Source organism: Polyodon spathula, chromosome 11 (genome assembly GCF_017654505.1).
Source record: "Polyodon spathula isolate WHYD16114869_AA chromosome 11, ASM1765450v1, whole genome shotgun sequence".
Lineage (NCBI taxonomy): Eukaryota > Metazoa > Chordata > Actinopteri > Acipenseriformes > Polyodontidae > Polyodon > Polyodon spathula.
In genome coordinates this window covers 20353799-20425887 of record NC_054544.1, presented here as the reverse complement: position 1 = coordinate 20425887, position 72089 = coordinate 20353799, and the positions used below count along the sequence as shown (strand labels likewise).

Genomic DNA, 72089 nt, shown 5'->3' with positions numbered 1-72089 from the left:
TTTTCTTTCAAACTTGTATATCCTCGGTGGGGAATTATGATAAATATTTCCCCTGAAATGAATATTAGAAACTAAAAAACACATTCAAAGTTAATGCTATTCGGCAGCTGACAGTAAATGTGTAGATCATTTCTTCTAAGAGCCGACCCCACAGTGCAAACACCAGTGTGTTTGTTGCAAGAGGTCCTGTCAGGAAGAATTTAACTATGAATGAGGATTTTTATTAGATTTTAAGTTCACTTAAATAGGAAAAGCAATAGTGCTACACCAAGTTTATAGAAACTGTAACCCTAGTGTTGATGTGGTACAGCAAAATGTATAGTGAAATTCAATGAAGAGTAATGCTTTAAGTAAATGTGCCCCACGCACTGATTTTGACTTTGAATGGCAACATTGTAAAAGCAATGTGCCAGCTGACCAAATGACCAGCCACTGCCTGTTACTAAGGAAAGTGATAGAAACACAAACAACATATGTTTGTTTAACCTCAGTTATGCTATGTTGTAGTTTCAAAGTTTAAGGGATTTTTTCTAGTCAGTTTTGCATCGGTTTCATCTTGTTGGGTCAGACTAAGCATGGGTTTCACATGAACATTATTAAATAGTTTCCAAAATGTGTTTCTATTTTGTTTCACATGTAGTCGAACTTTGTGATTCGATTGAAAGTACTGTAGCTCATGAATTTTAAATAAATGTATTGATCTTTTTCTGAGGCTCCATTAGCAACCAGTTCCTTCAAAACATGCCCTGTCAAGCTGTCTTTGACACTGCAGGTCCACAGCGAAGCCATCAGACCTATAGTGCCGGAAGACAGCACAGGTCTGAATGGCTCCACAGCAGGCCCATAGATGCCCTGCCGACCACAGGAGTTGCTGGTGTGTGGTGTAACGAGAATTACCCTGCTGACCTGAGCCCCCCCTACCCGGGCAGGACTCGGCCACTTGTATGGTGCCCCCTGAGAACTCCTGGTCATGGTCGGCAAATGACATCGCCTGGATATGAACCAACAATCTCCAGGCTATAGGGTGCATCCTGTATTCGATGTGGAGTGCCTTTACTAGATGCGCCACCAGGAGCCCTCTTTCTTATGTTATCTATCAAGTGTTGAGAGTTCTGGGGTTGAATATATTCTTCATATTATCCCATATAATCTGTATAATGTATAACAATGTTTTAACAATGTCCTGTATTAGTGTTTAATAACCAAATTTTATTGCTTTTAACATATTTTATAATGTAACAAATTATAGATGTATTATACGTTTTATATACAGTGGAAACTTGAACTTAAGTGACACCAGTACATGATCCAATAGCCTGTTTTACAATTTACTGCAGTTTACTAGAAGCTTTTTCTCCATATGGTAAAGAACAGCAAGCTTATACCAGAGCTTTATCTTTAACAGTACAAATCACTGCACCAATAAAAGTCTTTAAGCTGGCCGACCATATCTAATTGTAATCACTATGTTACTCTGTCTGTTTGGTCCCCTGGTGTTTGCTCTGGTTGTGTCTGAGCAAGTCCCATCGCTTCCCACAGCCCTGCTGACATACAAATTCTGAAACCAGTGAACTCCTGGAAACACTCTCGGCTCCGTAACCCAATCCCACTAAATGCCAGGGCTGTATTTTTATCACTGGCCACTGGCTGATGCAACTCTGTGAGAGGAGAGAGAGCATCGGGAGACTTCATAGTGGAGTTGTGCCAAAACTGTTGCGTTGGATAGGGAAAGATTGGGACAGAGGCAGTTAATGAATAAACAAAGTTAGGCTAACAGGCTGGTTGACTATGTACAGTTACTAGAATTATTTTGCCTAATTTAATGAAATGCTGAGATTTAACAACAGCAATATCCACAGTATAATATGTCATGTACATGTTATATTGCACAAAAAAGGTTTAAAATGTGCTTTTCTCAAAAAAAACATTCTTCAGCAGAAATTAAGAAACAGGTATGTAGTTAGCAGGTCGACAAATCATTAGATTAGGTAGTGAGATAAACACGCAAAGCACTGTGCAAAGAAATTAGGTTTAACTTGAAGAGTTAATTTAGTACAGAAGTGGTACTTCATGGTAATAATAAAGAGTTAAAGCAATTAAATCAGTCTTTGGCAGGTTAGGAATTCAAAATCTCATAAGACATAGAGGTGATTGTGTTGGAAAGCTTTAATACAATATATGATGTTGATGACATCATTAAAGAGATAGACAAGGAAGTGACTCATTAAAAATGAACGGGGGGGGGGGGGGGGGGGGGGGGGGGGGCAGGGGGTGTTTATGGGGAAGGTTACAGGAGGAAAACATGCTGTATTCAAATAGCTGTAACTCAACAATGCCAGTGTGTTTACAGCAGGAAGTTGTTGAGAAGTGATTTACTGTTTTAGGAATTAAAATACAGATAAGGATGTCTTTTTTCAGGCTACATTGGTAAATTAATACTGTAAATTGTAACAGTGCTACACACAGAGATTAGGCATTCATTCTAGAAGTTGGGTCCATCTTAGATTGATCTGCCACAATAACCTGGCCCAATGTTTTTCTTCTCAGAGCTTACAGTTCCTCTGTCTAGAGCCAAAACAAGAAGCAATTCCTAGAGGCAAAGCCAGCCTACTTCCAGAGATACTATGCAACAATCAATCAAGTATTGATCGCCGTAGCTTTAATTTTGTGAGCCTCAATTAAACATGAATTGATTGATTAAAAGCCCTGGTGGCCTACTTGGAGCCTCATGTACAGTATATATAATACAATATATTATATTACTTACTTGTTTTCAGTTTGAAGGCCTCTGTGAAGAGTCATTGATTATTACCTGTTACTTGATTAGGAAATTGGTTGCTAATGGCGCCTCCCAAAAAGATCAATTACTTAATTCATGAGTTACAGTACTTTCAATCCAATCACACAGTTTGATTACATGTGAAATGTAATAGAAATACACATTGGAAGCTATTTGTGAATAATGTTCATGTGAAACCCATGCTTAATCTGACCAAACAAGATGCAATTGATGCAAAACTGGCTAGAAAAAGTCTTGAATGAGTCCCTTAAACATGTTTGTGAACTCACTTAGAAACTACAAAAAAAGCATAACTGAGGTTAAAATAAACATTAGTACAACAAAGGTAACAATGCAAAGCATGTTATTAGTAATGCTTTAAAGAAAGCAAACCCCTGACAATGATATCCTACTAGGAAACATAGTTGCGGGATAACACTAGAGACTACTATTTATTTATTTATTGTTTTTGTTCATGGTGCAGTTTACTGTACTTTGTTGTAATAGACTGTGATTCCCATCTGTGCTGTTATTTGATATGAGCAGTTGTTAGGCCAGGACTCCTGAAGATTACCTTCGGGCAATACCAGAAAGAACTGAACAATGAACTTTTACAGCAGGATATATTTAAAAAAAAAAAGAGAATAAATATAAGTAGATAAACAGATAATGAGAATGATAACATAATATACTGAACCACTAGCGACAGAATTTGAAACACATATTCCAGTGTTTTTTTTGTTTTTTTTGTTTTTTTCTGATTCACATAGCAGTGGTAAAATGTCACATTACAAGTAATACATTTTTAGTCTTACTACCTGTATATTAAAACAGTAAGTGTGAGAAACCCGGATCAAGATAAAACTGCCTGGACAGGACATCAATGCAAACAATCTTGAAAAATGTACCACTCGATAACTCTGTCTGTAATCTACATATAAAAAATTATTATATGTATTTTCATATTTCTGTAAAATAAATAAAAATGCTTATAATGAGATTTATTTAATATATTGACTAGAGTACTCATGTGGTATAGTTTTCAAGACCTTTTATATTGTTTTAGTGCCTGTTGCGAAGTGGTCATTAGTAGCAGGTGCAGTAATCCAAAGAACAAACAGGCAACAAAGTACGGGTGAAATGGGTTGTTTTATTTTTATAATCCAATGGTCTGATGACCAGCCAGTAAATAATAAAGAGCTTGCAACAATGTCCATTGCACAGTGGTGAAAAACGTTGCAACCTAGTAAATAATAAGCACAGTACTTAACACACACAATTAGACACACACACGATCACAAAGTCCAAAGTGAGTGCTCTCAGTGCTTGATGTGCAGTACAATATAATACCTGCTATAGTGGTGAACAAATGGTGATAACAATGTTAGTCGTGACTGTAGTGCAGTGTTGATACGGTTTTGTGCTGGCCCTTGGCGCCAGCGCTGGATTCATGTTTAGCCATCTAGTGATCACAAAACACAGACAGTTACTACACATGGAAAACAAACAAAACACTCACAAACTCTTTCTTTTATTTCTCTCTCTTTTTTTAGGGAAATCTCCCGGTCCTTCCAGTTCCTCATATCTTTAAACCAAGCAAAGGAAAAGATTACAGATTCTCCGGCTCCTTTATGCTATCACACATGGCCACTTGGTAACCGATTGCAGCTGCCTTTATTACTTGCAGCTGCTACCTCATTTACCTTCCAAGTCAATATGTTCTTGTAACGGAGTCTCGCCTTCTTTCAGGCTGACTGACTTCCCAACCCTGGAAATGAACTGTCAGGCCAGCCCGTCCAAAGACTTTCCCTTTCGCTACTTCGTGCCCTCACAGGTCGGGAGGGAGATTTCCAACCAGAACTCATATTTCCGTCATAGTGCCCTACACAGACAGATTTGTCTTGGTCCAGCTTTCAAGCACTCCTGTTAAAACATAAATGTTACTATAGCTGAATTGCTTTTAGTTGACGAGATTATTAATAACTATCAAAAGATTTTTGTAAATTAAGGAAAAAAACACAGCCATTCAAAGAGATATACCATTTGGGAAATCAATATGGCAGAAAATGCATTCTGTCAATCAAACAAAAAGAACTGCGAGTAAACAAAAAAAAAAAAAGACATAAAAGAAAAAAAAACTAAAAAAAAAATATCTGTGTGGGTGGTGGACCACATCTGGATACTCATTTACCTCCACTGGAAATAAAAGCCCAAACAACTATGAACATGGAAAACATTGACAGAATTTGTGGAACAGATTCTGTATTCTGTCCTCGAACAGGCAATAATGGAATGTACTGTATCTCCAGATTTGTTTAATTCGGTTATGTAATGAAAGGGAACTTTTGATTTTATTTTGTAAATGTTTTTGTGTATAATATACATTAATTAGGTGGGTGCGTATTTGCAATATGGGAATATAACGGGATTATAATATGTAACCCTATTCTCCATATCAGAAGTCCAACTACATGCATCCCTTCCCGTTATACAAAGTTTCAACTGTGCCCACAGGGTTACCCAATTGTACATGTATATGAAATTTGCATTTTGCTAAATGATGGAATGGGTGTCATAATGTAGACTATATATTTCATCATATGTATTGTTTTACATGTGTACCCTACTTAACAGGCTACTCAACAGATCCATGAATTGTTTGGGCATTGATTCAAACATTAAAAATAGTCTCCCTGCAGCAAATTAACAGAACCTTTTAGGTGAAAGGTCGATTTGCAAGATATCTGTAGGATATACTTATGTAGGAATGTGTACTATTTTGGTGAATGACTCTTAATTATAATAATTGTAATAGGAAACAATATACTGTTAAACACCATGTGAAATTATAGAAAATGCAGCACTGTAATTGCTACTTAACCTTGCTGATGAAACCTTAGCCTCAACCGATATTGCATGTGATCATCTGGTACTAACACCACCAAAACATTGTGTGAACTGGACCCATAGTTTCCAGTGAGCATCAGAAAAGCATATACATTACAGTTGGGGTCCTACAAAGTATGTTTTAGAATTAAAAGTTATGTTTTGATAACAGCAAAATTGCTATAACTTTGTGTGTAAATCGGGGTGAAATTGGTTTATTTCCTGGTACACTGAACCTGCCTAAAAGTGATCTCTTAAATATATTTGTAGTCGTCTCAGGAAATTGAAGTAATGTTTTCAAGTTTCAGTTTGGTTTGTATTCCAAGCTAACAGAATGGCTGCCTCCAAGCTATATAAATAACAGTAAAACTGAGTTTGGTACTTAGTAACAGTGCCCAAGACAAGAAAAAACATTGTTTATTTTGAGATGTTTTGTTTTTGCAAGGGTGTCGCTTGAGATTATTTTAACAGAGCAAATTTTAGCTCTGCTGTTTCTTCAGTGTTGTGTTATATTTAGTTTTTACATGTTTAGAATACTGTAGCTGCAATTTAATTGAAATAAATCTACATGATATCTTACAGTAAAAAGGTTTTATTGTTTTGCCTTAAAGTTTGTCAGTAAGTGACGTTCAACTATTTACTTCATCTGTTGAATCCTTAATGCTCAATAGCTTAGTAGTTGTTTGTGGTGTTGCCAACAATCTTAACATAAATATACATACACACACACACACACACACACACACACACACATATATATATATATATATATATATATATATATATATATATATATATATATATATATATATATATATATATATATATACACACACACAGTACACAGTCACCAGTCAAAAGTTTGAGTACACTTGCTGGAAACTAGGTTTTTTTCATAATTGACAATGTTTTACGTCGTATGTTTCTGTAAATATTTGAAAATGAAAACACATGTTACAATGTACAAAACAAAACATAAGGACTATCAAAGAAATGTTCAAGAAAATTGAAAATTGTCTCTAAATCTTGGATTCCTCAAAATAGCCACCCTTTGCCATAACAGCCTCACAAACGCAAGGCATTGGGATAACAAGGTTTCAGCAGGAAATCACGTGACTTGTCTTCCCAGCTTTTCTGCAGCAATTCCCAGAGATGTAGGGCACTTGTGGGTAGCTTTGCTTTGACTCTTCTGTCCAGTTTGTCCCATACAAGTTCTATGGGATTGAGGTCTGGAGACTGGGCAGGCCAGGTCATTAGATTGAGTTGTCCTTCACTTTCCTTTGTCGCTAGATAGTTCTTGCACAACTTTGAGGTGTGTTTCGGGTCATTATCTTGCTGAAGAATGAAGGACTGCCCAACTAGCCGTAATCCTGATGGAATGGCATGCCTCTGAAGTATGCTATGATAGCCATGCTGATTGAGCTTGCCGTGGACTTGGTAAAGATCACAAGTATGCTATGATAGCCATGCTGGTTGAGCTTGTCATGGACTTGGTAAAGATCACCAACTCTGTCACCAGCAAAGCAACCCCAGACCATGATATTGCCTCCTCCATGCTTGACAGTGGAAACCACACATGCAGAACTCATGCGCTCACCCTCTCTGCATCTTACAAATACTCAGCGGTTGGACCCAAATATTTCAAATTTGACTCATCAGTCCATAAGACCAACTTCCACTCCTCAAACGTCCAGTTTCTGTGTTTTTTTGGCCCAGGCAAAAACTCGAAAAACTACTCACTTCGAAATCTTTTGTAGTCATTTTTGTATTACCTTAGTATAAATACATGTTAATTTGGATTCATATGTTGTTTTTTTCTGACTTTATGTGAACAAAAAGACACACATATGCTCGTTTTCCCATTGGAAATAGTGATATTTTGAAATGTACCTGTCCTGGTCACAAAAGCAAAGTTTGTGGGGAATAATAGCCATTTTCTATACTTTTGAGGCATAAGCAATTAGGAAATAACACTTACTAGCCAGGAACCAAAAAAAAAAAAAAAATTGTTCCACGGTGTAATCATGAAAAACCTATATATATATATTTTTTTTAAACAGACATCAATATACAGTATATTTTGATAAAACACAAAATATAGCTCCAAGCTTCTTAAAGGGCTGTCCACCAATTACAGCTATTGTATGTTAATATTAAAGTAATTATCTGTTTCTATAGTACCTGTTGGAATACTTTAACTTTGACATTCTGAGTGTGAGAAACGTATAATTTCATTTGCTGCAAAATTATAAGTGTAGTAGCTACAAATTGGTTCCAAAGGGAACATGTGCTTTAGATAGTAAACCACAAAGCTGCATATGACAATATAAATAGTGAATACTAATCAGAACTTATAAAAATAACTAATCCAAATGTTGAATCACTGAAAAAAAAAACTAAAACCTTTCACTCTCTGGCATATTTAAATCTTCGATCTTCGCATAATCCCCTCACTAAATTTGTGCCTCGCAAAAAAATAGTGCTTTGGCACAAAATGTGAGAGATTCCAAAACAGCACAAAGCAGTTGTGAGACATTGGAATATAACAGTTTTTTGAGCAATTCACAAATCTGTTTGTGTCTCGCAAAACTGTCTGCGCATTCACTACCAATATAGCAACTGAGAATGCAGAACGGTGGACAGTCACCATTAGTAATGGCATTACCACGACAAGCTGCTATCATTGGTGTTGCCACAGTATGTACATCACAAGGAAATACTATATAGGTTTCTTTAAAGGCCAGCTGATCCGAAATAGCTGTATGTTTTTGAAGTACAATTAAAAAAAGGCTTTAGATACTGTCTGTCTTTTTTTTCTGAATGATTTTTTTTTTATGTAAGTCGTGCCATGACAAAGTCTACTGTGGTAGCACACTCTCTGATTGGTGAATGTAATGAGTTCATTCACTTGCAAAGTAAACATCAATCAAGCATTTTTATATACACAATACACAGAAATGAGTTATGTTATTCATTCTACTCACCTATCTGAACATCATGATTAAACCTAGTTTATAAGGTTTTGAGTGTCGCCTGAACGGATTTTTTTTGTTATGACATTTTTTTTGTAAGAATATTAATTAATACTAAACATGCTCCTAAAATGTTAATTGTAGCCTACTATAATTTTTCAATGAATGAACAGTCTCTGTACAATTAGCAACATAGACATTCAGCAGACTGGACAACTGCATAGAAACGACCAGAAATTACAGTTAACAGAACTATTTGTCCCACCTCTGCTAACTTATGATTGGACTGCTGCTGAGAATATACAAGCCTTTGATTGGTTGATCGTATTACCGGTCTGGCTATAGGAAAACGTTAACATACCTTTCACATCAAGAATGCCCTGAAGGTGTTTGGCTCTCTGAATTGCAGCTGGCCACCCCTACACCCGTAATGCGCAGCAACCTATGGAATAGCCAAATAAAGCAATGGGCCACAAGATGGGTGTATGACGTATTTATACAATTAATTTACAGATGTGTGGCAACACACAGTAAAGATAACAGGCAGGACCCCCCTTCCTTTTCTTCATCCTTTTCTCATTCTTTATTTCCATACTTTGATGGTACACGTTGCATGCCGATATGCCTGTGGAGCAGTGAAGAACCATTATAACTATATATGTAAACACACTAGTGCTGTCCATCATATCAATACAATACTCAGTGATAAAACACATAACTGATCCGCCCATCCAGAATACAGACAGATTTATTTGGAATACCCTGTCTACATGGCATGGAATAGCTATTCAAATTTCCCACTTTTCCGAATACAACTGGAATCCTGATAGAACAGGACAACCAGAACAGGTGCCTGGATAGCAATATGGGTGCAGTCAATTTCACCTAATCTGATTTTGCCTAATCTGCTTTAAAAAAAAGCCTTAAGTCATCATTATTGACACCAATAATTTAGCTTTTCTGCCGAAAAAACTCAAAGAATTCATAATTGATTGTCTCTCATCCAGAAAAAGAAGGCATGTGTTACAAATGAGTCTACCAACCTTGTCTTCATACAGCAGCTGCAGGACCAACAGAGGCGCTGAGTGTTTTGAAGAGTAGTAGAGCCAAGAGATGTTTTAAAAGGTATGTAGTTCAGTTAGGCTGAATACTGGTTACCAAATGTTCTCCAATGGCAAAACAGTGTCACCATACCTAACGGTAATGATAGCATAAGGTTTCTCATACAATATGTAGAATGGTAAAAATAACGTTCCAGTAGTATTACAATAGTATGAACCAATACACATTTCCAATCCATGAATATCTAGTCGTATAAAAAGTGTTGTGTAGACATAGATTGAGTGTTTAAAATAATATTAAAAAGTATGCTCTTTTGCCTTTTGTTTTGGTTTCTGTACCTAATTACTTATTATTATTTTCAGTTCTTGATTATTCTAATTGACAATAGGTTTGTGATGTAAAGATGATTAATCACCTGTGGAAAATTGAGTGTATAAAAAAAGAAGTGTTCCTCTCTATCAAACTAAGTCTACTCATGATTAAGACTCTTTGTCAAAATGCGTTTTTGTGGGATTTTGTTTTTGCTTTTTTGTTTTCTAAAAATAATGTGAAGAGAAAAGCTAAAATAAAACATAAGAATAATGGAAATAATTTGTTAAAATAAATTATTTTTGTGAAGAATTGGTCTTTTTCACTCAAATCAATCCATGGCAGTACCATGGTAGCGTGTTTCAAACCCATTGTGTTACCATAGCTGGAAACATTGCCTTATGCTGAAGGTTCAGCAAAAGAAGTGGTCCTCAAAGTTCCTGACCACAGGTCAAGGGCAAGATAATATTTCTCTCTGATATTTACCTCATGTGGCACAAGAGCACAGAGCACATAGTAGATTGCAGTGGCTTAATTTCCTCAGCAGTACTACATCAGTAGCCGGGATTATGTCGGGTGCAGGCACAACACTGGTGTGACAGGCACAGCTGGATACAGAGCTAGGGTTAAATTTCAGTGAAATACCCAAAGGGATTAGAAATTGTTTAAACAAAATAAACTGCATTTATTATACCAATATCCACTGCTGTCATGTCCAGATAAAATTAGTTAAATGCTGACCATGATTAAACTCAGTGAGTCTGTGTCAAATATAGACTTATGAGAACAAGACATGACTGATGCCAACTAACCCCCCTTGCATAACTGGCTCTGTTTATTATTAAAGTCATGGGAAATGTCAAAGCTGGAACTGAACTCACCAACATATCGGGTTAGATACTAAATATTATTCTATCAATGATCGTCAGAAATGTTTACCCATTTTGAAACTGAAAATGTGTTACTAATCATGATTGTGGACACTATGGGTGCTGGTTTCTCTTTCAAAACTCTACAAAGCTGGGGTGTGCCCAAACAATGTGGCTTTTGCCTTTGCTTTGCTGTCTTCCCTGTTCGTGGGGTGCTTAGACTGAACGGATGAAAGAAATACTATAGACACCATCCAAAACCTACAACACTTTTATGAACTTACACAAGCTTAGTGGACTGAATATGTAATATGTTGTTCAGACTGCTGTGATTACTTACTGTACTTCAATATCTCAAAAAAAAATCCCAATTATTTCCCAGTTTTTCAGAAATAGTGTGAACTCATGTGTGCTCAAGACTGAAACTATGTCTTTGTTTGATGTTTAAAGCTGAGGGAACACAAAGCTACTTTGTGGCTTGGAATTTGGTTTCAGAAGACTAGGTTTCAGGCCATGCATGGCATACCAGGGGAGACAGGTTGCCTCAAACTAGGTCTCCTGGTGTCCTTGAACCAGGTTTCGAGCCACTGTTATTGAAAAAGTGGCTTTGTTTTACCTCGGTTTAAGTCTTTTATTTCTTGCATATATAAATAGAATTTTGAAATGTCTGTTTATCGTGTTTTTATATAGTTACTACAACTCCAAACATAGGGATGTCACTAGTACCTGATCAGGGTTTAAATTATGTTACATGTTCAGCTTCTACATATCCAGTAACATAACAGGGCATTTTAATGTAGATGGGAGGCATGCTCACACATGCACCCTGTCTAAATAATAAAGTGCCTATAGAAAGTTTACACCCCTTTTCAAAATGTTCACTTTTTGTTGTCTTATAGCCTGGAATTAAAATGCACTAATATAGTTTTTTGTTCCATTTATCTACACATCCTACCCCATAACTTCCACCAAGTATTAACTCAGGGGTGTAGACTTATCCAATTATGATCTTTCCGTTTTGTATTTTTACTTTATTTTTTGTATGGTGTGTAGATAAGTGGAAAAAAATCACCATTATAAATGCATGAAACTCTGAGGCACTGACACAACACACACACACACACACACACACACACACACACACACACACACACACACACATATATATATATATATATATATATATATTATTTTAATTGGGAAAAGGATATAAAATTCTTATACCCCTAAAGGGTTACTATCATCTTACATTCAACTTCTTGGAACTAAAAGGGGATTATTCTGCTCACTGACGAGAAACAAAGTCTGTGATTATCTCACCTTTTGGGTTTTAGGACATTGTAGCTTTGTGTAGGAGTCAGCTGGGGATTTTCACTGCCTCCACAATTATAGAATTATCACTGACAACTCCAGAGATTTTCCCACCAAAGTTTATTTTCCTATTCCAAATACCATTGTGCCAAAATGTTAGTGATTCACAGTTCCTTTTTCTTACAAAGTGGGTGGCGCATTGTTCACCTTGGGAGACCCGGAGATCCTTGCAGCTTGCTCTGGGCAGGAACCGGGTGGAACTGGGTCCAGAGAGATATGAGATTTCTTGAAGACTCATGAGACTTTTGTTTGCTCCAGGGACTGGGTGGCCCCAGTCGTCATAATTGCAGTACTCTCACAATAAGAATCTAAATTGGGATCATGGCAGAGAGCGCTGTTCTCCCCCCGATAACCCCAGGATGTTTTCTTTCCTGTTCATGTCAGACAGATAGGGTAGGATTATAGACGAGATGCACAAATCAATAACATGACATTTTCTTGATACTGTACAGTACACAGCATGTGAATATCCAGACGATGTGCTGTACAGTTACATACATGCCAATTGTAGGCTTTAGGCATTTCCAGTGCAGTGGTCTATACAACAGTATTGAGAGTCTTGCATAAGTAGGCTACCTAATTAACTTCAAGTCAAGGAATCCTAGGTGTCTGACTAAATAAACCTTGTTTATTTGTAGTTCTATATATATTTGTTTTAAAATGGCAATTTTATTTGTGGACTGCTGTAGTAAACATTGAATTAAATGTATTACACACGTGATTATTTTGTTTCAATGTATAGTAACAGCATATTTTTTATATAGTTACTTCTTCATACAAGACCACATGGATTATGTTTATACAAGAAGTCAATTTTAATAATTTGATATTTTTTGCACTATTTGAGAGGATTTTTTTTTTTTTTAGGCAGAAGATGTTCATTTAACAAAAACAAAGTATGTCAGGCTTTTATTGTGCCATATTATGACTGCTTTTGTCTAATTGGTTTGTTTATAAAATGGAACAGGGATTATAAACAAACAGAAAACACAACTAAACAGAGGTCTGTAAACTAAAGTTGTATTACCCCCATTTTCTGTTTGTTTTGGTAATAACATGTTCTGTTAAACATATCTCCATTATGATATGCATATAAAACCAATGAACTTGATGACCGTGTAAACGTTTGCTACATCAGTTCAGACTTTTCTGCAGTTCTTGTTTTCTGTTGTTCTAATACAACATATTACAGTACTTCCTGGTTGTAAGCATGGTTTATGGGAAAAGTACCTCACTTTCTGTAGCTTAATTATTCTGTGTGTTTCTGGCAGGTTTCCCATATCCAATCCAAGTGATACTATAATTGTTGATGGTTTATAATATTTTATTCTTTATTAATGGTGTTTCGTCGTTCTCCTTGTCATTGTGTTGTAGCAGGGCTACTTGATTAGGTGATTGTAATCTGTTTTCTCCTAGGTAACCAGGCTTCTTTCAAACGTTCTGCTGTAAATTGCTTTATTACATGTGTCCTTTTTTTTGGTTTTATTGATTGATTTAGTGGTGTCTTAATTAGATAATTGCCTTGATTATTTAAATTGTTTCTTTGTTCAAAACGGGGAGAAAGAAAGTGAGTGTAGGTGTAGGAGTAGGTATTCGGTGTGCTGTTGTAGAGGGGTCTGCAGGGTTAACCCTTTGCAGTCCATTTATTCAGCACTTATCAGGCGTGTCAGATCCAGTTTATTTTCACACATGCTATTTATTTTACACACCCTGTTTAATTTTTTTTCAGAGTAAAACAGGTTTAAAAGGCATTGAATCGGAAAAAAACATTCAGTACTGTATCTCCAGCCAAGCCCCATCCCTTGTTTGCAGTATTTTTCACATACCTCTTTATAGACGTGCATACTAATAAATCCTCTCCTGATCACTTGTTTTATCACCAAACTCCTCAATGCGATCCAAGTCATTATTTTATTACTATAACATCTCAAAAAGCTCTGCAGATGTCTGTGACATTCTTTGAGCGCTGGATGCAGAAGCAGCTACCTCCTTTGTTTATTTCCGTGTTATCTCTGTAGTGCATGGGGTTATGAGAAAAGCCCTTTTTGTTCGGCTTCATTCGGCTCCTATCGGTCTCACTCGGCCATTGAAAGGTTTTCTCTGCTTTTTCCAGAGAAAAAATGACTAGCGACCTGTGCTTTATGTCTTTTTGATGATGTCGGACAGGGTCTGCCATTGGACAGGAAAGGGGAAATTGTAATCTGGTCCGACATAGGACTGCAAAGTATTAACAAAGGGGGTGTGATTTTCGCTATATAAGTGGATGTAACGAGGTGATCTGTTCCTTTGCTATGGTTAACGCTGAACCTGATTGTTTATCATAGGGATGTCATGGTATACCAGTTTTACGGTAAACAGCGGTATAAACTACTACAGTTTTGAAATTGCAACCATTTTTCTATACTATGATTACTAAGTTCACATGGTTTAAGCTGATATGGGGGCTTTTTTATTCACCATTTGTCCATCAGTGAGCCACTGTATTCATTAGAACTAACTAATAAACACAGACATCTCAAATTCTGAAAACTGCCAGGCATGAGATTATCCAAATAGGCTATTAAATAAGTGATGTCATATTTGATATAAACTGCTATAGTAAACAATGATCGCTAGCAAATGTGATTGTCCGTAAATGAAACACAAATACTTGAAAATATCAGCAAGAATAAGGCACTGTAACTTTTCCTCACTGCCTTCCTATTAATTTGCCAAACTAAACAAGTAACAGTAGCTATTATCTATTACACTATGTAACACAATTTTTGTTCTTGGGTAGTGTTATTTCCTAATTGCTTATGCCTCAAAAGTATAGAAAATGGCTATTATTCCCCACAAACTTTGCTTTTGTGACCAGGACAGGTACATTTCAAAATATCACTATTTCCAATGAGAAAACGGGCGAATTTGTGTCTTTTCGTTCACATAAAGTAAGAAAAAAACAACATATGAATCCAAATTAACATGTATTTATACTAAAGTAATACAAAAATGACTACAAAAGATTTAGAAGTGAGTAGTTTTTTGAGATTTACGATTCTAGTGTTATAATTGGATTCAAGTCAGAACTTTGACTGGGCCATTCAAGAACATTCTCTTCTTGTTCAACCTCTCTCGTGTGGCTTTGGCTTTGTGCTTCGGGTCATTGTCCTGCTGAATTGTGAGTTTCCTCCCCAGTTTTGGCTGACTCAAACAGATTTTCCTCAAGGATTTGCCTGTACTTTGCACCAACCATTCTCCCCTCTATCCTGAAAAGCTTTGCAGTCCCTACTGAAGAGAAGCATCCCCATAACATGATGCTGCCTCCACCATGCTTGACAGTTGGGATGGTGTTAAGAACATAAGAACATAAGAAAGTTTACAAACGAGAGGAGGCCATTCGGCCCATCTTGCTCGTATGGTTATTAGTAGCTTATTGATCCCAGAATCTCATCAAGCAACTTCTTGAAGGATCACAGGATGTCAGCTTCAACAACATTACTGGGGAGTTGATTCCAGACCCTCACAATTCTCTGTGTAAAAAAGTGCCTCCTATTTTCTGTTCTGAATGCCCCTTTGTCTAATCTCCATTTGTGACCCCTGGTCCTTGTTTCTTTTTTCAGGCTGAAAAAGTCCCTTGGGTCGACACTGTCAATACTTTTTAGAATTTTGAATGCTTGAATTAGGTCGCCACGTAGTCTTCTTTGTTCAAGACTGAACAGATTCAATTCTTTTAGCCTGTCTGCATACGACATGCCTTTTAAGCCCAGAATAATTCTGGTTGCTCTTCTTTGCACTCTTTCTAGGGCAGCAATATCTTTTTTATAGCGAGGTGACCAGAACTGCACACAATATTCAAGAAGAGGTCTTACTAGTGTATTGTACAGTTTTAACATTACTTCCCTTGATTTAAATTCAACACTTTTCATAATGTATCCAAGCATCTTGTTAGCCTTTTTTATAACTTCCCCACATTGTCTAGATGAAGACATTTCTGAGTCAACAAAAACTCCTAGGTCTTTTTCATAGATTCCTTCTCCAATTTCAGTATCTCCCATATGATATTTATAATGTACATTTTTATTTCCTGCGTGCAGTACCTTACACTTTTCTCTATTAAATGTCATTTGCCATGTGTCTGCCCAGTTCTGAATCTTGTCTAGATCATTTTGAATGACCTTTGCTGCTACAACAGTGTTTGCCACTCCTCCTACTTTTGTGTCGTCTGCAAATTTAACAAGTTTGCTTACTATACCAGAATCTAAATCATTAATGTAGATTAGGAATAGCAGAGGACCTAATACTGATCCCTGTGGTACACCGCTGGTTACCACACTCCATTCTGAGGTTTTTCCTCTAATCAGTACTTTCTGTTTTCTACATGTTAACCACTCCCTAATCCATGTACATGTGTTTCCTTGAATCCCAACTGCGTTCAGTTTGAGAATTAATCTTTTGTGCGGGACTTTGTCAAAAGCTTTCTGGAAATCTAAATAAACCATGTCATATGCTTTGCAATTATCCATTATCGATGTTGCATCCTCAAAAAAATCAAGCAAGTTAGTTAGATACGATCTCCCTTTCCTAAAACCATGTTGACTGTCTCCCAGGACCCTGTTACCATATAGGTAATTTTCCATTTTGGATCTTATTATAGTTTCCATAAGTTTGCATATAATAGAAGTCAGGCTTATTGGTCTGTAGTTACCTGGTTCAGTTTTGTTTCCCTTTTTGTGGATCGGTATTACGTTTGCAATTTTCCAGTCTGTCGGTACCACCCCTGTGTCAAGAGACTGCTGCATGATCTTGGTTAGCGGTTTGTAAATAACTTCTTTCATTTCTTTGAGTACTACTGGGAGGATCTCATCCGGCCCAGGGGATTTGTTTATTTTAAGAGCTCCTAGTCCCTTTAACACTTCTGCCTCAGTTATGCTAAAGTTATTTAAAACTGGATAGGAACTGGATGACATGTGGGGCATGTTGTCAGTATCTTCCTTTGTAAAAACTTGTGAAAAGTAATCATTTAATATATTTGCTATTTTTTTTTCTTCATCTACGATTTTGCCATTTGTATCTCTTAAACATTTAATCTCCTCTTTGAATGTTCTCTGGCTGTTGTAATATTGGAAAAACATTTTGGAATTGGTTTTAGCTCCCTTAGCAATGTTCATTTCTATTTCTCTCTTGGCCTTTCTAACTTCCTTTTTGACTTGCATTTGCAGTTCCGTGTACTCTTTCTGCGTACTTTCTTTTTGGTCCTTTTTTAATGCTCTGTAAAGTGCCTTTTTTCACAGAATATTTTTTTTAATTGATCTATTAAACCATTTTGGCAATTTAGTTTTACATTTAGATTTGTCTACTTTAGGGATGTAATTGTTTTGCGCCTCTAGTACTACATTTTTGAAGAACAACCATCCTTCTTCTGTGGGTGTTTTCTCTATTTTACTCCAGTCTACTTCTGTTAGTCTCTGTTTCATACCTTCATAGTTTGCTTTTCTAAAATTGTAAACCTTAGCTTTAGTCATTACTTTTGGGGTTTTAAAAAACACTTCAAATGAGACCATGTTGTGGTCTGAGTTTGCCAGTGGTTCTCTGACCTCTGTTTTAGTTATTCTATCTTCATTATTTGAAAAGACTAAATCAAGGCATGCCTCCCCTCTAGTCGGTGCCTTGACAAATTGTGTTAGGAAGCAGTCATTTGTCATTTCCACCATTTCAATTTCATCCTTCGTGCTACCCACTGGGTTTTCCCATTTTATATGGGGGAAGTTGAAATCCCCCACTAGTATGGCTTCTCCTTTGCTACATGCATTTCTAATGTCATTATATAACAGATCACTGGGTGATGTGCAGTGTTGGGCTTGCACCAGGCATGACGCTTGGAATTTAGACCAAAAAGTTACATTTTTGTCTTGTCTGACCACAAAACCTTTTTCCACATGTCTGCAGTATCATCTATATGCATTTTCGCAAACTCCATATGTGCTTTAAGATGAAGCTTTTTGAGTAATGGCTTCTTTTTTGCCACCCATCTATTCAGGGCAGCTTTGTGTAGGGACTGACTCCCATCTCAGACACAGAACTTTGCAGATCTGTCAAGGTCATTGTTGGCTTCAGAGTGACATTCTGAACCAGTTTCCTGCTTGCCTGGCTGCTCAGTTTGGGAGGGTGACCTGATCTGGTTAGTGTCTGGGTGGTATGATGCATCTTCCACACAATTTGCATTCCCACAGAAAACCAGAGAGATACATAGGGACTAGGGTTGTAATTTCAAAGCTGGTGTTGCTACCTGCTTAAAAGAATGAAACATATTCCTAGAAACTGTGACTGGCTTCTCAAGTTTTATTATGTTGTGGATATTACATGTCATTTGAATCAACTTAATGTTAAACTTCAAGGGCAAGAAAACACCTTCCTGTGTCTACAGCAGGCAGTTTTTGCATTTGAATCAGAGACAGAGACTGGCAGACTAACTCACTTTGAGATGTTACGAATGTTTCAAGTATGGTAGAGGATCCTAGCAACAATCTAGATCTGCAGCAGCTTGTGGCATTTACATCTGATCTGCTAGTTTTGTTCAAGTCTCATTTTGTGAATTTTCGCAGACACAGCACTTTGTTCAAGTTTATGAATCGTCCCTGTAACCCTGAAGGCTTGTGTGTGACAGACCAAAAATGGACACATACAGGACTGCGAGATAAGTGCTGATGCACTTATTTACTTTAAAAAATAAATGTTTAAACAAAACAAAACACTTTATAAAAACAAACGGCACATTGGCCAAAACAGATAAATAAACAAACACTGTGCATAACCAAGTATCGTGCTGGATTTGGACCAAATTGCTTCTATTTCTATATTTTTCAGTTCTCTTTACTCACTTTCTGCTTCTAAGGAAATCAACCTTAAGAAGTGACTAATCTACTCTTTTTATACACAGACACAGTCTGCACGTGAAGTGATTTGACAGGGAAGGTTCTAATGATAATTCTAACCCTAATGCTATTATAAACAGGAATAAAAAGAATACATTTATTTATTTATTTTTTATGGTTAGACTGGACTTAGAGCTTGGAATTGCCGTTGATGTTTAAGCAGTTTCAATATGGGTGTTTTGGGGTATGGGTTGTCACAGCAGTCCCAAGCAAACAGTTTGAAAACCACCACTGCTGTACAGTTTAATATCAAAGTAAATCATGCAGTATATAAAAAGGATGAAACTTCATGAAATTAAGAAAACAACCTGCTAAATCAATTAAGAGGATCAGATGACTAAAGGTGAATTAATAATTTTACATATGCCTTGCATGTCAAAAAAACCTAAACTTAGTGTGACATTTGCACACTAGATGTTGTACAATGATGAATTTGACCATCACATGTTGTTAGCAAACACAGGTGGCAGTCCTATTCACCACTGACCGATAAAGTAATCACATACCTCACAAATCTCTTCCCAGGGGTGGAAGTTAAAGTATTGTTTTCATTTGTGTATTTAACTGCTTTTAGCCTGACTGTAAATGAAAAAAAAAACAAAGTGTACTAAAACATTCTATTACAGTAGAGAGATACTTCGATTCAAAGTAAAGGTCCGATAATCATAAAATAGCATTTTAATATCTGTTCCGGAATAAGAGAAACAAGCAAAATTAATGTGGATTTTCATGAAACTTTAAATATGATATATAAACTAGTGGATGTTTTTTAACAGCAGCTCATATTTTATTTTTATTATTTTAAGTCCCTGTACGAGAGATTGGCTTCATAATCTTTTATCGTTGGTATTGTTCAGGACATATCAACCATTTTGTATCCATAGTTTTGCAAAGCTATATGTCCTGTTAACTTATCATATCTCAGAGACCATTTGAGGTACCGTTGTTCACTTAATTTTGAGCCAATTGTACAAGTTAAGAAAGTATCCCATATGAAGCTGTTGATTTTACTTTAAAATAATACTTTGATGGTGCAGTGCTTGAGACAAGCATGGTCACTAACACTGTATTCAAGGTGACATTTCTAAATGAACATATTAGCTTTTAGTCATTTATTAGCTCAGCCTGTTTAACCATAACAGTAGGTTGCAGCATTATGTCATAACCTCTAAGTGTTTGTCCAAATGTTTCAACCCTCTTTAAAGGTTTTAATATCACAAAGGTATTTGAATGCAAAAACGTTTCTATGGCAACATATTTTTTCATGCTAATATTTTGGTAATAAATTTAGTGGGGCAGAAGGCTTGGAAACTAAAGGATAGATTTAGAATTGTAAAAGCTGGATTGGATGCTATGTACAGGCAAAATGGTCCAGTGCAGGAAACTGGTAAAGTTGGATATTGTTTGCTGTAATTTCTACAGTTCTACGTCTCAGAGTCTGTTGAAACTCTTTGGGTCTCCATTAAACCCAGTGCTTGACTTTGGGGGGGGGGGGGGGGGCGGGGGCATCTTACAACAGATCTTACAGCTTATATATATATATATATATATATATATATATATATATATATATATATATATATATATATATATATAAACCATTTGAGCACTCAGTTGGCATCTATATACCAGACCTCACAAATGTCTGTTTTGTTTTCATGTGGAGAATAGACTTCTAAATCAGTATTCACCAAGGAACTGTCATGCATCCCTTCAGAAACTTAATCCAAAAGGGTTTTTTCAATATGATAATGATAGAAGGAAACTGAAAGTCAGTAGTTTATGTGACAGCAGTGGTAATTTATTGACTAAAGACAACCAAATCACAGATGTACTTAATCAATACATTGTACAAGTATTTACAAAGGAGGATTTATGCAATATATCAAGGTTAACAGAATGTACACAAACATCATTACCAGAGTTTGTTATGAAAGAGAATGAAGTACTACTGGAGCTAGCAGCACTTAAAATAAACATATCCTCAGGACCCAAGAAAATCTGTCCAGAACTCCTTAGGGAAACCAGAGAACAGATTTTTAAACCAATATGTTATAAATTCAATACATCTATAAATAATGGTGCTATCCCACTGGACTGCAAACATTGGCAATGCTGTTCCTATATTTAAAAAGGGAGACAAATTTGACCCTGGGAAGTTTAACATCAATCATATGTAAAATCATGGAAACTATAATAAGTATATAAATATATAACTAGTAATATTTATATTGTAACAACATAAGAGACAGCCCATATGGCTTTAGGAAGGGTAAATTAGTTTAACTAATTTACTAAATTTAATTCAGGAGGTGACTACTAGAGTGACAATGTTCCACATGAAAGGCTATATCTAAAGATTAAATCAGTAGGACTAAATGATAAAGTACCTACATGGATTCTTAACTGGTTACAAGATAGAAAGCAGGAAGTCATAATTAGAGGCCAGGCATCAAAATGGAGTAATGTAACAAGTGGGATATCGCAGGGATCAGTATTGGGACCTTTGCTATTCTTAATCTATATAAATAACTGGGACCAAGACTGTGAAAATGTGCATACAACACAAAACTGGGAGGGGTAGCCAATTCACAGACAGCAGCTTTAATAATACAAAAAAATTATTTTACTTTTTTAATTCATGATCTTTTACTTTTGATTGAGAAAAGGAAACCTGTTTGGACATGCTTCATTCGTAGAGCGCACAGAGAGTAATGAATTTAAAAGGCAATGGCGAGTCAATGAGCTTTGGTTATTTCTTTTAGTGTACTTTATATGTTGAAACTTTTCTAGGACATATCAAGTTAATTTTGAATGTGTTGTTCAGTAAAACATAATAGTTTATCATGGGCAATAATTATTATAATTTTTTCAATTTAAAGTGACCAATTATTTTTTTTTTTTTTTATTATCCCCAATTAGAAATGTCCAATTATGTTTGTTTCTACTAACCACAGTGAGTCCCTGCACAGCACAGATGTTCTGAGGGTGTATGAGGTGTATGTCCCATCCCCCACCCCTGGGACCATCAGAGCCAATGTGATGCCCCCTTCGGAGTCCCCAGCAAAGTTCGGCCTCTTTGCACAGCCTGGACGTGGATGGGCGCTTTCCAAGTTGTATGTCATCCTGCGCTCGCCGTGGCAGCACTTTAACTGGATGAGCCACTCAGGGACCACTCATGGACAACTTACCATGAATGAAAATATTGCTCATTGTTTGTTCAATGTCGGAAAATTGTGTTTTTGTATTTATACTGTATTATAATACTGCTCAGTTTCATTGCACAATTGGATTAGAAAACTCAACCAAGTGAGTCTCCAATATAATAACTCCAACATACCTGTTTTGGAATTTACTAATCACTAATTAATTCAGTAATCACTAAACGCTGATGAATACAATAAAAAAAAAAAATCTGCCTAAAGGAGCATTGTGGTTGGTGACTTGGATTCATTCTTTGTGGATAAAGAGACCCCACAGACCCAAGGGCTGTTTTATTTCATTTGTTTATTTGTAATGCCCAGCTGTCTAACATTAGTACACACAGTACTTTTACAATGTAAATCTATACAGAAAATATGGGAAATCATATAGCAGGTGTTATCAAGATTATTCTATTACAATATTCTATGACAATATTCTGTGTAGCTGCCTACGCTCTGTTCCAGTTGATAAAGCTTGATTACAATCTGCATTCCGTGTTTGGGTTTCTATAAAAATTCACGTGTCACAAGCCACTGAAATAATTAACCCATTAAATACCAAATACATGTTTCTGTATTTATGTCATTTGGTACATTCTGAATCAATGTTTCTTCACAGAAAAAAATACAAATCCTTTGTTTTGGAACTGCTGCGACCTATTTTGAGAACATTCAAGATAGATTTCACATCGCCTATGAAGCTCAACACATAGAAAATGTAGCTTTATTATCACAGTGGGAAGGAAAACACATTTTTAGGCTTCAGTTTCTTATTTTACATTGAGATATCATAAAATCATCTGAAGGGCTATATTCACAGAATTAACAGTTACACGTTATCAAGTTATCAAAACAATATAGATAAAGAAAAAATTCAAATAGCCAGTTAAAAATGCTCCAAAAAATGAGAAAGCAACCTGTCCTCAAATAAGTACAATTACACTGAATGGACTTGTAACAGGGCGAGCAGCCCTGTACAGTGTTTATTTTAGAAGGGGATCTCCCCTTCCGCCCCTGTGTTATTTTGTATTTGTTCATTTTATATTTGTGTTTATAGATGACGGCGAACTGCCGTGTGTTTTGTATTTGTTTATTATTCTGTATGACGGTGCAGCCGTGCATTTCTGTGTTATTGTTTTAAGAATATTTGTGTTTATAGATGACGGTGAACCACCGTGCCTGTTGTTTTGCAGCGTGGATGGGAAGCCCATCCACGTTTAATAATTAAAACCTGTGCAGAAGGTGACCATCTCCCGAAGTGATTAATTTACTGCTAATCAGGAGATGGTCACCTGTATAAATACCTGCAGCTCTCTCCATGTTAAGGGGGGTGTTCAGAAGTGGAGAGCAGGAGAGCGGGAGAGCGGGAGAGCGAGAGGCGAGAAAGATATTTAAAAAAGAAAATAAGGATCAGTGAAGGCAGTTGCTCAGCCTAACCTTAGGGTTTATTTTTTGTGTTCGAGATTTGTTTTATTTCAAACCTTTTATTTTGCTCTGTGAGCAAGTTCTATTTTATGTTCAAATATTTTGTTTATTTTTGTTCTTTAATAAAACGGCGCACGCGCCACTGCATCGTACCTTCTGTTTTAGTTGTGCTTCTTCTAGTCTGGGTCCCCGCAAAGCCATTTCCTGACACAGGGCTAAAAAGCCAATTTGAATAGGGAATATTACTCAAACATGGGAATATTTTGTGTTGCCATATTATTTCAACATAAGTTTTCTTTAGTAATTTGCCCTTTTGGTAACTTAAAGTTAAGAGCAAGGGAAGCACTGGAAAAACTTCTCTTCTGGCAGCAAAGTATTACTTTTCTGAATCAATATTTTTTATTTATTATTTTTTTTTACCATGGCTGGACAATGCACACACCCAAATGTTAGCCCCAAGCCCACCCCTTAAAAAAAACAAAAGAACAAAATAAAAAGAGGCTAGGATTGATATCTGAAAAGAAGCCAAAACTGCAAATTATGATGGCAAAGGGACTCATAAAAAAAAAAAAAAAAAAAAAAAAAAAAAAACTTAGTTAAATGTGACATAAAAACCCTGGGGAAGAATTTAATAGTTGCTGACTCATTTTATAGACAGCGTGACTGGTATTTTTTTTTTTTTTTTTTTTTTTATGTTGTTTGTTTTAAGAAAATCAGCACATTTTCCAACATGATTCACCCTGCATTGTGTTACTTGCGTACCACCCAGCCCTTATAAAAGTTTACCATGGTAAATTTGCACGAAATTGACATTTTGCTGTGCCTTTCCCATGCTTACTGGATACCATGCATGTAATCCTTCTTTCCATTTACCAAATGTAATAATCATAGGCACAGGGCAAAGTTCAGGATTAATTCATAAGCCAACACATAGCATGACTGTGCAGTACAACAGTAAACTGTGGTTCAGAAACTCTCTGTAGACTGAAACTCGCTAGACAAGCTTCTTGCAGTTTTTGCAATTTCTCTTTGTGAGTAGCTCTGGTTGGCTGAGGGCCGATAACAATGTATCTGTTCTTGTTTATCTGTTCAATCTATTTGTTCAACTCCACCAAACGGGAGTTTACCCATTTTTTTTATTTACCACTACACCACTGCTGTACAAGAATCTAATCCATTCTTATCTCAAAGTGATATAAAAGTAGCTGAAACTTATTAAAACTGAGGGATCTGATTGATGTTAACCTTGATTTGATTGATAATACCTAATTGTGAAAACAGGAGGTTTTCCCATTGACTTCCATTTCTATTTATATTATGTACAATTGACGGGTATTTTACGGGTACATTAACTGATATTAAACATAAATAGCATATAAAGATATATATATATATATATATATATATATATATATATATATATATATATATATATATATATTAATTAAAAAGTTCTTTACTACTGCCTGATGATTACAGGATTTACTGAAGTCATGTTATACAAAAATGCTGTGCTCACAGCAATTTTTGCTTGAACAATCCCTCTACAGGTAATAAATCATGAAGGGAGGTAAGCAGAGACCAGCCTTTTCCTGGAACTTCTCCAGCAAAGTGTGGGGGGTTGTGCTGAGGTGTCACTTTCCAGGATGAAGAAATATACTGTATGTGTGGCCCAATCTACAGCTCATCAGAGATTGTCAATCCAAAACATTTGTATTAAGCTACAGTTTGCCATGTTAGTGTGTAACCAGTAACCTGTAACACTCTGCCTTTAGTGGATATCATGTATATGTTGGTAAGAAATACTACATAGTACACATGTTATATTCCTAGGGGCAGGTTACTGTCTACACTTTGGTGTCTCACATATACTTGTAGGGTTGGCATCGTTCTAAGGGCTATATTGAGGCTACAGGGGTGCTTTAAAAAAAAAAGGAGCACCCGGAGCACAGTTCATTTATTATGCAGTAACAGCAGAAATCCAATGCAAACCATGTAGCTATATGCAGTTATACTGCTAAACGTGTAATTAGAGCCATGCAGTCATACTACAGTCCTGGAGCACATATCCATTCTGTTACTACAAGTTCAATACTGGCCTTGTCACCTTCTCTTTCAAGCAGAGTAGGCCATCCTACCTCCACTGGCCCAGCCGCCACTAAACACATCACATTAAAACCGTAGAGACAGTAGAAAACTTTGCATAATTGAAATAATGAAATAAGCAGCATCACCTTCTTCCATATAAAACCTACTGCAACTTGCCTATCACTTATTTCCAGGGGAGACACCCTGAACACAACCCCTCAGACTGGCTTTCAGTCAGTGACACATTTCTGACAGATAAATAAATACCCAAAACATCAGGGGCTACACCACAAACACTTTCTTTGTAACTTAAAAACATTGGGCTTAAACAAGTATTGTTTTAAAATTGAGAACACTGGTCAGTTAACACTCAGACATCCAAGGATAATTATTTACAGGTTTATAATTATAGAGTGATTATTTTGTGCTGAGTTGCTGAATAAAATATGAATGGTGCACCCTGTCATTTTGTGGCGAAGATAAAGCTTCTTCTGTCATAAAGCTTTAATTTTTAAACTTCAGCATAGTTCTGCCTCCAAGCACTGAATGAAACTTACACCGGCCTGTACTTTCAAAGGGCCTGTCTATTATTTCAATGAAACTGACACAGACTTGTACATTCAAAATAGCTCTCTATATAACTAATACCTGATCACATCCAGACACTGCACTGGTACTTTGATTTGACATCCAATTTAAATAACTATGCCTTTCTTTTAAATAATTCATCTTTTAAAAAAGGCTATATTGTGTTGGTAAGCAAAATATACTTTACATTTTTAAAATCCACAGATATTCAAGATATTAATGGTATGTTGAAAACTGCATAATTTATAACAATAACTTTAGAGCTGGTTGCTGTGTAACTCGGACAAACCTTCTCCCTCCTTGGTATAAATAGCCCTTGATAAAGTCTTGGAGACTGGAGTTGAATTTATTGCCTCCCTTTAACCAGTCTTACAGTTGTCTCTTAAATCTACTGGCTATGCTTCAATATACACAAGACCACATAACATCACATCCTTCATCAACAATCTTGACACTGACAACAAAGCGCGCTTTAAGGACACCCACTCATAAGTGTGTCTGGGGAACTGCTGTAAGCATTTTCCAAAGTAACACCATGTGGTGTCAAAACATACAAGTTTTTTTTGTTTTGTTTTGTTTTTTGTTTTTAACAAAGAGTTGTTCAAGCTTAAGCAAGAAATTTATTTGCACACAGTCTATAATAAAAACAGCTCTTAAATGGTTGGGTTTCTTAGTTTCAGTTTGTATGGATCACCTTCCCTTTAATTAGTGAGAGAGAGAAAGAAAGATTGAAAAGCAGTTCCCAGTTTCAGTTGAGGCTTTTCCATAACACAGTGGTATTCAGAACAATTGACCTCACGAGCAACAGATGTCTCGCAGGTCAGTGAGTGAATGCCTGCCTTTGTTTTCATAAAGACTGAACAAGTGTCCAGCAAGGTGAAGGGTTAGCCATAGCAAAAGGCATTTTTTGACCAGTGTATTGACCCCTTAAATAACTGTGAGGTGATATTACAGGGGTTAGCTGTCCCCTATTGAAACCAGACCCCTGCCTGGGATGTTGTACTGCAGTGGCATTATGTGATGAGATACAGCCTTGGTTTACAAGCACTGAGGCCCTAGTAGTGCGATACTGCAAGACATAAAGAGATATAAATAAAGGACAATGGCAGTAGAGGAGAGAGCTCATAATTCAAATGTTCAAATGACCTCAACAGAGAATGCTTATCTTCTGTAAAAACACATAAAATATATAAAACCAAAGAATTACTGCAGAGATTTTTTTATTTTTATTTTATTTTTCTATTTAATTCTATATGAATTTCCACAGTGTGCACAGAGATTTTTGCAGAAAGGTCTGTAGTATGTTGTTGTTTAGAGAAATAATAAAACAGAAATGGGTAAATACCTGAAGAAAAAAATATATCTGCAGTGTGAGATCAGAATAAAGCATATAGAAACATGACATATAAGTCTGGTTTTATGGTAAGGTTAAGATAAATTAAATACATGTAATAGGCAAGGATACGTAAAGTAATTGTAATATACTGTTGTTTTTATAACTTCTTATTTACACCAGGGAACTTGACAGCGGATGTCTACCAGCCTCTGGAGGACAAAGGCCATCCCTGCATGTGTCCATTTGAGCTGGCCAGGTGCCTGCACAGTAGGGCTCCACTGTAACACAATGAGCATAAACAGTCCCTGCTGGTTTTGCCTCCCTAGCCCGTGGTAACACCTGAACCAATATGGCGCTCCTTGTGGAATCCTCAGCAAAGACCACAGATTTCACACAGCCAGGGCACTGGCATGCATGCCCCTAAACCTGCACTCCTGTGGCTTTACCAGGCGAGTCACTCAGCACCTCATCAGCCCTCTTACCCAATGGGATAAATCAGAAAAGTAGTGTGCAGTACCAACCTCAGTCTTGTACGAATAAGAGCAGTAAATTGTGAATGTTTTACTTCAAGACATGTAAGTGTGCTGGGGGTTAAAAGGGTTACAATCTGTTCATATATATATATATATATATATATATATATATATATATATATATATATATATATATATATATGTGTGTGTGTGTGTGTGTGTGTGTGTGATAGATAGATAGATAGATAGATAGATAGATAGATAGATAGATAGATAGATATGAAACAGAATTCGTTCATTAGTTCAGGGCTAGAGAATCACTGGAATGTTCAGTAACCAATGAGATTGCTTGTTTTAGTTTTCATTGTTCAGGCTTGTAATCAGATGGGGAGGATGTGATAGATCTAGCAGGTTCTGGTCCAATTAGCAAAGAGGGAAGCTAGAAATTTGTTTGTGGATATCCATTATGGAAGGCCCCTATTGTGAAAAACATGCTCTCTACTAGTGCTTTAGTAAAAACTAGTCTCCTGCCAGTGATGTGGTAACTGCTATGGCAAGTTAGCAATTCTTTATTGAATCCAGACCCTTGTGTTATGCTGCTTACTGTCCTTGTTGAATTATATAAAGTCATTTCTTTTTATTTTTGGACCTTGTTTTTTGGAACAAATAGGGACTTAAATATCTTGTGGAATGTTAAGTATTTCTGCTGTCATTATGGCTAGCTTGTTCAAATTTGTTCAGAAATCATGAAACAAAGCGAGTACAAAAGATGATACTTTTTATAGACTAAAGCAGTAAGAAGTAGAAATCTCATACCAAATGATTTTCTGTTGCAATGTATTAGCACTTTATTGCTAATGCTATGGGGTATTGGCAGAATACCACAGTTTTATTCTAATATACCATAACAACTCACATTGATCAACTGTTGATCAGTGTGTTACCATATCATGACTACAGGGTGGGCCAAAAGTCCTGGTAAAGGCACCATGTTTTGTGGCTGCAGGGCTAATCATACAGTCAGGGAAGAACAGTTTTGCATCCTGGCTCTGTGAAGCTGTCAGTTTTTAGCAAGGATCTGCTGGGTTGTATTTGCTCTGGTGCTCCCACTGGTTAGGGAGGCAAAACCGGCAACAAATGTTTCTCCTGAACATGCTACAGTAGGCCCTATTGGCCAGGCAACTGGTGAGCTAAGTGGACACGGGGCACATGGCCCTGGTCTTCCAGATGCTGGTGGCTCGATATCCACTTTAGAGCTCCTGGGTGTACAATTGGCTTTGGTGGTGGGATCAGAGAATGCACACTGATTGAGCTGTACTGGGTCTTGCTGCGGTGAATCAACATAAGTGTACATTGGAGAATCGTAATCTGTTCCTTCGCATTTGGTTTGTAGTGAGTAAAAGCCAGAAGGACAGTAAAAGTGTATTGTTGCCAGAAATCGTGAGTGTTTTTGTTTGTTTGTAATTGTCTCGTCTTGTCTTGTACGTTACCAGACAGTTATCACAGTTTCGGAGATGTCGTCAGGGGTCAGCACGAAACTGGACAACACTGCACCTTTGTCACAAATATAAACTGTATCACCCACCATGAGCATTACTGCACACACCCAGGACTAGTGACCATGTCTGTATATTGTGGATGTACTAACTGTGTTTATAATTTGGGACTGCAACCAGTTATTATTAAACAGTGCAATACACATTGTTGTGTATTGCCTGGGATTATGGTTTGGTTGCCAGACCTGGAAAGATAATAAAACATTTCTAAACTGGATTATAAGTATCTCTGTCTGCTTCTTTTATTGCATCACCCCTACACACGATACACTCTACAATAAACCACTTTGCCACAATAGACCATTGGAAAGTGTTTTTTTTTTTTTTACGGTAGTTTCAAAATCATAACAAGTTTGTATGCTAAAGATACCTTTGCCACAGTACTGTGTTTCTTGTAGTTTTTTCACAATGAATTGCATAACAGTTCAGCCAATCACATAACCTTTCCTCTGTGGCTATCAATCCCAATATTGACAGATGTCTAAAGCATTGTTTCTCAAATGTGGCCACCAGGGTGTGCAGTTAGAGCAGTCCCCCAGGATCAGCCTTAATCAACTCCTCATCTGTACAGATCTACATTGTGCATTAAAGGGTCCCTGTGGTTTTAGGATGAATGTTGTGAAATCTATTTTCAACTATTTTCAATCATCCTTTTTTGATAACGTTTTTGAAAGCTTAACAAAAACTTTTCTTTGCTCATAATTTGTATAATTTGTATGTTGGCAAAAGAGCAGCACATACTTATTTCTGGTGAGAGTGGCCCTGTACATAAAAAATAAAGGTATGGATTTGTGTGGGGTTTTATGGGGGTGGGAGGGTGCTGTGAATTCTCACTGGACAGGATAATATAATTTCACATATACAGTTTAAATCAATACAACACGCAGGTCATATAAGGTGTTACACATACCATACAAATATCTTGATTGTTCAACGTTTTATGTAATCCACTTTGTTAGCTACTCATATTAAAAATAACTGCTGTTATCAACTATTTTGAACGAACCGAAAGCAGTTAACCATCCATGATATGGTGCCCACTGATAGGAAGTAGTGTAACAGGGTGGAGGTGGGGCATAAACTGATGGCCACGCACACAGCAAACGATCATCTTAACTACAGTGCAGAAGGGTATTCTGCATTTGTGGTCATAGAGCTTTTAATCTCCTCTCCAATCAGATTCCGTAGTGGCAGTGTATCATGCAACACTGCCCATTACATTAGCTGCTAGCGCTTGCCGGCTGGAGGAGGTTGTAAACAGCTTTCTGTTTCTGCTATTGTAACAGGGGGAGATCTGTGCTGACTCTGCTGGCATGTTCATAGTGCTGCAGGAAGAGGGCAGCGGTTGTCCAACACCCGCCCTGTGATCACGGCAGTGACCCGGAGAGGTGGGAGAGAGGGGGTGTGGCTTTACCTCTCTCTGAGTGGCCGAGAGGCGGGTCTTGTGGGAATTGTTATCCCTATAAAATAACAGCTGTTCCCTCAGGTCTGCCCTTTTAGACGTGCTGTGTGTACGGAAGCGCTGTTCCGGGATTACCAACGGCCAGGAGAAACCAACCTGGGAGGAAGGAGAGAGTCGTAGTGGTAGCGGGGAAACATTGGGCAAGACCCCGAAGTACTGTGTGTGTAGAAGGCTGAGGGAGTGGGGAGTGTAGGACAGTGACCCGGGTCGTGCGGGTAGCGACGACCGGGGTAAAGCTGCGAAGTGCAGCACTGTTTGTTTGTAGTTTTATTACAGTGTTTTATTTTCCCTTTTTCTTTCTCCTTTTGTTTTTCCATTTATTATTTGAGCATGCAAGTGCGCCCACAACTGGCTTAAGTACCATGATTGGTATTTCCGTGGTCCTGTCTATCATTGTTGATAGTCAGGCCATGGACAACAGCGCCCTCTGCGGGCTAAAACAAATCACTCACTAGAGTCAGAAAAGAAATAAAACTGGGCACCTGTGCGGTGTTCCAATTACACCTGTCTGTGTATGTCAGTGAATTACCCACCACCCTTCCACAGCCATCTTGTGTTTTTTCTTTAGAAATTGATTGATTACTGTGCAAGAGACACCACTTCTGCTTTTTTGATTTGCTGGATAATTAATAGTAAATAAAGATAAAGCATTATCTGTGTACTGATTAAAGTCAGTATTGAACCACATTTTCTTAACCTGGTTAATAGATCCTGTGATTTATAGATTAATCTAAATCGTTCCATTAAAAATAGCCTTGCTGTACATATTATTAACTTTATACTTTCTGTTATAGCCTACTTAAATGTACCTAATTGAAAAATGCTTGAGGGGAATATGGCATACTTACTGCTGCAATGATGTGGTATTGCAATGGCAATATGTCAAAGTAATGAGATTACCTGTTTCTTGCACCAACTGGCTGCTGCCAATGAGGTAACACTGCAGTGGCATTACTGAAAAAAAATGCAATGGTGATGGATTGCAATGAGTTATTTCTTACAGAAAGCAAAGCTGTAGCGTTGCAGTGGTAGTATTGCAGAAGCACTGGCACTGCAGGGAATCAGTCCTTCAAAGCAAATCCCTGTTTGCTAATTTTTAGCTGATCTCGTCAGAAAAGTTTAAAATCCTCTTGGCTAACCTGTTGCCATGGCTACCACAAAATTCATGCAAAAGCAGGGCAATATTCACTGGCAATATTAAAAAAAAGGACAAATAGCAGTTACCATAGTTACAGTAGAACACTGTGAAAATTCCCCCCTGTGCTCAAACACTTGGTCGTGGGCTTTCCCTCTTTCAAAAACTAGTTGAATGCAACTTGTCTCCCGGAGCTTACAACTTCCCCTGCTGGGTAGAAAGCAAAAGCAAACAAACAGACACTTTGAGGGCAGGCAGATAACGTTGATGGCTTATACATCTCTCCATCATCTCTGTGCTGCTCTGGATTCACAGTCTTTAAATATTCAGCTTCCGAGTTATGAAATAAGTGGGACAATGTTGTTGTTTTACAAGTTGAGGGATGGGGCTTGAAGTGCTGTCAGTGTGGTGGTGTGGGGTAAATGCCATAAGGTTTGTGTCTATGGTGTTGTCACAAAGAAGGCTGTAGTGGGTGATGTCAGACCAGGACCAGGAACCAACACAGAATAAACAGACAGGTGGAGTTTGGTGAAGCTGAGCGTTTGGTTGTGCACAGCATTTAATAAAAGAACAAATAGAAAATAAAAGGTTGCAAGACAAACAAAACGCAGGACACGGCACTTTAGCCAAAATAAAGAGACAAACAAAATGGACTACACAGACAAACACGGTGAGCTGATATTATTTTAACTTTAACTATTGTTATTACCTCCGTCTCCAATCACGTTCTCCACTCAACGAACACATAACCCCGAGTGAGTCAAAACATGTTGCTTTTGTGCAGCTGTACCGACATTCAATTGCTAATCAATATTCAATTGGAGTCTCGGTACAACTGCATGTGAATTAATAAAGTGCAATTCCCCGTACTCGCATATTATTACATTTTACCTGCACGTGAAGTGTTGCGCAATCCTCATGCTCAAATACATATATACATATTAAACCACTCGTGTTATACAGAACCATTTATATCCCCATGTACCAATGACTATACACCAAAATTAACACACTACATGTAACCTATAACACAAATAAATAGCCCAAGGGCGGGGCACTTTGCCACATATACACCCCCCCCCCCTTGTGCAAAGCACACCTGACCTCAACTGCCACCTCCCCCTTAAAAACCCAGCAATCCAGGTCAAAGTCTTAGGCCGGGAAGGGAGGCTTCACTGGGCCCATGGCTGAAAATGCTGTCAGCTCCCCTGCCGATAGTGGCACAGTTGATAGCATGGTGGTCCACTCCCGTAGCTGAAAGGCTGCTGAGGAAAGTGGTCTCCTGACCTTTCCCCCCTTATCAGCCAGGAGATCCCTCCTGTGGGACTACAGCCACAAGAACTCCTGCAGCGAAATTGCTGCAAGGGGAGGTGGTCTCCTTACCTCTCCCCCCTTCCTCATAGATGACAGCTCCCTCTGGTGGGGCTCTGGCCACACTGACCTCTGCGGCCGAACAAAGCTGGCAGTGACCCCTGGCAAAGCAGTTCTGGCAACCTCAGGCGAAGGCAGCAGCGGACCCTCGGGAGGCGAACTCGGAAGGGGAGCCCCTGGCCATAGAGACAGCAGCGGGAGCCCGCTTCTCCCTCGTACCCTGCAACCAGTGGATCCACAGGCAATGCAGAGCGGCAGGCAACCCCAGGTGATGCCAGGCAGACATACATCCTTAGGCGAAGCGAGCCAGACATCCTTGGATGATGCGAGGCAGGCATCCCCAATCGATGATGTGCGGGGAATCAGGACAAGCTGGGGTGCAGGTTTTGGCCCTCTTCTCGGCCACTGTGGCTGGGTGGTTTTTCCCAGTGCTTCCTTCAGCAGCCTATGTAAGGGCTTCTGTGGACCGCCAGCATCTAATCCTGGTCCTTCTGGTGAAGGAAGAGGCAGCTCCTGCTCCTCTCCCCCTGATGGTGAAGGAGGCAGAGGCAGCTCCAGCTCCTCTCCTCGCAATGGTGGGGGAAGTGATACCAGCAGGCATTCATCCTCTGCTGGTTGAAAGGGACCCAGCAGGCATTCCGGCGGTGGAGGTGGCAGAGGCAGAGGCAGCTCCTGCTGCTCTACTCCTGGCGACGGAGGTGGTGGAGGAAGAGGCAGCTCCTGCTGCTCTGCTCCTGGCGATGGAGGTGGGAGCGACGTGTAGTTTCCTAGAGACGGAGGTGGGAACAGCGTGTAATCTACCCTTGTTGCAGGGGACTGGTGCGGCTCTCCCTCACTTGCAGGTGGCGAAAACAGTAGGCATTCTTCCTCTGCTGGTGAAGATGTGGATAGCAGACATTCTTCCTCTGCTGGCGGAGGTGGAAACAGCAGGAATTCTTCCTTTGCTGGCGGAGGTGGAAACAGCAGTCCCTCAGGCTTTGGATTCCCGCGGTCCCCCCATCTGGGCGCTGGGCGCTCACGGTCCCCCTGTCTGGGTGCTTGATGCTCACGGTCCCCTCCCCCCCCCTTCATCTGGATGCTGGACACACGGCCTCCTCCCACTCAGGCATTACTTCTGCCTCTGCATATTGCATGGGGCAGATGGCCAATGTGTGCCCATACGCCCCACAGCCGGGGCACAACTCCACCGCGAGATTCTTTAAAAAAACCTCCTAACTGTCATCCTCGACCTCCTCCTGCTGTTGCTGTGGTTGCTGCTACAGCTTTCTTCTCCCACTACTTCTACTCACCTTCCTCTCCTGGGCAGGTTCCTGCTCTTCCTCCTCATACTGGCAGAAGGGATAGTTGGTGAACAGATGGTCCTAGTGGCAGAGGGGGCACCCCGGCGATGGCTTGTTATATCGCCATGGATGTCTGGCCATTAGGTGACACTCCTCCTCCCTGTCCTTCACCTCTTTATCCTCCTTACATTACATTTATTTATTTATTTATTTTGTAATCCAAAAACATTCTTTTAAAAAAAAAAAAAAAAAAACTTGCAGCCCAGGGGAGGGGCACTTTGCCACAGGTGCCTTATTGTTATAAAAGATAATTTGAAGGTTGCACGAAAGGGCCACAAAGCGATGCTGAGCAGCTTGCAATAAAGAGACACTATGCAAGTCATCCTAACTTACTATAAATCACAAAAACAGGTTGTACTCAGGAACTAGGACTATTAAACATAAAAGTGTGTTTTTTACTTAAGGATTGTGTTATATGTTCTATGCACAGGATGACATCTACAGAATATAATACTGTATAAGATGTACTAGAATTTTAGCAAATCCCTGTTAGCTAATATATATTTCCATCATGTCACAAATCTCACATTTTCCTATATGAAAGTTTTTTATTGCATTTGTAAACAATAAAACTGGTGAACATGTCTGCACTTTCTGTTTGGGGAACACATCCAACACTGGTTTAAGATGTTGCAGGAAAAAACAATTCAGAACGGTTTCATTTTTTAGACAGCGACGTTTCTTGGGTATATGTTTTAAGTATTATTTATATTATTATTCTATTTAAGCAATATTTTTTTCAGAAAGAAAAACTTGCATTTGAGTACCAATCACAGTTTCTTTGTATGGCGTATTTTCTATGCCGACTTAGTTAATTCATGCAACCTTTCAAAGTTGATTTGCCTTTACCAGCATGTAAGTTTTTCATACATGAAATGGTGTTATTTGACTTGAAAAATAATCCAATTAAAAAAAATGTGAAGAAGCTGATAATTGCACATGTACATTGAATCAAGTGTGACCCATTATCTGTTGTGTCAAATGCCTTTTCTATGTGACTACACTGATCTTCAGATTTTCCTCTGTCACACAGGCAGGCTGTGGATTGTGGAAGCTGTTTAGTTGTGCGTATTGTTGTTGGTGATAGACCAGTGAACCTGTTTTTATACCACTGAAATGTGTCCCCAGGTGTCTTTAGAAGAAATGCCTCTAGTGAACAGGACTTCCAAAACAGGTACAATCCCTTGTATGTCCTGATTTGTGTGTGTGGATGCAGAATGATTGAATAGACTGCTTTGATCTTCTTCATATAGAACCCATGAAGCATGGTGCACAGACTGACAGATCCATCGTGTAGAAATAGCCAAACCTTTTTTTTCAGTGGTGAGGAAATTAAAAATGGTATATCAACACACTGGAAAGTTGCAGCTTATGTTTTTTCAAGCAACTGCTCAGATTCATTCTATCATCACATCCTGAAGTTGATATTTTCATTTCTCTGTTTGCTGACTTTATTAATGTTGAACGGGCTGCAGGGATACTAACTCACCTTAAACCCCCCTTTAAAATGAATTTAAAATGTTGCCTGTCATTTAGAAAGCTGTCCACTATAAAAGGTTGGAGGGGATAAAAAAACAGAAAGTCCTCCCTTTGTCAGCTAAAAAGAATTTCTATTTACATTGTGGAGATTTGTGTGTTGATACATTCCTTTAAGTGTTCACTAGTGCTAAAGCTAAAGTTGAGCAATATCCAATTTCTTATACAATACTGGTATGAAGCATAATATTCGAAACATGAAATACACTGTAAGATAAATCAATACATTTGTGTTGAGGGGGGAAATGTAAAATCTAGCAATAAGATGGAATTATCACATACAGTGCACAGCATACACACAGTAACTTGACTCAGATCATATAAGGTATTAGAGATATCAGTAGTCTTTGGGAACCATTCATATGAAAATAACTACTACTGCTAAATTATTCAGGGTCCAGTATGTTCATTTTGTCCTGGTGACAGAAGATTCTTATATATCTACCTGGTGCCTAAGCAAGAATTACTGTCACATAATTGGTGCCCAAGCAAAGCTGTACGCCCAAGTTTCTGTTTAAAGGTCCGTTGTGTCACCACCCCCATACAGTATGGTATATCCAGGAGAAAAAACATTCAAAAGTCACAAATTAGGATGCCTATTCAAAATGCTATTGTCCTTCACCTTTCATGAGCAATAAATATAGTTATCCAATATGTATGTATCACATATTTAGCTAGGAGTAAATTAGACTGGAGAAAAAGCAGTTAAAATATGCCACAATAACTCAGTCAAGTTACATGAATAAAAAAAATATCATAAAATATCTAATGTGTAGGGAGAACAATCCCAAGAATGCATGGCTCAGAGTGTAGCTGCAGTTTAACATCAACACAACTGCTAACAGAAGAACAGAGATTCTCAAGGAATTAGAAATCTCAGACTAATCTTTAAGATTTCCGTTATATATGTTTCTATCTACAACAAATGTTTGCTCAAAAGCATGATAATGCATTGTTTTTTAGACCTATTATCACACAGTAGGATTACAGAAAAGAGGGTGTTTCCACCATGGCTTTGGTCCTCCAAAGACTTTCCAGTTCGCAGGAGTAGCTTACTAAACTACCAGATGAGTTTCCTTCTCTGTGAATGTCCTTCTGAAGCTCTTATTGAAGCAGGCTCAGTAAGCATGCATGAAAACCTTTGCTTAATGTAACAGCATGCTTGTTACCGTTGGTTTGAGCACATATTTGCTCAAGATGGAGCATTTTTCAGAATGACATGAGATCGAATGAAAAGGTGTCATAGGTTATGTTTTCTTCCTCCTGTCTGCACTGTAGTTAACTGTTTCCCAGTGGTTTTGCTTAGTAATGTTTATCACAGGAATCTCCATCAGATTCCTGAAATGGAATTACAACATTAAGTTTTTTTTTTTTCTAATATAAACGGTTTGAACTTTTTTTTTATCTGATTCTGTGTATTTTGAAAGACAACGTAAATATAAACATTTGATTGTGTGGACATTCCATTCATTGATGAGTTCTTAATTCAAGAAATGTAACCAATGTTACTGTTTTCTTTTGTATTGATTGTAATTTTAATAATATAAGTCAGATTAATCATTGTCCAAACTTTCTTGAGGAAGGGGGATCATATTTTTTGTTCTTCCTATCCCTTGATGTTTATTTAGAGTGGTTCTGGATCCTGTTGTTCCAATATTAAATTATCATAATTTCTCTCTGTACTTTAGCTGTCAGTACTGGTACACATTTGATTTACCAGTATTTACTGGTTACCTGAATTAAGTAGTCATCCGCTCTTAACAGCCACTAAATATTAGTGAAAGATAAAAGGCACCATGAATAAACAGCCACCTTTCTTATTATAAGCAGTCACTAATATTCAGTCTCTTTGGTAAATTCTGTTTTCATGTTTAATATTTACTTATAAAGATATATTTTTTCCTTATTTTTCTAACCTGTTTGATATTCTGCTCTCTTTTTGGGGAAGACTATCAATGTTACACAGGCTTGTGTATATATATTTTGTTTAACCTGTTCACATGCACAGCTTAACACTAACATGCTTCCCTGCCTCATTGTCTGTAATGTCTGTCTCCCAATACTTTCAGCAGAAATAATTTGTTTGAACATATTTGGGATTTCTGTGTAGGTTGACTGAGCTGGTATTAATAAAAATGTAAAAGAAAAAGGGCTGAATAGGTGTGCTGTTAGTCTGTCACCCTCCTCCAGATCTTCTCCACTTCAAAGAACTAATTCCTTGTGGCATAGTTAGTGATACATAAAACAATTAAATAAATAGAATGTAACCTTTGAACTCTGTTAGCCCACCTGTTCATATACAGAAGCAGTAGTTGGGGCCAGCAGAGATGAAAGGTCACATTGTCACAGCATTTTAATGGAATGAGGAACTCTGTTCAATCCCTGGCATTTTTCTTGTCTAGTCAAACTCGAAGCAAGCTCAGAGTCAGTGAAAGACAGGTAAAGTGCAAAGAGAAATTATGGTAATTTAATATTGGAGCAACAGGATCCAGAAATACTCAAAATAAACACCAAGGGAAAGGAAGAACAAAAAAATGATTCCCCTTCCTCAAGAAAGTTTGGACAATGATTAATCTGACCTATATTATTGATTCTAAATTACATTTAGAATCAAGATAATGATTAATCTGACCTATATTATTGATTCTAAATTACATTTAGAATCAAGATAAAAGAAAACAGTAACATTGGTTAATTTTTTGAATTAAGAACCCATCAATAATAGTAATAATAGTAATAATAATAATAATATGTTTATTTTTATATAGCGCTTTTCATAATAGACCACCATCACAAAGCGCTTTACAGAAGTAGACTGTGAACTGTGCATTATATGCAGAGTCACTTACAATAGGACACTGATTTAACACTTCATCCACAGAATGGAGCACAAGGAAGTTAAGTGAAATGCTGAAAATCACATAGTGAATCAGTCAGTGGCAGAGGTGAGATTTGAACAGGTGACCTTCTGGTTACAAACCCTGGACTTTAACCACCGGACCACACTGCCTCAAAATACACAATTTCATTTAAAAAGTCCAAACTGTTTGTTTTAGAAAAAATAAGCATAATGCTGTAATTCCATTTCAGGAATTTGATCTGTCATGCAAAAAATAAAATGGCTTCAGCCTTGCAGCTATCATAATATTCGCTTTCAAAACTAATAGTGTAAAGCTCCTCTAGGCATTTGTTTTCAAGATGAACCCTTTACAACAGGGATCTTCAACCCTGGTCCTGGAAAGCCCCAATCCTGCAGGTTTTCCAGGTGTCTTTACATCATCAATCACTGGAACATCTGTTAATCATGACTAATTACGCCAATAATTGGCGCAGTTAAGTAACTGAGAGCTCGGTTGAAATGAAAACCAGCAGACCCAGTAGCTCTCCAAGACCGGGGCTGGAGACCCCTGCTGTATAGTTTTGCCAGTTTCTGTATGGGATTATAAACTCCACTGCTTTTACAAAACTGACTTTTTGAGAGCGTTCCTTGTAAAAACATTAGTTATTTATGCAGGCTTGGACATGAAAGTTAACCAAACGCCAACTATAAATCCTCTCTCTGTCTGCTCTGTTGCCCACTATGACTGAACCCGATTAGTAACATGGGGATGTCATTACAGCTACATTTATATCAGGGGATGTCATTTTCCTAACTAATAAATTAGTTATATATGGGACAGCCCATTATCCAAACATTCACTAAACCATTGTACCATGACCATGATTGTGTCATTTTGACTCATGTTATAATAATGACTAGTTGTGACAGCCTACATTATTATACATTCTATCTTACTATAAATCACAAGATGGTATTCAGGAACTACTATTACATATAAAAAGTGATGCTGATATTTCATGCACAGAATGTCAGCTGTACATAGGACAAAATGTACTGGGATTTTAACAAATCTGTTTGATTTCTTATAAGTGATTTGAAAATATGTCTAAGTTGAACATGATTTGGCTGTGGTGCCATATTGCCAAGCATGCTTAGTGGTAAATCAGGCCTGACCAAGATGATAATTCATAATATTTTCTTTAACCCATGTACCTATAATATTGCCCGAAATAATTAATGCTGTTGCTTTTATAGTATTTCCACTGAAGTGCTACTATACAGGTGCTGACTGCCAAGAGTTTTTTTTTTTTTTTTCTGGAACGGAGAGTTAATCCCAGGACATTATGGTACAGTATTGTCAAGCAAGACAAATTGCTGGAAAGAGAAAAGGGTTCATCAGAAAAGTGACAAAATCAAGAATGACAGCGGGGCATGTTAAACATGAGTCAACCTATCACGCACAGGGTTACAAACAATGCTGAGGGAACTTTGATAAACAAGTACACGTCTCCAAACCTGCTGTCTTCACAACTTAAACCTAGTAATTAGTGGATATTGGAAAAGCGCTGGAACCTTTTTTTTTTTTTTTTTTTTTTTTTTTTTTAATCTACTGGTTAATCATATGATGACTAGGCCTAGTTGTAAAACCTAAAATGAGTAGACTGGGGCTGCCATTGAGATTAGCATTCCCATAGAGTGCCGAGGCCTTGGTACTGAGGTGGTACTGAAGTGGTAATACTGTAAATTCAATGGGATTACCTACCTTTTACAACCTTGAAGTGGGGCTGCAAAAGCACTACCGTAAGATACCATTTTCAAAAATTGTCACCTTGTGTTATATCTCCTTACATTATAGTAGTCGGTGAAACCCCCCTTTTAGAAGGTTTATAAGTAAGCATAGTAGTAAATTTGTATGAAAACATTATGTATCCCAATGTTATTGGCACTGTTAGGAATGTAACATGTCTATTAAGGGGCAACGGTGACACAAGTGCAGCTAGGATGGTAATAGCCATTGGTACTGTAAAATTGTACCACAGTGGCATACAAAGGTATTAATATTATACAGTACCATTGGACTCTGAGAATTCACTGCAGTTTACCCTTTATACAAATTTACCACTGTATGTTTGCATTGTAGTTTTGCAGTTTTCCATTTACTATGCTTGATCGTACCTCTCTGGGCTTTACAGTGATTTACAATGCTTTACCAAGCTTTCACTATGCTTTGTTACATCTTTGTATATTTTTACTCTATTTTTATAGTATTTCCACTGAAGTGCTACTATACAGGCGCTGACTGCCAAGCGTTTTTTGTTTTTTTTCTGGAACGGAGAGTTAATCCCAGGACATGGATTGTCTTTAGGACCACCGTGCAATATTAATTTGAAATCCATTGTGTTCCCTTTGCTGGTAATGCTGTGGTCAGCTAATGCGTCTGCTAGGGTTTCTTCAAGGTGTTACATTATGTTATAACAGTATGTCAATAGTTATTTTTTTAACCATAAAGCTTAGTTTGAATATACATAGATTTATACATTAATACATTAATTTCTACTCTCCACATCATCCTTTTTCATCATTCCCACATGATTAAGGATGTTTTAATATTCTTTTTACTTTTTAACTACAGCATGTTAAGTCCTTCTATTCCTGCTCTCCAATGAATAATTATGATTTGAATATTGTGTGTGTTAAAAACAAGTTGCATGTTTTGTTTTTTTTACCTGGTAATAAAATATAAAATAAAAGTGTAATTTACAGTCTGCTTTCTAAATTGTGGTGTTTTTAAAAAATCTGGAAAATAAATTCATAGTGATGTACGTGTGAGGAATAATTGACTTTGAGGGGGGCTTGACAGTTTTTCGGCCATCCTCATTAGTGGAATAACTTCAGTCTTTCATGAACGTTAAGGGTGTATCGTTGTTATGTACAATGCAGTAGATGAGGTAATACACAGGAGTTTTTTTCTTGATGTGTGAAAATACACTGTGAACTGTCCTGGAGTGTGTTTGAAAAGAGAAGAAACAGACATCAATTAGCTGTGATTTTTTGTGAGCAGGCTTCTTGTTTCTTTTAGGCCTGTCTTCGTTCACAAAGCCAGATGTCTAATCCTGGGTGGCAACAGGGCTCTGAGAGCTGTCAAAAGTGGGAGCTTTGCTGCTGATTGGAGCTCGTGGTCTGGGATCAGGGGCCAGGTGGTAAACTGGCAAGAGACTCAAGTTTCGAACCCTGAAGTCTGTGAGCATCCTTTCAGACATTATTTAGCAAACAATATGAAATGTGTGTTCATATACTGTATTTATAGTGACACCAAAAACGATTCCAATGTTTTTGGTAAATTTCAGAGTGGTTGTATAGGTTACAAATAGGTTGAGGAAAATATTGTGGTAAAGCAGAAGAAAATATTGAGATAGTTTAGATGACAGCAGTTGTAGAGCTATTTTCCAATTATTAATTAAATGGAATAAAACATGGTAATCACTCAAAACAGTTACCCTTGTTTACACATTTTTTAAAATAAAAATAACTGACAGTGTGATTAATATATTCTGTCTAACACACTCATATTATATGCAACTGCTTGTCTTATCTTGTCTTATTGATATAGAATCATTTTGATTTCACTTTGTTTCTTGCCTTAGCAATGTGTCATCTTTGCAGTGAATGGTGGGATTTTAGTCCTAAGCAAGATGTACATTTCGATTAAACTCAAGTAAGAAATACATCTCTCAGTGTACACAGTGGAAGATAATTTAGTCAGTGTGATTAACTCTTGATCTTGCCATTGATTGGTACTCAATTGTAAAGGTGTGGTAAAGGCAGCTTTTCTTGTTGTGAAATTAGCATATTAATTAATAGGCTTGTTGGGTTTCATTTAATACCTGCCGACAAAATCTTATTAAAGAGAATTAATGGAAGATTCAAGCATCTGCTCATCCCTATAAATTAGCATTTTTTAAAATCAACTCCAATTTTTTTAAAGGCAAAAATGAAACGCAATGTAAAGTTTCAGGCACCCTCAGGTTGTTTCCTTCTCATTTTTACCATATTTGAACTACCCAAATAATTTACGATCTGCTTTAACATCAAAGTGGAATGTTCTTTTCTCAACAAAATAGGAGTTAATTCAAGACTGGAGTAAACAATTTAAAATGATGGTGAAATAAATTAAAATTGCGGCAAGTCTGTATTATGTGGATGTTTAAAAAGAGCAGTACATCAGTATTATATTCACAACTGCGAATTACTGTACAACTGACTGCACCGGAATGTAACAACAAAACACCCCCTTCTCGTGTTGTGTTTCGTTAAACCTTCTGCCTGATTAATTGAACTAATCGCTACAAAAAAAAAAAAAGCAGCAGATTGTGCATTTACTTGCTCCCATGGTCCGTAATGTCATCATAACTTTGATGTTAGGCTTAGTTTAAAAAAAAAAAAAAACTTACATACATTGGGCACAAGAATTGGACATAACTTGTGTCAAACTGACCTAATAAAACAACTGGTCCATATAGGACAGCTTCATACTAAGAACATTGCACAGGCCTTCCCTATAGAACACCTACCAGACCCTCAGCCTATTATAATTACTTTCTAAGCATTCTAAGTATTGCCTTCCTCTCCCCTCCCTAGCTCTAACATGTTATGACCATGAATTATTAAACTGATGAAGGATTTAAAACGTCTTGTTTCATGCAGGTACCTGCAACAGCATTTAGAAATGTTTTTGATTGCTACAATACCCTAGCATCCATCTCATTTACAAGAGGGGAAAGTTAACTTCAGATTCCTTAAAATTATACAAACCACAACAGGCAAATAGAGAACATCTTACATTTTGGAAGCAAAACAAATAGCACGTGGCTTGTGAAGGTATTTAAGTTGATTGGAAACTGTCTGAAATTATTTCATCTGTCTGGCTGTAGAATGCTTGTCTTCTCATTCCTGCGCTGTTGGTGTTGCTGCTGATGCATTTCCAAATGAGGTGTTCCAGTTAACCTTTATGCGTGATTAACTTTGAATAAATAAACAGTGCATTTCGTGAACCTCTTTTCTTACAAATAGCAGCAACAGAACCTTGAAACATGTAATTGCAGCATCAATGTACAGTTGGTATATTACATCAAACCTCAATGGCACTATAGCAAAACTGCAGTCTTATTAGCTATGCTACTGTTTTTCCTGTTTTAACACAGCTGAATTGCAGTACAACATATGGTGATGCTAAACGTGACTCTGGAGCAGTCTGCCTTACTAATACTCTTTTCTTTTCCACAAAGAGACACCTTCGTAGGCCTTCTTGATTATAAGATCCTGTAGGGCAAGAAAGAAACAGGAAAATCAACCGTGAACCCCGTAAATCAGTCGGAAGCTTGGCACATTAGTAATTAAACACAGCTGTGCTTGAGGAGATTTGAAATAGAAGTGCTGAAGCATATGCACCATGACATAATTTACCCTGCAGTTCAAGACTCTCTTTTTCTACACAGACACACATGCTCACAAAACTTACACATGCTTAAACACACACAAGGCTGCATAAACACACCAACTGTATATGGCACTGCGAATGGTAAGGAGCTGTTAGGAAACAAAGTATTTACATTATTTGGCATCACTTAACATATAATAGTATCCACTTTGGCCTGTAGAAGTTAGCTGTCAGCTGGCGGCTATTATAAATCACGTATGAGAAATCAACAGTTTACTGTTAAGAATGTGTAACAATTCTAGTAGATCTATGTTGTGTCCAGATTTCATCCTGTGCTTAGAACCCAGTATAGCATAGTTCTAAAAAAACAACACCATATATAGTGACCAATTAGTCTACCCCCTATTTTCTTGACCATAGAATGGTGATTTACATTCCCTCATTGCAGCAATCACCCACAACAGCTCAGGGGCTTGTTTCAAAAAATTCCTGAGTTTGTGATGTGCTTGTGGTGAGGTTGCGAGAACGCAGAAGTCAGCGCTGTGTGCGTTTCATAAAGCACTTCATGGAAATGGATTGATCTAGTGAGCAGAAATAAATTAAAAGAATGGAGATGAAAAAGCTTTAAAGTTGACTGATGAAAACCAAAATACCTCACTGTCGACAAGAGCTGTGTAGAAGTGACAGGCTATACTTTGAAGTTCTAGACATACAAACATAAGAAAAGCCCTTCTTCAGCTGTGTAAAAAAAAAAAAAAAAAGTAAACACTGTGCAGCAAATGTATTTAAAGAAAAGACATTTACTGATCTGTGTTTACTTTTCTTTCTAGAGAGCTGAAAATGGGCTTTTGGCCGAAAAGTACGCAGCCAGCTAAGCACACTCGCTACCTTGACACTTTTATTAGTCTTTATTAGGGGTCATACCTGGTAATCAAGCTGCATTTTGCCTCATTATTTAAACTTGTGGGGCAGGTAATAACTTGAAGGTAGATGCTGCTAGCTGAGACGAACTGAGGAAAGTGCTTTTTGTTTCCATGATTTGGGGATCTGACTAGTTTCTTTTATCTAGTGAGAAGGAGGCGCTTGTCAGTATTTTTGTCACTTGAGTTTGGTCCATTTTATTTATTTGTATCACATTTGTGTGTTATATAACTTATTTGTTGTACACATTTAATTGTGTTTGCATTATTATTATTATTATTATTATTATTATTATTATTATTATTATTATTATTATTATTATTATTAACATAATAGTTGCTGCATGGCATTGTCTCCAGTTTAAAGCAAGGCAATCTGAATAATGAATGAATCAGTACAGTCGCAGGTTTCTGGTGAAAATCGGCGATGTCGCAGCCCTGCGAAAGTTTTATGAAACACAAATTTTTATTTGCGAATTGCTTGCAATTACGAATTGTCACAAATCGCTTTTGTGAAACTGGTTCTGCAGGAGAACTAAAGGTCAGTGTGTGTCCTCCGATCCCATGATCCACTGTATACCCAGGAACTCGAAGGCGGAAGTCAACAATCGACCTTCCTAGTCTGGAGGACAAAGGCCATTCTTAAAATAGAATTAATATCCTCTGTAGTTGTCATTTCCAGTAGATAACTGACCTTTTGATAAGTGCCCTCGAATTCCACTTGTGTGATTAGTTATCTAGCATGTAATGGCCTTTTACGTCAGACAATAATGCTTACATACATGTTTCCATTGCGTCAAAAATGTATTCAAATTGATGTTGCTCTTTCATTGCTGCCCTGGTTTTTTAGATTGAATCTTTCACTTTGGCAACTGCAGATAAAATGTGGAATGGAAAATAGGTTACTTGAATAAAACATTGTAATTTGCATGACAGAGAGCATCACACAGTGCTCACATAACCATACTGTTACCCCAGTGCTTACTTGGAATGTTTTAAATGCATTCTTCATGAAGAATAATAACATTAAGAGCATGATTGAGGGATTAAAATTCATCAATTGTGTGTTCTGCTTCTGAAAAAATCAAGGAAACAGATTAAAATATTATTAAGAGCTGTCAAGAGTTTTCACAGTGTTGTATGTTCAAATTTGAATGAGAACATTTGAACAGTCATTTAAGATGCATAGAATATAGTCCACCCTATAGTAGATTTTTATTTTAATGCATGACTGCACAATACATTATTTAAATATGATCCCATCTGAAGCTATTTTTAGCTTAAATACACTCTGCTACACACACACCAGTAATTCAGATATACATCTACCTAAAGGAAAATGACAATAAAACATTGTAAGTGTCAGAACTGCCTCATTTAAATGTCATATCAATAATAACTACAGCTATACAAAGTGTTAAACATGTATGCTTGCTATGCAACCCACAGATGTCTCATTTTCCATTTAATTAGTTGGTCAGTATTGAAAATCAGTGCAGGTTTTCTCAAACGTCCTGTTTTCTGAATACTAAATCTGAACACAAGTTTAGCACATTTCTATGTTTACAGTTAATCCAGTAACAATGTGATTTTTTAAAATTTTATATTACTTTACATTACAATAATTTACTGAATAATAATGAAATAATTTTAAAAGGTATGTTTTGTTTGAAAGACAACTTTATTGTTCTAGTTTCAACGCTATTTTATCTGTTTTGTGTGTATTAACATTATACTTTGCTGCAATTTTTATTGTGAAAGGCGCTATATTAAAAAATATTATTATTATTATTATTATTATTATTATTATTATTATTATTATTATTATTATTATTATTATTATTATTACTAGATGTAGTGAATCATTTTGCCTTTAGGTAGGAATGCAGGCGAAGCTAATTAAATAACTAATCGTTTAATTGCTGGAGGCTTTGTTAAGTGAACGGATAGATATTTTAGTGATTTTTAGATGTTATAAAATGAGTCTTAACTGCTGCATGTTGTTTGCTTTTATTAGATTTTAATGAGTGTGCATATTCAAAATAAATTACTTGTTACTTTGGCTGTGTAGGTCAAGATATTTTTTTAACCTCAAACCATATCATTCAAAGACAAAAGTCTTACCATGCAACTAAACAACTCTGTAGATCAAAATCATATGTGCAAACGAGTTCCATCGTGTTACATATCATTTTGAATATTGTTAGTTTAATAAAAGAAAAAGAAAAAGTTGTGTCTTAGAGCATGTGGGTCTTATTAGAAAAGTTGAGTCTGTAAAAAGTGACCCTGTTGTGAGGTGGTCATAAGTAGACCCTATTCACAAAACTTTAAGGGCAGGTTTCACAGACTCCAATTAGCACTAATCTTGGACAACCTAATGTTATTTTAGGGAAGGTAATCCAAGATTAGCATTAATCAGAGTCTGTAAAAGTTTTAAAGAGTGTTTTTAAGGACTGTTTTTTTTAGAGACATTCTCTGAAACAGTGCTTTGAAAAAATGAGAAACTAATAAAACTAAAACAGTTTAAAATCGTTTTATGAACTGGAAACTTGAAAAAAAAAGTGTTATTACAAGTCATCTTTCCGTCAGTCAATAACTTGTAAGCAACAATGAATAACCTCTTATATGGATTATTTTAAGTACTAATAATAAACACACATAATGTATTTCAGCAGTTGTTCCCTAGATGTCTTTTACTCTAAAGCAAACTGAATAATTGTTTTACAATTTCCATAAAATTTACACATCCAAATCATGCCACTGCATTGCCATTCAAGCCTTCATTTGAGAATGGCTAGTAAATACCATGGTATTTAACAACCCTGTTGAAATGAAAGCCTAAATGTCAGTGCAGGGGCATGACAATGGCAATTGTGTAACAACGTGCGAGCAATGGCAGCACAAGAGACTGCTGTAATAGTTAGACTGGTACCACAAAATAATATGTAATAACAACATAACTATGATATCCCAATGGATTGCACCAATACACCAAACCCCTTCCAGGGCCACCGCTGTCAAAGCTTTCTAACCATTTCCCAGCAAATGCCTACAGGTCAGAACTTTTTTAGCCTCATCATATTCTTAAAATGAAAAAAATGAAATGAAGTTGGCTTCATCTTGTGCCTTGCCACATGATATATTACATGAAGACTGCATACCCTGTCTTTTGTTATTGCATACTTAATACACCAATTAAAAAAAACAAAAAAATCAATACTTTCTGTCCCTGATTGTCTTTCCTTGGGAGACTTAGTCTATCCTCAACTGGCTAGAGGATGGGATGGTGAAATAGGTAGAGAAATAGCTGCATTTTGGTGGGAGGTAGTAGTCGCTTGAAAACAATAAGTACAAGTCATTTCTGCTTGTTCCATAGCTTACTTTGTGCAGTTGTACAACCACAATTGTTAAACACAAATGTATCTTTGAAGTACTGTATAAAGTCAAATGCATAGTGCAGCTAGTTTCTTAATGGCCAGGATGTTATTTTCTCTCTGTCTACTCAATGTAAACCTGTATATCAACAGAACAGTGATGTGGATACTATTGCAGTACAAACCAAATGTGCTACCTAATAGTGCATAGTGACTACATGAGAATGACTTGTTCTCTTTGCCTGATCGCTCAGCAGAACCCAAAACAAACCATAACATTACAGCATAATCAAATTTCATGAGGGATTCTGTGAAAAGCAGCAGGTGAAACTTTCCACTTCTAGGCAATTTGGTTTCTTCTTTCCTACACGTGTCATCTTTAGGTAGCAAATGCTTTGTTTTAGCCCTTTATGAATATGGGGCACTATTTTTTAACACAGGATTGTAAAATGTAATTGGAATTTGCTTCGTTGATTCTCAATGTGGTTTTCAAGTTTGTTCTCCGTATCACAAAGCAGCAATTCCTATAGCACATACGCTGTCCCCAGTTTGACTTTCGCTTAATTGGGGCACAGTCTTTGACAAACAGTCTTGTCCCAAATTCAGTACTCCAAATTGACTGTAATATTTATCATACAGCTGAATTTGGTAGTGTGATGCAAACAAGCATGCTGGCAATGTATTTGAACAGTAATCAAACATCAAGAGCTCACATACTGAAAAGTACAGTACTGTACCATTTTCATGTGTACATTATGTGAACAGGTATTATACCATGGTAGCTTTGTGCATAGGCAAATGCATATATTTACAATACATGTACAATGTAAGCAAATGCTTTAAGTATTTATATTGGTTAATTGTACAATTTATGTTACTGGCGGTATTCCATTTCAGGTGTCAGAAAGATAGAAAAACTTAACATAAGACTTTACCATTTAGGAAAGCTAATCCCATCACCTTTTTTTCTCTGCTTCTCAATCCAGAAAAGTTAACAGACAGGCAATTTAACAGAGCATAGAAAACTGAAACAGAAACAGTTAAATTTTATAAAGATGAACATATCTGAAAATCTCTTGTGATTGGTAACAGCTCCTTCTAGTGGCCACTGGCATTATTGCAACAAAAAGTTGCATAAATGCAAAATGTTAAGAACAAGGATTTATTATTATTATTATTATTATTATTATTATTATTATTATTATTATTATTTTAAATCCAATATAGAAATGTGTTTATTATTTTTCTGTTTATGGTTTATTATGGAAAATCTGAATGGACATCTTACAGATGCACAGGCTATGGATTTTACTGTGTATCACAAACTATGCTTAAAATATGCTTTAATGCACTGCACAACATGTGGATAGTTAGAGATAGAATTAGATCCAACTATAAGATTTGTATTTTATACTATTATAAGATATGCATATCAATTAAACTATAGTTGTTTATTGTTAAGACGTTTTATATTGTTTCAGCATGTCTTTACTTAAACTGGGAGACAAGAACTGGACAGTATAAGGAAAATAACAGTGCCAGTATGCTTCGAGAGAGTTGAATCTAAGCTGATGGCAATGGGTTTAGAACACAGTCAAATAATCCTTTATTTCAGTTGGAACAAGACTTGGTTCTACAGGAATTGACACCACTTTTACATGCAAGATCTGATAAACTGCCCTATCCTCGTTTTAAGCACTGCTACCTTTTCTGTTATAAATGGTGCTCAATAGATATAACAGGTGCAGGGTTTAAAGTGGGGTTATTTATAGAATGGAATAGGCAGCAACAGCCCATGATTATCTAAATACACAACAGGGATCAGTTTAGCAAGCAGAGCATGTTGGACACTAGGGGCTAACACACACTGATGGTTCAGGGGAGGTGGCACTGAACAAGTGGCCAGGGAACAAATGCAGAATCCAGCATTGTGACTCAAACTTCATCCATCCCTGTGAACCCATGGACTGTGTCCTTTTCTATTGGCTGCCAGTGACCCTTGACCTCTGTCTTGGGTTGATGAATGTAACCTTCTGCTCCTAATAGAAAAGCCTTAAGAGCTCTTTTCATGATTTAAGCGATGTCTCAAGGACTAGGGAATTCACTGCGGGTTGCACAGTTTTGACCCTTAAGAATGGGGGCGTCTTTTTAAAAGCAAAAGAGTGTGATCACAGATTTGTTTACTTTTCGATGCACAAAGCTGATGAGTTCAAGTAGACAGGAAGCTAGAGTGGTGAGACCAGACTTGGAGACAGACAGACACAGGTGGACAAACAACCAGGCAGGTGGAAAGGTAGGAGGTATGGTGCCTAAGGCTTGATTTTTGGTTTCCAAGATGATTTAGAGGCAGACAACAGACTTGCTGATAGCTTAGTGGTTTTGATGAGTTGACAAGCATACCGTGTGTATAGACTGACAGGCAGATCACACAACAGAGACAAAGACCCAAATAAAAAGGACAAACAATGAAAAGACAGATCATGCATTGAGAAAGACTATTACTATGATTAGTAGTCATAGTAGTAATAGTGGTAGTAGCAGTAGTAGTAGTACTATTTTCAGATTCAGTGATGGGGTGTTTTAATTGAAAGAAATCAACCCTCTCAAAAAGACAGCGCATAATGTTCACCTGGACTTTCGCTGTAATTTTGTTTTTAAACACACACTATCAGTTTTTACAAATGGCCCCAGGTATGCTAGGACTCATCTTGAACCTTTTTAAACTCAATGGTATATTTTGGTAAAATATTCAAGACACCTACCTTCATTCCTGCTGTTTCCAGTATTGCCCCTGAAGATGCTGAGTCAGAACAGTCACGGCAGCTAATTTAAAACATTGAAGAACTCCCATTGCTATTAAAGTTGATTGCAACAACAGGGAAGTGGAAGGTATAGACAGTTTACAAAAACACACCCAAAGTAATGTTGCTGCAAAGTCATAATTGAATAGAGTACTGCAGCACTTCTGGATAGCATGGCTTTTAGGAATCCCCATTTGATTCACGTGATATTTTTTTTTTTTTTTTTTTTTTTTTCAGAACCATGAAAATTTACTGGTCGTTATCCTACTGTTCTTTAGTTTGCATATAAAGCGTCACATTAAGTTCTAGAAATTTCTTAAAACAATAATAGAAACAGAAGGAATTTCTAGGCGATTGGTTGTTATGCTACCTAAGAAAATAGTTTGTATGTAATAATTGTGTCACAAGCAACTTCTGGACATATATTTGCCATCATTTAGCTTTTAAAAGATGCAAAATTGATAATACATTGTATAACCTCCCGCGTTTCTTCTAAAAACACGCTCCCTTGAGAAAGGCATCTTAACCTGCATGCCGAAACCTGGGGAAGCTAGCAGTTGGGAGAAAATTATGTATTATAGTGAAACACCTCCAACACCCGCACACATACAACGGACTATTTACACTGACATACAGAATCAATATAACATAGGCTACTGTGTTGTGAGTATTTTAACCTAAGGCACGCGACCATGAAAAATGTTAGTCTACTTGTGTTTTTTTGCATGAGATTTAAGGTTGTACCGGTTACTTATACTGCTTTTCGCTCTTGGCATCTTCTTAGCTTCGAGTGTCAAAGGCAGCTCGAATTGCAGAGAAAGACTGGCAGGAAGCCAGAATCGTTTTCAAGCGCCAGGAACTCGCCCAGAATCTGCATCTTGCATAGCTTTGGCGTCCGCCTTCTTTACTCCCATGTGGGTTATTCATAGTCCCGGGTTGAGGAATTCACGGCTATTTAAAAAGGCAAGCCTGCTCTAAAGTTGATCAGTCTACTTAGAAAGTTTTCTGGAGGGGCTGGTATTGGAAGGGCTTAAAAAAACTTGGGGTTTTGTGCACAGATTTGCAATTATTTTCTGACAGAACTTTTGGCGGTTTTTATTTATTTATTTTTTCTTCCAAGGAAAAAACGTTTGAAAGCGTGTATCCCCATACTAGCTAATTAGCACCTTCTGTGTGGCATTAGGTTGATTTGTAGAAAAAAGGTTTTTTTTTTTTTTTTTTGTTTGTTTGTTTGTTTTTGTCAACAGTCTGTGACGCTTTCATCCATTGTCTAACTGAATTTTGTGAACCTGTAGAGAGAAAAACAAAACAAAAACACGCTGTCTGAGGTGTTGCAGGTGCTGTAGATGCTGAAACAGAATTCTTGAATTGACGACTCCTTAAAGCTTTCTTTTTTTTTAAGTTTAATTTTTGTTGTAATTTATCGAAACGTATTCGGTGAGCAGAGTCGCACCACTTGAACTTTGAAGAATTTTCTTTGGACGACTTCAGTAAAGACTTTTATTGTTATTACTGCAGTACTAGTATTTTGCGATAAGAAGATGTTGCTAAGTTTTTGCCTGTTGCTGTCATTTTTCATGGGACTGCCCCAATGCACGGGCTCTTACGTCCACTGCGACCCCTGTGACGAGAAAGCCCTGTCAATGTGCCCTCAGGTCCCGGTCGGCTGCGAGTTGGTTAAGGAGCCGGGCTGCGGCTGCTGTCGGACCTGCGCTCTGTCTGAAGGACAGCAGTGCGGAGTGTACACCCAGCCGTGCTCCCAGGGACTTCGGTGCTTGCCACGAAACGGCGAAGAAAAGCCTCTTCACGCTCTGCTGCACGGCCGAGGAATGTGTAGGAATGAGAAGGGATACAAAGAGCACCATCCACCCACCGGTAAGTGCTGCCTGGCTGGGGTGCTGCTTTCCGGTCTCTGGACAGTAGCAGCAGTGTACCTGTGCTTTGTCTTCTCCTCACCCTTTTATTTATTTCTGCCTCAATCTGTTCTGCCTCTCTGCTGAATAAAATACAAAGAGCAGGTGCAAACAATGAATACAGTAAGCCACTGATACATACAGTCAGCGTTTATTGGGTTTTCACTTAACAGTAGACGTAATGAGTAACGTTATCTACAAAGAAGTGGTTCATTGCGTGTGATAACACAAATGCTATTTTAAAAAAGGAATAGTAATGTAATTATGCATGTAGGTAACTTATATCAGTTTTTGTACAAGTCATACCCGTCTTGTAATATGTTTTATATAACATCGAATGTTTCGAAGGTGGCAAAAAAAGGTGGGGGCACATTTTATCGCAGACTATCCACACACAGAGTCATAGAAACAAGAGTAACAGGTTCACCAGCACAGCCGGGATAAAAAATAAATACAAAAAAAAAAAAAAAAAAAAAAAACTCATTTTGACGGAGTGACAGTCATTTGTTTAAGTGTAAACAGCTGAGGTAAGACTAAAATGTAGTGCCTTACCTCTAAACTACCAATCTAACTTTCCTCACAGTCAATGTACGACTGTTCTATCCTCTTTTTTGCGTTATTGTGCATCGACCATTTATCAAACTCTCCGCAAACCACACCACAAATGATTGCTGTGTTCTTTCTGTGAGATATTTTGGCCGTTTAAAATGAATTACTGAAAACAGAAAACTTATTTGAACCGTGTAAAACATAGTTGACCTTCATAGGGTCATACAGTACGGTATGCGTTATATGACAAGCAACGCAGTGGGGTTTACTCGGCACTGCGCTTGAGTGATGGAAAGGTAAAGATGACAATGGAAAACATTCCTTCTGCCGAGGTGTGAAATGCTTGCTTTGCACTGCATACATAATGACCGGGTGGGGTAGTTGTAATAGCTAACATAACGGGTTTAATGGATTGAGTTTATATTTGATGGTTCACAAATGTTGTATTTTACAGTAATTCAATTAGTTGGAATAATTTGTTTTGGGAATAAAGGTATGAGCTCACAAGCATATTTGCAAAGAAGTAAGCACTGGTTTGGGTGGTAGTTTTATAAACAGGTCCACTATCTAATTTTACAAGTTATCTGTCTATGTCTGGACTCAAACATCTGTGTGTCTGTCTAGGGTCCAGCCTGCTAGTATCTATGTCAATGGCAGCCAATCTTGTCCATACATGTGGCTAAATCTATATCTCAAATATCCAAATCTATATCTCAAATATCCAGTTTACTTGTCTATTCTAAATATGTCTGCCAGATACACTTCACTTTGTTTAAAGTGGTGTTTTGTTTGAATAAGACATTTGGATTTGGAGTTTTCTTTGCTTTTATATTGATTGAATCACAGTTTGTTTTAACCTGACTCTGTGTACTGTAAATGCAGTGTTCATACTTTACAGCAGTGTTTAGAGACAGTACACTGTAGGTGGAATGCAAAATGTAGCCAAATGTCATACAGCACTCTAGAGCTACTTGAATAGAAACAAACAGCTCCAATATTTTGTTTATTTCTTAGTGGGACAATCTATCTTTGCTGGAAATTTCCAAATTGAAAGAAATGGACTTTAAATTCCTGGGGGCAACAGATCTTGGCAGAGCTGGTCGGCCTGAACTAAGGTTTATATCTGTGGGTGGTGTCAAGAGTTGGATTACTGTTCGATGATTAAATCTGAAAGGGGGGGGGGGGGGCTCCAATAAAAAATAAATGAATGTCTGGCAAACTGTAAACAGGCAGACAAATCTGATTTAAGGTCAAGTGTACAATTAATTAACCTGTTAGTGTCTGGATATTTTTCATAATAGTCCTTCAGTTTGCAGTACAACAGAGCATATATAGCCACTGTAATGCCACAACAGTTACTAGGGTGTTACAACTGTGCTGCAATGTTAACCCAATAGCAGTTCAATGGTTCAGCAACATGTTTTTGGAAGGTCTCTTTGTAGCACCACTGGTCTGATGATAATGATTTTTCGATGAATTCATTTGACCAGGTTTACCTTGAGCTGAGATTTGTATTCTCTGTTTCAACCTGGTTTTACAATAGGGTATGGCTTGACCACAGAGAGGTCACGTGACCTGCCAAAGTGAATCCCGGGATCTCTTTTCTTTAACTCTTACTGTGCTACTGTACATCTGCTTCTTAAACCCATATCAAGTAGTATACTATTGCTATATATGATCAATTACATAACTACTAGGTCTTGTCAAAAACTGTTGATTTTCAAGGTAGACCAGAAAAGTCAGCTAGTACTGCGCACACAGTAAAGTGAGACCTGACTTCTTTTTAACTACTAAAAAACTGACACCAACTAATCACTAAATCTTCTGGTGTCTCGATAAACACGCAACTGATTTATCAGTGTCACCAGAACCCCACAGGTGGATATGTAACCCTGTGTGTACAGGTTTTAGGGATGGGACAGTATAATATTTCCGTGGTATGGTAACCATTAAAAAAAATACCATGGTAATCCTAATAACACGGTATAAATCATTCAAGTTATAAAATGGAGCAAGGTGTGTAAAAGGTTAGATGTGTTTCCACCGCGAGCGGAAAATGGTGCTCTGCAACGTCTACAAAACTGCGCTCCGTCTTCAAATACGGCATCTTTTTTCATATATGCAAAATACATCCATGCAGTAGATTGAATAGGTTTTGCAGTTGGGATAAGATCTTCCTCAGGCATTTTGCTAAGGCTTGAATTGCCATTGCTTCATTGGGAAGCAGACATTGTTACCGACATACTGCATAGCACTCTTTCCAATACAAAAAAGCAAGGTACATGGATGGAACGTTGAAGTGCACGATTTGAGAGAGTAATAATAAAATAAGTTGTTCAAGTGAAAAATGAATTTTCCTTCACTTTGTTAATACAAAGATGAGTATTTACTATTGTGTACCATAATTGTGGTGCAGCGCAACAGGAACGGTATCTATACTGTAATGTATCTAAACCGCGGTAAACCTCAAAACCGGTATACCGATCCATCCCCAACAGGTTTAGTGTATTTTATTTGTTAGCAAGTGGTAGCTTACAGTAGTAGAGCGATATCAGATATCAAGTATTGTAGCATAAACTTTTGAGATGCAATGCCCTGTGGATGCCAATATCAGTTACGTTACCACAGAACTTCCAACAGCTAAACATTAAACTGCAAACGCAAAAAGGTAGACGCATGCCGGAACTACAAATAAGACAGGTGAGGAGCCACAATTGGCTGTGGGACAGCAATAACTGTTTACATGTTCATTACAGTATTGGCAGCTGCTTGGTAATGATCAATGTATCATCATTTACTGTAAGACCACCCCTGTGATGGCTGCCTGCTGATCTGCATCTGTCCTCATTTATGTGAACATTACCAAGGTTCTTTTCTCACAGCAAAGATCTACAGTCTATGGGGCACGCTCAGTTAAAGCACATGGTGTAGGAGTGGTTTAGTCGTCATTAAGCTGCTACTGCCAAGCAACATGACATTGCAACAGCTGATTTTCTTGCCCTTGCAGCTCTTAAAGCCGTGCTTGCTCATTTAAATGCAAAGCATCTTCGGAGGACAATGAACATGCTTTAAACAGCATACTTTTGGGGGGTTTGAATCTCCATTTAAGGAATATAAGCCAACTTGAATAAAAAATGAGTAATTGTTTCTATTTGCATAATGAGTTAAAGGGGAATGTCAAAATGAGCACTAGACAGCTTGATTTGATTTGTGGTTTGATGTTGGCTTCCTTCAAGTTTTGTGGTTTTCTGAAGAAACAACACACATTAGTGACCTTCCAATGAGTCTTATAGAGATATTGCTTCCATAAAGTAAACAAAGGACACAGTATTCTGCATTGATACATGTAATAATTGATACTCCCAGTACATTCATGATACTGACATGTGACAGTAACAGCGAAATGCTTGACGGTAGAATACAATTAATTTCAAATGTGTTTTGACACGTTACATTAATAGGATTAAGTATTATTTTAAAGGTTGTTTTCATTTGGACTCTTATTTGTCTTTTCAAGAGTACAATGGTGCACCACTGTTTGGTTTAATAAAGGCATGGTACAGCCAAGCAAGGGGAAAACACAGGGAAAGAAAGTATGGAATAGCATGTTAAATGTTTCTAGGTAAAGGCATTCCATGATTGTGCAAGTGACATTCCAAAGTACTGTAATGAACAGAGAATATCACACTGTCAGCTGCATGCATCGTACCAACCTGTAAGATGAGAAGCTGTGTAATAAGCTGGGATCACATCTCCCAATAAAAGTCTTGCTGCAATCTGCGCCACATATATGTATCACGACACCTAGGAAATGCTTGTAGCTTGCATAGCCGCCCCTGTAAGCATGAACACTTCTAAACTAGAATTATCTTTAACATGAAAGGGGCTGAACATTTGCACTCTTTTAAAATAAATGTTTTTGATAAATTTAAATCAAGTTGGTATTAAACCTTTTTTTGTTTTAACTGAGAATTTTAACTAAAGCAGTGCTTAATTGTGTGTGGATAAGGGCCACTTATGTGGAAAAAGCTTTGATACTGAAACCAAAAGTTCACAATGTAAAAACAATAAAATATATACTATTTTTTAAACTAACACAGATCTTTGTGTTTGTTAATTTATTCATGTAAGAGGAGCCCTTAACAAATAGAGGAGCTACTGTAGCCAAACTGGATGCAACATGCAACATTGTAAGAACGACATTCCCAATACTTGCAGTGGAAATTGTAAAACAACACTATAAGGATATTCAACACAGTGTCTTTCTTCATTTCAATATTCAGCTACTACGACACCACAAAACACTAAATGGTAACAAAAACACCAGTACCAGTTTCAAGTTCGGTCAGCATGTGGAGCTCACTCCCTACCCTCTTCTTGGCAACTCAGTGGAGAGTATCTTGAATAACTGTTCTTTAATTGAGACTTAAATAGCATATCTGCGCTATATATACCTTGGCAGGCTGCTAGAAACTGAATTAAAATGTAAGCAGGAAACTAGTTTGATTGCGCTATTACTGTTTTCACTTAGTATTATGTTTTTAAAATGGTTATTTCCTGTGAAGTATTGGCTACAGGAACCGTGCTGAATTTGGTCTGTGCCAGAAAATTTCAAGGCAGAACTCAACTTTCATGATCTTTTTGAACCTATGGAAATGGAACAGCTATACATCGAATACATAAAACATTTTTTTTTTTTAGTTTTTCAACACAAAGAACTGAGTAACTGGAAACAAGTTCCTTTTTTACCATCTCTATATATGTCAAGGGTTGTGATATTGTCTTGGACCTAATTCAGCTGTTAAACTTGTTATAAACAGATCATTCTCAGCTTGAAACAATTATGGACATTTCAGTTGGGCCAGAGAAAATCTGAAAACCTCCTGAGCCATTGCTATTGTTGCATATGCTTGTATCTGATTAAGATTGCACATGCACTCAGATGCTCTAACTAATTGCAGTATTCCAGTGTAATGCAGCTGCTGCTAAAATGATTCTTTGTTTTTGATTTATTACTGAGGATTTATTATCAGGGATTTGTTGAGTTGTAAGCCTACCTGAGATTTGGAACCCTTGTGGGGTAACCAGTTTTCTTGATGAGATTACCAGTGTCTCATTGAAATGCATTAAAGGACAATGGTAAAACAGAAGAATTAAATAAAAACTTGGTAATCAACTGAATGCAGTTCTTAAACCAGTTTCATTTTGTGCAATCCTTGCTTTGCTAAGGTTTACTAATGGGGGGGGAGATGCATATATTATCTCAGATTAGTATCTTGTGCTGCACAGAACATTGCGATTCCTTATCAATTACTAACATTCTCATATGAAGGTGTTTTTGTTTCCTAATATTGAATACCTTATGATTTAGTGTTTAACATGATTTGTGACACGGGATAAAACCAAGAAATAATAAAACAAAAATATATGGTTGATGTACTCAATTTTGCTTTTGGAGGGTGTCTCGTTTTTCTATTGTTTCTTTGTGACCTTTAAACATAGCAAAAAGAAGAATGTATGTTGTCCCACATATTTGTTTATAGAGTATGTCATACCTGTTTATGTATATTATTTAAGTACAAGCAAGCACCACCCCACCCCCCACTAATCTCCCTTATATCATCCAAGTATGAACAGAGTATTCCTTGCCTGAGCTTGTGCGTCATTAATTGGTTACCTGTTGGGAATTGTCCAAGCAGCAATGGAACAACACGTCAATTCAGAGGAGATTGAACTGGGATAGGATTGCTCAAATTCCTAGCACCATATGCTTAAATGGGGGTAGTTCTGAAACCCAGAACTGGTTACAAGGCCTCTTAAGTTTGAACTATGGTTTAAACTGACTGTACTTTCTCTGCCAATTACTAGCCAAGCTGGCCCCGCACAGCAGTTAATTCTGTTCTGAGGAACTTTATGGCACAGAAGTGTTTTGTAGTCTCTGGTTTGTCTACTAAAACATCTAACATGTCAAAATGTTACCCTGCCAATTTATAAAAATAATTAAAGTTGTGCTGTGCATTATAAATATGGTGGTTTCTTATGTGGGGTAAAAATAAAAGGCAGTGCCATGAATCAGTAGGACACGTAAAAAATGAATACAGCTGGGGATGCAATCTGATCATTAGTGTTATCCACTTGCATCCTTTTCTAGGCTGAAGGCTATTTTTAGGCCCAACTCATTATCTGCTGGAATGAGTGTCTGCAGAGCTTAATAGCTGCCTCAATAGCTGTTATTTTCCAGAACTTCATGCTTTCAGGAGGCTTCCATGCAGTGAACACAATGTTGTTCTGAAGTTTGACAATATGTATCTACAGTGGGATGTCTGTAGTGTAATGAGGGTTCTTCAAAATGATAGCTTCTTAATTAAGATGGAGGGGGAGTGCTATACATAAGAAACAGTCTTGAAGCCCAGGTGTTAAACCTGGACAAAGAAAATAAAGCCGAATCAATATGGGTCAGAATAACAGACAAAAATTCAAAGGACATAATAATAGGAGCATGCTATGCTCCTAGGAACATGCCCCACATGTCATCCAGTTCCTATCCAGTTTTAAATAACTTTATCATAACTGAGGCAGAAGTGTTAAAGGGACTAGGATCTCTTAAAATAAACAAATTCCCTGGGCCGGATGAGATCCTCCCAATAGTACTCCAAGAAATGAAATAAGTTATTTACAAACCGCTAACCAAGATCATGCAACAGTCTCTTGACACAGGGGTTGTACAGACAGACTGGAAAATTGCAAATGTAACACCGATCCACAAAAAGGGAAACAAAACTGAACCAGGTAACTACAGACCAGTAAGCCTGACTTCATTATATGCAAATTTATGGAAACTATAATAAGATCCAAAATGGAAAATTACCTGTATGGTAACAGGGTACTGGGAGACAGTCAACATGGTTTTAGGAAAGGGAGATCATGTCTAACTAACCTGCTTGATTTTTTTGAGGATGCAACATCGATAATGGATAATTGCAAAGCATATGACATGGTTTATTTAGATTTCCAGAAAGCTTTTGACAAAGTCCCGCATATAAGATTAATTCTCAAACTGAACGCAGTTGGAATTCAAGGAAACACATGTACATGGACTAGGGAGTGGTTAACATGTAGAAAACAGAAAGTACTGATTAGAGGAGAAACCTCAGAATGGAGTGTGGTAACCAGTGGAGTACCACAGGGATCAGTATTAGGTCCTCTGCTATTCCTAATCTACATTAATGATGATAACTTGTTAAATTTGCAGATGACATAAACACTGTTGCAGCAGCAAAGGTCATTCAAAATGATCTAGACAAGATTCAGAACTGGGCAGACACATGGCAAATGACATTTAATAGAGAAAAGTGTAAGGTACTGCACACAGGAAATAAAAATGTGCATTATAAATATCATATGGGAGATACTGAAATTGGAGAAATTGGATTGAAGTTTTTGTTGACTCAGAAATGTCTTCATATAGACAATGTGGGGAAGCTATAAAAAAGGCCAAGAAGATGGTCGGATACATTGTGAAAATTGTTGAATTTAAATCAAGGGAAGTAATGTCAAAACTGTACAATGCATTAGTAAGGCCTCTTCTTGAATATTATGTTCAGTTCTGGTCACCTCACTACAAAAAGGATATTGTTGCTCTAGAAAGAGTGCAAAGAAGAGCAACCAGAATTATTCCGGGTTTAAAAGGCATGTCATATGCAGACAGGCTAAAAGAATTGAATCTATTCAGTCTTGAGCAAAGAAGACTACGCGGCGACCTAATTCAAGCATTCAAAATTCTAAAAGGCACTGACAATTTCGACCCAAGGGACTTTTGTGACCTGAAAAAAGAAACAAGGACCAGGGGTCACAAATGGAGATTAGACAAAGGGGCATTCAGAACAAAAAATAGGAGGCACTTTTTTACACAGAGAATTGTGAGGGTCTGGAATCAACTCCCCAGTAATGTTGTTGAAGCTGACACCCTGGGATCCTTCAAGAAGCTGCTTGATAAGATTCTGGGATCAATAAGCTACTAACAACCAAACGAGCAAGATGGGCCAAATGGCCTCCTCTCGTTTGTAAACTTTCTCATGGCCTTATGTTCTAAGCCAAAAAGCCCCGTCTCTTTACCAGGGTGGAGAATTAAATTTATTGAGAATAATTGCTGAAAGATCCTCGTGATATGTACATCTTCAAAGCCATCTGATACCCCTATAGTTTTTGGAAACTTTGGAAACTTTATTGTGGAAGAATGGGTAGAGATGTATATGTTCTTGTTCTTGTTTTGTTTTTTAGCCCACATACCACATTTACAGTTATTGACCAGTGTTGTGTATGTAATGCCATGTGCTGGAATCTCTCCAACAGATTTAAAACTAGGTCAAGTGCAATGAAATCAAGCCTTGGCAAGAAACATTCAGCTTAAAAAATTTAAAAAAAAAGATGGGTCCCCGAATGACTCCTCTCATAAAAGCACTGCCGCGCTGCGTGCAGGGTGAGTCATTCAACCAGAGATTGCAAGTTCGAATCCTGGTTGTGTGAGGCAGCTGGTCCTCGCTGGGGATTCTGTGGGGGCACCGCATTGGCTTTGGCACTCCCGGGGTTGGGGAGGTGGGATCTGGCTTAGACTGTTTCTCTTCACCACCCTGTAGCGACGCCTATAGGCTGAGTGAGCTTAGGGGCAGAGATTTGCTGGGCTGGTCTTTGTCCTCCAGAGGCCGGTAGCCTGCACACATCCGCTTTAGAGTTCCTGGGTGTAAAAAGACATTGATTAGACTGTGGGATCAAAGGGCGCCCACTGAGCCTCGGGTCCCTAAGCTGTGTGGGGAATCGCCACGGTGAAGGAGAAGTAATAATGATCGGGCAAGTTGGGAGAAAATCGGGGGTAAAATAACTGGAGATTCTAAATTAAAAAAAAAAAAAAAAAAACTGGAATTGTATAGAACACATTCTGTCTCTATCATCGAACCATATACGCAACACGAAAACCCACAAAACATACAGTGCTTCCTACTTTCAGGCCATGGTAATGAAACTGGGCTATCAGCATCACTTGGAGATCATCAAGTCATCTGAACCAGTGATGGATGAAAAATACAAGCAGTTTTACATGCCATAGAAAGTATGTGACCTTTTCTGTCACAATTCAAGACAGTCTTGCACCAGCTGGCAACGAGTTGTTCAAAAGTGTCAATTCAAAGATGATAATGTGATTGTATTGCGGCAAGTCCCTGCTATTACGATATCCGCCAGCTTGATGTGATTAAAATGCATGCAAGATATATATTTATAGTACTTTATTACGTCCGTACTGACGGACGAGTCTGGGAAAGTCAATGCATCTGTATGCTGAACTTGGGTAGAAGGCTGTCGGCCAGAACTGAGAAATTAGCTTCATTTTTTAAAATTTTTAGGTGGGGTTCAGATCCCAGCTGGCTACATTTTGAATTTAGAACCTTCTGATGCTACAGATCAGATCTGGACAGATTAACAGCACACCACTGAACAGACTCCTTTTTTTTTTTTAAACAGCTTTTGCAGGGCACATTCGTGGGGAATACAAGTATCTGTATTCCATCCAGCTGTCCTGTAATATCTCACTGCCTTCTCTTTAACAATACTTGGCACATTTCTACAGTGTTCTGGCCAGACTTTGGCTGCCCGTCGCAATTCTGCTGTATTTCCTTACTGGATAAATATAACCAGCCATGCACTGGCACAGCGGTTCAGTTAGTCACGGACTGCTAGACACCCCCGTTATTTAAGTGCCTGCTATACAGTACAATGTGGCTGACCGGTTCTCCTCTTAGAAGTTGAGACATGTGGTATTGCCACTGCTTTGTGATTTGTATTTCTTCCTTGCAGCTCACAGTGGTGGCTTCCCCACGGTGTCTGCAGCTAAAACATCTCGAGATTGAGTGTACATCACAGTTAAACAAGAAAATATTTGTCTTTGTAGCAGATGTTGTTATTTAAAGGTATTCCCGCAACAAGGAAAGTCCATTAATATTTAGCAAATAAAATAAAGTTTGTCAGTTTTTTCAGATTGAAATTGTTGAGCTATTCACAACATGTTCAACAGGCAGTAGTACTGAAACTTGAACTGGCAGGGTACAAACACCTTTCCAGAAAGATTCACGGTAGAATAAATGAACAGAACTCCTTGCTTTGTTGCACCCTGCTGCCCCTACACATGTTGTTATCATCTTACTGCAAAAAAGCTGACTGTGGAATTTTGGCCAGATATTTGTTCAGATTTCAGAATGACATCGCACTGATTAGATGGATTGTGATAAGTGGAGAATTACTGAAATACTTCTAAACGATAAAACATCTGCCCTCATCTCTGGGATTAACTTTTTTTTTTCCTGACTTAATTCTGATCTTTATCTTTGGCCAGCATCACTCAGAGATGCGTTTGCCTTTTTCAATACCATGACCAATAGAATGCTACGCCACTGCTGTGCCATGAATACAATTACAATGTTGCATCATTCTATTGCCATACTTTAAACACTAAAATCTGGTAATTCTGCTTAGTTAAGAATTGAATATCTGTGACTGAAAGCACTATCCTTGCATAACCGGGTATGTTAAGTGGCCTCTAGTTCATAGGTTAAATTCTAATCATCTGCACCAAGAGAAAATAGTCTAATGAGAGAGCCTAAGGCCATGCTTATGCAATGCATTTACCATGCTTTACCATAATGTTACTTATCTTGCTTTCATTATTGTTTTACCAGTTAATACAGTTCATAAAAATAGGTCAAATCAGAGCTCAGTTCAGATATTTCTAGATTCTAACAGCAAGAGAATGCCCCAGCTAATATTTAGTCTTTTAACATCAACTTAAAACTGTCCAGGTTTTCAGCACCTCTTCTTGTAAGAGAATTCCAGCACAAGGGTGCAAAACGGCTCCTCTGGAATGTGCAGAACGTAAAACACGACCAGGAACGTAATGATGAACACAGTTGCAAAAGCACTCTGAGGCTAAACCATGTGAAATCTGACAAGTAAGGGTCACAAACTTCTACTCAGTGGCAGTTGCCATGTCTCAGTTTGGTTTCTGTGGCTTCACATGAGCTTGGGTTAGGGCATTTACAGAATCTTTGGGCAAGTCTTTTTGAGATAAGAAATCGGTTAGGTCAGGCATGTCTCACAGATTGCACCCTGAAACTACAACTGAACCAGACTTGTACTGTAGGTTTCAAGCCTCAGCTCAACCATGCATGACCATGACTACTGAGTAGGATAACAGAATAGCTAAAACAGTATCAGTGGGTTGTAAGGTCCCCAGGGACAGCAAGGACAACGCTGATTCTGCTGTCTTACACATCATTACTAAAATTAGCAAAGAATAGTGTTTGCTTAATAAAATAATCACGCAAGGGACATCCCATTTTGTGTAATAGATAAGCATTGTTTTTTCCAATCCCTATAGGATATATGTATGGTAGTGAAACAACTAGTGTACAAAAGTGCCCTCTGGTGGAGAAATAGTTACATTAGACTACTAATATTTAAATACAGTGAATCCAATTGTTCATGTAATTTATGAAAATCCATTGGAAAAATGTAATGAAACTTTGCCCTGGCAATTTCTTTAGAAGTTATTCCATGTACAATGCCTGTTTTTCATTAATTGTTTCAGTTGAAAGTGTACACCTTTTCCTAAATGTCTGGACAATTTTAGTAAAAGAATATAACAAGAACTCCATGGCAAAGTAATTTGCAGTTGAGTTAAAATGCCTTACCCATACTTTACAGTTCCTTGTGTCAGCATACTCCCACTGTAATTAAACTACCTTTGTTTTCTACAAGGCCGTTGCTGTAGAACACTGCTGTAATGTGTTTACAAAGACTGGGTTTGTGTAAGTATGCAGGGTATCTAACTCGGTTTCTCGTGTTTGTGTTCCCAGATCATGATTCACAAGAGCCTGATGACATCCCTGAGATCACAGAGAATCCACTTCCTGCCAAGGTCCCTCTCCACAACAAGAACCGAGTGTCTGACAAGAAGGCCGAGGCATTACGTAAAGAAAAGCGGAGGAGGCTGGAAAAATCCAAGACTGTCATTCAGACGGATTACACCCCCTACCCCATCGACAAGCAGGAAACAGTCTATGTAAGTTTAAACACCTGCTGTAACACTGTCATTTACCAACGGAGACGCTTTGTTTGACCAAATGAGAAAAATTGTGGGGGCTATTGATCTAAACAATGGTGTTTCTAAATAGCAGTGCTGTTTTATTCTTTCCTGCTATTTTACACAGTACATAGCCCTGGCCCACAAAGGCCCTTTTTCACAATCTGCAAGTGTTTAGATCAATTGAATAAACTCCATAGAGTACTCATTTTTAAGACCTTTCCTTCTGAAACATGATTTACTTGTAGTCTTTGTGAGGGAAGCAAGTGCTTACCAAACACCTTATATATGGGATGGGATACTATACAATAATATACAAGCTAGTACAGAACTACTGAGGTCACATGTCACATATTAAATGACAGGTAAAAGGATGCATGGATGCCGTGTGTTTTGTTTGGTAGGTGCATTTAAGATATGAGTCTGTAGCGCTTCTGTCATTGTTCTCACAGGGTCCATGTCGAAGACAGATGGTAGAGATTCTCAAGCAATTAAAAAATTCATCTCGAATCTTAACCCAGGCACTGTACCTTCCCAACTGCGACAAAAAGGGCTTGTACAAGCGGAAACAGGTATGGAAGAATATAACCGAAATTTTAGTGATTTATTTAAAGAAAACAAAAGGCAACATTTTTAAGTAATTTCTTTCCACCAGTAAAAGAATTTAAAAAAAACTAAAATGCAAAAAAATAAATGCGATAATCCCTTCCACATCAGGAATTACTTGAGTTACTGACTGTTCTTTGAGTTTAGTATTGCCAGGGTATTAAATAAAAATCAATTTGGCCATCCTTTAAGTGTAGTTGGTTTTCTTCCAAAAAGAAGTTCTAATTTTTCCGTTGCTTATAGCCTCTCCCTTTTTTTTCCCCTTTTCCCTGTGCTGCAGTGCAAGCCGTCCCATGGGCGGAGGCGTGGAATCTGCTGGTGTGTGGATAGGTATGGGCTGAAGCTTCCTGGCTCCGAGAACAAAGGTGCTGACATCCACTGTCAGGAACTGGAGAGCAGTAACAATGAATGAGGTGGAAAGGAGGGGTCCAATCACCACACTCCCTGAAAAGGTGACCCAGGGCCTTCCTCCTTCCCTCTCGCCCACCCGCCAGTCACTTTCGGGAAAGGAAAAAGAAAAAAGACATTTGAACCTTCAGCTGTGCGCTCATCTCTAAATAGCTGGACTCTCTGGCTCTCTGCTCTCCCTCTGTCTTTGTCTCTCTGTCTTGGGACCTCTGTGGAAAGGGCTGGGTCAAAGCACTTGATTTGTGTGTGTGTGTGTATGTGTGTGTGTGTGTGTGTGTGTGTGTGTGTGTGTGTATATATATATATATATATATATATATATATATATATTATATATATATATATATATAATATATACACACACACACACAAAACCGAGGTTTGAGCACAAAACTTCTTTTAAAGTTTTACTAATGCAAAAAAAACTAAAAGAGAAGTCAGTGATGACAGGGCTGTCTTTGTCTTTATGTTTCTTACTTTGTAATGCCTGGAAGTAGCAAGAACTAATACTAAAGGCTATTTTTGTATTATTTTAGTTAATTGTATTTTTTTTTTTTTTTTTTTTATTTTCATTTTATTTTCAAGTTACGTAGCTGCAGGAAAAGTTCTCCTTATCTGGGCGTTTGTCTTGTCAGAGCACTTACTTATGTTGGGGGAGAGGAGGGGAGAGTACCTTGTTAGCTGTAACATTTACAGTTTGTGTGTTTGTATGTGTCTGCATTTCCTCTGTATGTATATGTGTATAAATTGGGCCCAGTTTTGTTGTCGGCGGATAGGTCATCTCTTACTGGCCGGCATACACAGTATACATACAGGAAGTTTCAGCAATAATAATTCCTGGTGCTCTGTGACACCGACCATACTCAAACATGCCTGTTGTCTGTGGACTGGCGGTTTTGAAACACCCCGTAGGTAAATGCTTCAAATATATTACTTGCTAGGTTTCTTAGTTGACTGAGGATCATCATGTCTTTGTGCTATATTCTTGCCTTCAGTGGAGTAAGATAGAACTTCCAGGACATTTTGAGCTTAATTATGTATAATATAAACACATATGTACAGGTGGCCAGTAAGAACGCTCTTAAGAAACACTGTGTTAATAAGAACTCAAAAAACAGCTAGCGCCTGAAAAAGCACCTTTCTTAGCCAATGATACAGGCAAAGTCTAAAACAGCCTTTTTTTCAGTAGCAAGAACCATTTTCATTGATCCTTTCAGGTTCTATCTAACAATGTTTGGCTGTTTCTCTTTTCTATGTAAAACCAGGGAGAAACAGTTTTCTCTCACCCCTGGGTTTGTATGAGCAGATGCTATCTAGCTGGATGCTGTTTTTGTCTGCATCTCTTAAAATGTTAAAGTAATTGTAAATGTTATCCTTAGAGACAAAAACATAAAAACACACTACCTTTACAGTGTGGTCTTGGTTATCTGAAATTAATGGAGAGACCTTTTTGTTGTACATTTAAAAAAAAAAAAAAAATCTATATGCAAGTACAGTTATAATGCGTAAACTTGTCAGTCTGGTTTTGGGGTTAGTTTCATGAACAAGGTCATCCATTAAAAAAAAAAAAAAAAAAAAAAAAAACAGCACCTCCAACTGGCCAAACATGTCAGTTCTACTCCAGGACAGCAGGTAAAACCTGAATGAGTGGCAACGCTAATTATAACAGCTGCAACATTATACCATATAGCCTGCAGTTACAACGCTATAAAAAAAAAAAAAAAGTAGCTACAGTAGATGACTGGTTTGAAAAGTTAGTCATTAAATGTTTTCATTTGTGGTAGAGCATAACTCTTTTATAAATTCACAAATTGACAGTTATTTATATCTGTTAATTGTTTCGACAGACAGATACTTCAGATGTACGTGACTATTGCATAGCACAGCAAAAATACAGTTGATAAGAAATTATTGCTTTTCTTCAGTGGGCAGAAAGTGACCATTCCATAAATGAAGTCAAATGTTTCTGTTTTTTTTTTTTTTTTAAATCAAAAACCTGACTGAGTATGTTTAAGTTGAGGCTTTCAGTAAGCTTTATTGATGTAAAGACAGCATCCAAATCCTACTGTACTATGTTTTTAATTTTTTCTCTCAACTGTCACACTCTCTTTCGCAATGACCCATTGCACTTAATACAGAATTGCTCGCCCAGTTCACACACTGATTGACCCCAATACCTAGAAATCCCAATCAGAGATTTTACATTTTAAATAAGCCCATGTCAAAATAAGCTGACTTTTACTGAGCTATCTGTGGCTTTAACTTTCATATTTTAAAAAGTGCTGCACCCATAGTAGTTATTTTCTCCTGGTTAAGGAGTAATCCACTGCTTCATTCTCATTCTGAAGCTTTACAATGGGGTTCTTATACATTGCCCAGTCTTCAGAAATCTGTTAGTGAGATATAACTTTTAAACCCATTGCAGAAGTGTTTGATATCATGTGAAATACTGACTGTCCATATATATATATATATATATATATATATATATATATATATATATATATATATATACTATCAACACCTTAATAATGAATGTTTCTTTTACTGCCTATATATCTCCATTTGTACTGTACAAGAAACGTGAATAGAATTCGGTGCAAAAAAAGAACTGCCGGGTACTTGTGTACAGAGCTAACCAGTATCACTATAAAGGATGTGTTTAAGAATGTTGGGCCACCAGGTGGTGCCAGACTCAATTCTTATTTTGAATTTGCAAACAATAAGCTATCTTTGTTTTTAATTTGAAAAAATCTTTCTGCACAAACACAATCAATGTTATCACGTACCCCAGCATTGGATGAAAAAAAATCCATTTAATATGGTGTAATTAACTTTGACAGGGGCTGTTCAGCCCAAGCCTGGCATGTGGGAAATGCAATTTGGGACAACAGCTACAAGTACAAGTACTAGTGCAACACAGCATGTGGGGGTTTTCCTTAGCTGTCGCTGTAAATGGGCATTGGGGAGATCAGGTGTTTTTCAGAGCTGTACTCTTGACAGCCAATCGCCGAGGGGTGAAATATGTTTATTTGAATCACACGCACTTAGCACAGACAAAGGGGACTTTTGAATCTGAGTAATGTGAGGCATATTATTTAAATGTTTTTGCTGCAAAAATTGTTTTTCCATAGTTTTTAGATAGTTTATAAAGCTGGGAAAAAAGAAAAAAAAAAAAACACTAACAAAATCACAGTTGCTCAATATTAATTAGCCAATCCCCAGAGGTCTTACCCAATCAGATTCCAAGTTTCCTACCAGGTTAGATTAAGCAATATTCACTGCTGATGTTACAGTAGCTAACTATAGCTTTTTTTAATGCATAACTATTTTGTTTTTTTCACGGAGGAAAAAAAAAATTCTTTATCTTAACGTGTGACGTAAACCAGTTTGAAAAAAAGAACGGCAGAGGAGTGTGAAACGTATAGCATTTTGAACTTTTATTATAAAAGGAGGAAAAAAATCACTGTGTAATATTTATTCAACCTGTAATTTATGTACTCTTTTAACCTTTGTCTTTTTGTTATGACAAAGCATTTATTTAAATAAAGTATTCGTTTAAATAAAAGGTCACAGCAAATGTTTGTTTTTTTCCCTGTGTGAATGATATGTCAGAAAGAGTATGGCTGTTTTTAACATTTAAGAAAAATGCATGCATGGAGACACAGAAATTAAATTTACAGAGGCTCTCAAAAGTATTCACCCCCCTTGGACTTTTCCACATTGTACTGTGTTACAACATGTAATCAAAATGGATTTAATTAGGAGTTTTTGCCACTGATCAATGCAAAAAAAGTCCATAATGTCAAAGTGAAAAATAAATTCTACAAATTGTTCTAAATTAATTACAAATATAAAACAGAAAATAATTGATTGTGTAAGTATTCACCCCTTTGCTATGACACACCTAAATAAGCTCTGGTGCAACCAATTGTCTTTAGAAGTCACCTAATTAGTTGAATGGAGTCCACCTGTGTGCAAATAAGGTGTTTTACATGATTTCAGGTTAAATACACCTGTTTCTGGGAGGTCCCACAGTTGGTTAGTACATTTCCTAACATGAAGATGAAGGAACATTCAAAGCAAATCCGGAATAAGGTTCTTCAAAAGCACCAGTCAGAGGTAGGATATAAGAACATTTCCAAGGCATTGAATACCCACAGGAACATAGTAAAGTCCATTATTAAGAAATGGAGAGAATATGGCACAACTGAATGTCTAGAACAAGCCATCCTCAAAAACTGAGTATTCGGGTGAGAAGGGCACTAGTCTAAAAGAGTTACGGTCTTCCACGGCTCAGCTGGGGGCTTTTTGACCTCAATGCTAAGCGTTATGTTTGGCGCAAACACCGCACATCATCCTGAGAACACCATCCCTGCCATGAAGCATGGTGGTGGCAGCATCATGCTATGGGGATGCTTCTCTGTGTGATGG

The 72089-nt window shown here is 37.4% G+C and overlaps 1 protein-coding gene across 1 annotated transcript; it reads left to right on the top strand.

Annotated features, from left to right (window-relative positions):
• Positions 1-53029: 53029 nt before the first annotated feature.
• LOC121323091 (insulin-like growth factor-binding protein 5) lies at positions 53030-67899 on the top strand. The gene is made up of 4 exons (XM_041263844.1): positions 53030-53924; positions 66415-66620; positions 67094-67213; positions 67528-67899. The coding sequence occupies exons 1-4, from the start codon at positions 53591-53593 to the stop codon at positions 67657-67659; spliced, it is 792 nt and encodes a 263-aa protein (XP_041119778.1). The 5' UTR covers positions 53030-53590; the 3' UTR covers positions 67660-67899.
• The last annotated feature ends 4190 nt before the right edge of the window (positions 67900-72089 follow it).

What these genes read in the sequence shown, in the direction of transcription:
- LOC121323091 (XM_041263844.1), top strand. Translation starts at nt 53,591, where the DNA reads ATGTTGCTAAGTTTTTGCCTGTTGCTGTCATTTTTCATGGGACTGCCC. An exon ending in AGAGCACCATCCACCCACCG is followed by an intron (nt 53,925 to 66,414) that starts GTAAGTGCTGCC and finishes TTGTGTTCCCAG; the next exon opens with ATCATGATTCACAAGAGCCT. An exon ending in ACAAGCAGGAAACAGTCTAT is followed by an intron (nt 66,621 to 67,093) that starts GTAAGTTTAAAC and finishes TTGTTCTCACAG; the next exon opens with GGTCCATGTCGAAGACAGAT.